General features: G+C 49.5%; 2 protein-coding genes, 2 long non-coding RNA genes and 1 other non-coding gene across 14 annotated transcripts; 2 read left to right on the top strand and 3 right to left on the bottom strand.

Moving 5' to 3' along the window:
- Positions 1–5173: 5173 nt before the first annotated feature.
- On the bottom strand, positions 5174–18743 carry LGALS12 (galectin 12). 10 transcript variants are annotated; one of them, XM_058689372.1, is made up of 10 exons: positions 18219–18340; positions 16849–17133; positions 16207–16252; positions 15910–16123; positions 14879–14998; positions 14312–14350; positions 13485–13511; positions 12780–12868; positions 8023–8108; positions 5174–7156 (listed from the first exon to the last, which is right to left on the bottom strand). In XM_058689372.1, exons 2-10 carry the CDS (start codon positions 16997–16999, stop codon positions 6393–6395), a joined length of 1536 nt encoding a protein of 511 aa, XP_058545355.1. In that variant the 5' UTR covers positions 17000–17133; positions 18219–18340; the 3' UTR covers positions 5174–6392. The 10 variants fall into 10 exon arrangements, with proteins under 10 accessions (XP_058545355.1, XP_058545356.1, XP_058545358.1 ...); XM_058689373.1 differs by having other exon boundaries at positions 16849–17099; positions 18219–18339; XM_058689375.1 differs by having other exon boundaries at positions 16849–17021; positions 18219–18325.
- A 2549-nt stretch (positions 18744–21292) lies between these two features.
- Positions 21293–28617, bottom strand: LOC131488053 (uncharacterized). The gene is made up of 4 exons (XR_009250062.1): positions 28370–28617; positions 23448–23566; positions 21979–22110; positions 21293–21721 (listed from the first exon to the last, which is right to left on the bottom strand). It is a non-coding gene; the product is annotated as an uncharacterized LOC131488053 (long non-coding RNA).
- On the bottom strand, positions 22252–22361 carry LOC131488922 (U6 spliceosomal RNA). Its single transcript, XR_009250309.1, has one exon. It is a non-coding gene; the product is annotated as a U6 spliceosomal RNA (small nuclear RNA).
- Positions 28071–45875, top strand: PLAAT5 (phospholipase A and acyltransferase 5). The gene is made up of 6 exons (XM_058689371.1): positions 28071–28238; positions 28887–28971; positions 30830–30938; positions 41121–41229; positions 43484–43746; positions 45604–45875. Exons 1-6 carry the CDS (start codon positions 28148–28150, stop codon positions 45694–45696), a joined length of 750 nt encoding a protein of 249 aa, XP_058545354.1. The 5' UTR covers positions 28071–28147; the 3' UTR covers positions 45697–45875.
- Positions 45876–49688: 3813 nt separating this feature from the next.
- Positions 49689–60376, top strand: LOC131488050 (uncharacterized). The gene is made up of 2 exons (XR_009250061.1): positions 49689–51180; positions 57711–60376. It is a non-coding gene; the product is annotated as an uncharacterized LOC131488050 (long non-coding RNA).
- The last annotated feature ends 572 nt before the right edge of the window (positions 60377–60948 follow it).

Genomic DNA, 60948 nt, shown 5'->3' with positions numbered 1-60948 from the left:
TGACCTTGGGCTGGGGGGCTGGGTCATGTGGTCTGCTTTGACCAATGGGAGCAAAGGAGCACACGTTTCCCACGTCTGAGCAGTTTTATAGGAACGTACATGGTTAGGCTCAGCTTTTTTAATGTTTTTATTTATTTTTGAGACACAGAGAGAGAGAGAGAGACAGAGCACGAGCAGGGGAGGGGCAGAGAGCTACAAGGAGACACAGAATCCGAAGCAGGCTCCAGGCTCTGAGCTGTCAGCACAGAGCCCGACGCGGGGCTCGAACTCACGAACCGCGAGATCATGACCTGAGCTGAAGTCCGACGCTTTACCGACTGTGCCACCCAGGTGCCCCGGTTAGGCTCAGCTTCTTTAGCTCCTGTGCTCTTTGTCCCAAGGAAGACGCGTCCCGGCTGGAGGCTGCCCCTTCAGCCGGGGTACCAGAATGAACCCCTGGTGGTGGAAGGCCTGAACTCGATGAGCCAAACTCAGCTAAGCCCAGAAGAATCGTCACTGAACCACAGCCCTCAGGTTACATGAAGGAGAAGAGCTAAGCGTTTGCTGATACGGGGGGGTGGGGGTGGGGAGGGGTTTGTTTGTTACCTCAGCAAAGCTGATGAAATATGCAGGTGGGAGTCGGGATGTAGCCCTCCCTCGGGTCAGGGATGCTTCCCAGGGGCAGTATCTCTCTCCTGCTTCCGCGTGTGAGGGGTCCCTGTGTGACTGTGCATCACGGTCACCTCTCAGGCTTCCGAGTTGGGTTCAATGCCCGGTGAGTGAGCGAGGGGCTCTGAGCAGGGCAGAATGAAACCAAGAGTGAGATTCTCGGAGTTCGTATGGAAGGCGGGGCGGGCGATCAGCAGGTGCCAGGCTTACTCAGCCTCCGCTTGGTGATGTCTGCGCCGAGGTCCTCTTGATGTATAAGGGCACCTCTGCTGGGGGTTGGCTCCCTCGGTCTGCTTTGCGGGGCTCCGGAAGAGTGGGCACCAGCTGCTAGTTTGAAAACTTGTGGAAACATGCCGTTATTATATAAAAGCCTATTTTTCCCTGGAGGCGGTGGCGGGGGGACGGACTATGAGGTCTTTTCCGAGTGGATAGCTCCTGTTTGTGTCCCCAGGGCTTGACTGCATGCCTGGCTTGTAGGGAGGGGAAGTCACAGCGAGTGAAACACGAAGGGAGCCGGATTCTTGTTCGAGAAGCTGTGTCTGTCTGGGCCTTAGGGGCCCCGCTTGCCCCCACGCAGCCCACAGAGGAGCCTTGATGCTGTGTCTGTAGGGGGGGACACCTTCGGTCTCTGGGAGGTGAACTGATCCCCATCATGCAGCCTCTGCTCCGGCCAAAGGTTCTTACCACCCCCACCCCCCCCACAGCACCTCTGTCCCTCCCCTTCCTTCTGCAGTCTTTTCCTCTCCGTTCCAGACCCTTCTTGCCTAGGCCGTGAACTATCAGGTTCCAGTAGCCCCGCCTTTCTGTGTCTTTGAAGTTGCAGGCGGGGTGGGTTTTTGGGATCAGTGGCGTGCAGCTGAAAAGGAACAAGCCGGGGGTTCGTGCATTGATTCCCGGGAATGGAACATTCCTGAAAAGCATGTCTTACTTATCAGCTGGAAAAGCGAAGGCTGTCTGGCCTCGCTCTGGAAGGGAGCTGTCCTGTCCCCAGTGTCCCTCTGTTGCCTCATCCAGGGAGGGAACAAGCTCAGATTTTGGATCCTGTTGACAGCGCCCCAGCTGAGGGCTTAGGCATTTAGGGATGAGGTGAGTAGCCCCTTCGTGTTCACCATTCCTGGGCCCCCATGCCAAGCCAGGCCCTTCACTGGATCCTGGAGGTGAAGGGGGGAGGGGCAGCATACGGGATCCCGCCCCGGGGGAGGTGCAGACAGGCACAGGGAATGCCAGTGAGACGTGATCCATGCAGAGGGAGGGGGACGTCCTAGGGGCCTGGGGACCCCAGGGAGTGGCAGCCGAGCCAGTCTGGGGCCCTGGGGGGACAGCTTCTCGGAGAGGGGTGTCTGGTGTGGGGGGCGAAGGGGAAGAGGGGTGGAGGGGAGGTGATGGGAGGCAGAGACAGCCAGATGTGCAGGGGAGCGGAGGCAGGAGGCAGCTCTGTGGTGAGGAGGAGGGCACGCCATTCAGTCATCCCGGGTGGGGCAGAGGGCGAGGAGGGCTGAGGAAGGGCCGCTCAGGAGGGCCTGGGAGCCGCTGCCCAAAGGGCGTGCCCTGTGCCCTGAGGCCACATGTACCCTTTGGGAAGGCCACAGTGGGTCTTGGGGAGACGGGATGTGGGGTAGCAGGGGGCGGTCAGGAGGCTGTGGGGGTCACAGAGGCCGGGCCAGGGCTGCCCCGAGCCAATTCAGGGGGTGGGAGATGGACGAGGAGGTGAATTCAGGAGAAACTTCTAGAGTTAGCATTGACTGGACTTTGGGACTGGACACAGGTGGTGGGGGTGGACGTGGAGGGTGGGTGGGTGGAGGGAAGGGGTGTGTGAGGGGAATGGAAGACTTAGGATGGCCCTCTTTGGGGACTGGAAAGCCTGGAATAAAGGGTTAGAGTGCCGATGTCGTTCCCGGGATCGGGAACATAGAAGGAAGAGGAGGCGGGGACGTGTGGATTCTTGCAGCTGGGGTGTCCTGGGTGGAACACTGACGGCAAGGACTGGGGTGTGGAAGGCAGGGCCACGGGGGGGCAGCCGGTGGGAGACGTGGGCAGAGGAGAGACCCAGCTCAGCCTTTTCACACAAGTGACCTTGAGCCAGTCATCACCGTCCGGGAGCCCCGGTTCCCGCACCTGAACAAGGGGCGATAATGCTTCCTCCTCAGGTTGTGTGGATGGGAGGGCGGGCTGGCAGACGTCCGCCCCACTGCCTCCAGCTGTGTGACCCCCCCCCCCCGAGATCCTGCTCCCTGCCCGAGCTGCCGGTCAGGACACCAGCCAAGAGAGAATGGCATCCCGAGGCCAGGAGGGGAATCCAAGGAGGAGCCTCACCGTGGCCATGGACACCATGAGCGGGATGGGGGGGTGCTGGGCTCGAGGGTCAGCCTCCGAGGAGGGAAGGGACTCCACGGGGACTTCTGGGAGTGGTGCTTGGACACGTCGGAAAGATGCTGGGACATACGGCGTCACGACGACACAGGTGCGGAAACGCAACCACACAAGCACGTGAACACACATCTAATGAACGTGCGCACAGCAGACACACGTGTAGTCCTGGGACCCTCCCTCCTTCTCCACGACTTGGGGGGTGGGAGCGCGGGTCATTTTTCCCAGACTCTAGCATCTGGGCCCCGCGCCAAGGGGACCCCGTGAGAGGCGCAGCAGGGTCGGACATCCCTTACGCGGCCCGCGTTCTCACCTCCCTGGCTTCCCAGGAGGTGCGCCAAGCGCCATGCCTGGAGACCTGGTTGAGAATGTCCTTGAGTGGCCGGGAGCACGGGGCCATCCGCCTGGATGGAGGGGGTTGGGGGGGAGGGGGCGACATTTGATTCCTCACATGTCCGGCAAGAGCCACCGTTTATTGAGTTCCAACTCAGCACGCAGCATTTTAAGCAATTTTGACTCCTCAATTCACAACCATCCCGCTGGGTTGATGTAACTGTTCATACCTTGCCATGCGGATGTGCTGAATTTGCCCAAAGCCATGACATCTAAGCTCGTAGAGACAGCAGGATTTGAACTCGGGCTCTATGCCTTGGGAACCACGTTCAAGAGGATAATCAGTGGACAGCTCCTGACCAGGAGACAGGAGGAGCTGGTTCCTGAATCGAGGACCCCGAGACCCGCTCTGTGACCTTCTGACAAATTACTTGGCCAGTCGGCCCTGCATCATCCTTATCCTGTTACATACATCACAGGGTTTTTATAGGAATGAAATGTGTCGGAAAGTGCTGGAAAGCTGAGAGGGCTGCTCCCACGTGAGCCCCACAGCCCTGTGGGGTGATCAGAGCAATGACTTATCCTCATTCTACAGTGAAGGAACTGAAGACCAGAGAGGTCACGGGGTCTACCTGAGGCTCATCAGCATAGATCTTGTCCCTTGGAGTCTGGCACATTCTCCACTCTCCCTCCCGCTCTTGGTATGCCTGAGGGGCTTGGCTCCCTAATTTGGGGTGTCCCCCTCTTCTCTGGCATTGCTACTTTATCTTACCCTCGATCCCCACCCTGCTGGGGTCCCATCCCTCAAGCCCTGCTCTCAGTGGGCTGGTCACTGGGCCTTTTTCTTTCCTAGAGCAATTTCATATGTAAAAGTACAGAAATGTCCAGAGTCTTCGGGGCCTGAAACAGTCATTCCCGAGCCTAGCTGCATGTCAGAATCTCCTGGGAGCTCCTAAAATATTCTGAGGCACAGGCCCCACACCCAAACATTCTGATTTCGTCCCTCTGGGGTGGGCACCAGGAACTGGCATGTTTTAAGGACTCCCAGGATGTCTGGAATGTGCAGTCAGAGAGCGGCTGTGGGAGGGAGTCGCCGATCTCCCTGGGAAAATATCCGTGCCTTGGTCGGGGAGATGGCTTTGGAATGTAGTTCGGCGTAAACTTCCTTTTTAACAGAGGGTTGTTAATATGTAAGTAATGAAAACAAGGTGCTCTCTCTAATCATTTCATAAAATAATTGAACGAGCCCTGATTGTCATGTTCTTACTTTCCACGAACTGGTCTTTTTTTTTTTTTTTTTAAGTATTTATTTATTTATTTATTTATTTAAGTCATCTCTACACCCAACGTGGGGCTCAAACTCATGACCCCAAGATCAAGAGTCGCATGCTCTTCCAACTGAGCCAGCCGGGCGCCCCTCCAGACTAGTCTTTTTATTTAAGTTGGGTTTATTGAAGTTGCTCAAAAAGAAGACGGCAGGCCCCAAATGGCGTCGCTTAGATTACGTTCCCAAACTGGGGCTCAGTCCCCGATCTGATTGGAGTTTCAGCCTCCCCCAGAAATGTGGCCTCAACCAGTCAGTCAGGAAATTTTTCTTTCCATCAGCATCAGTGAGCACCTGGGTCCTCCACCCCCAAAGAAAGATGAGGTCATCTGCATGATAAGACCCCTTGCCTTTTCCCCTAGAAAGCAGGCCTGCCTGGACCAATCTTTCTTGCTAATAAGAACCTTCCATTTTGTTTAACTCCTTGGAGCGCCTCTCTACTTGCCACATGGGGAGCTCGCCCTACGTGAATGGTTTAACAAAGCCTGTTAGATCTCTGGATTTACTTGGTTCAATTTCATTACTTCACTAAAGTATACAGCTTTCACAGGGAAACAAAGGAGAAATTCTCACTAGGCAAAGAGTCTGTAGCTAGGATACCAAAAGGATAATCCGTGAAAGAAAAAATTGTTGAACTGGACTTCACCAAAACTCAACTGATACTCGGTGGAAGAAACCAAATGAAAAGACAAGCTAAGATGGGGAGAAATTCTTTACAAATAGCATATGTGACAAAGGACTTCTAGCCAGCTTGTATAAAGAACCCTTCAAAGTCAAGGGTAAAAAGGCCAACAACTCAGTTAAAACATGGAGAAAAGAGGGGCGCTTGGCTGGCTCAGTCGGCGGAGCACGTGACTCTTGATCTCGGGGTTGTAGCTTTGAGCCCCACGTCGGGTGTAAAGATTACTTAGAAAAAAATAACAACAACGACAGCAAAGGAGAGAACAGGCACTGAACCAGAGACTACATGGATGGCAAATCAGCATATAAAAAAAGGCTCAGCATCTTCAGCCATTAGCGAAATGCAAATGAAAACCGCCAATGACGTCCCCCTCACACAGATGAGGATAGCTAAAATAAAAAAACTCTAGGGGCGCCTGGGTGGCGCAGTCGGTTGAGCGTCCGACTTCGGCTCAGGTCATGATCTCACGGTTCGCGAGTTCGAGCCCCACGTCGGGCTCTGTGCTGCCACACCTACTCGAACCTACTTTGGATTCTGTGCCTCCCTCCCTCTCTGCCTCTTCCCCGCTCCCGCTCTGTGTGTGTGTCTCTCTCTCTCTCTCAAAAATAAATAAACATTAAAAAAATTAAAAAACAAAAACCAAACCCAAACAAACAAACAAAAAAAACCCCACTGACAATCACAAGTACGAGGATGCAAAACCGCTAGAAGTTTCCCACGTTGCTGGTGGGAATGCAAAATGGCACAGCCGCTCTGAAATAACTCTGGAAAACCGTTGGGCGGTGTCTGATAAAGGTGCCTCTGTCGTATGATCCAGAAATCGCACTACCTGGTTCCTCCCCTAGAGAAATTACAGCTCATGTTCATCAAAGACTTGTACACAACCGTTTTTAGTAGCGCTCTACTCATGACTGCCCAAACCTGGAACCACCCGAGTGTTCTTCGACGGGTCGGTCGGTAAGTGAATTGTGGCACGATGGAATAGTGTTGAGTAACAAAGAGAACTGGTCCCTGATGCAGACAGCTACTTAGATGGAGCTAAAACGATGATGCACAACGAAAGGAACCGGATTCAACAGGTCGGATACTGTAGGATTCCATCGATAACGGCATTTCCAAAACAGGCCACACGTAGGAGTGGAAAACAGATCCTCGGGTGGCTGGCGTTAGGGGAGGGATGACGGGAGGTAGGATGCCAAAGCAGTGACACAAGAGAGGGTTTTGGAGAAAAAAGGTAGGCAGGGTGATAAAGGTTTCATCAACCCGACAGCAAGCAGGCAAGCTGAAAATACAAGGAAAAATAGCACCGGAAGTGGAGGCCACCACAGAATCAGACGGTATAAACAGACATACCAGGAACGCCCCACATATATCAGGAATCAGAGCAGTAGTACCGTGGCCGGGCACACGGCCATCCCGCTGGAGAGTCATTTTCAGCCTTCCTTGCACACAGCGTGGCCCCGGGACCGAGTGCTTGTGGATGAGATGTGAGTACACGCAGGGGCTGCCAATCCCAGGCTGGGGCCTCCGAAAGCGAGGGGGGGGGGGGGGGGACAGGCGCACAGTGTATGGAAGGGAGGAGAGCGGAGCCGCATCGAGGGGTGCCGGGCGTGGGCTGGTCCTTCTCCTCCCTGGCGGGGCCCCTGGCTCACTCCTCAGCAGTGGACACAGTAGAGCTGGACGCTGCCACTGATCCGGAGCTCCCGCAGCTGCTCCAGGACCTGCTGGCGCACGCTGGTGGCCCCCAGGCCCTGCCCGTTGAGCGCCAGCTTCAGCCCTCCCTCCTGGCACAGGAGCAGCACCTGGAAAAGGACAGGAGGGCCCTGCAGGCTCCCAGACGGACAGACAGACAGGCGGCGCACTGCCTGCCCGATGCCCCGCCCAGCAAGCCCTCCGCTCAGAGGTCACAAAGACGGGAACCGTAGGGCGCCTGGTGGTGGGAAAGGGCAGGACTGGGTGCCCCGCTTGTCACCAGATCACTGTGACCTTTCCACAAGGATCGTCTCAGCCCTGGGCCTCAGTTTCACCCTCTGTGCCGGCTGCGTGCCCTCGAGCAGTGGGCTCAACCCTGGCTGCACTTTGGAGTCATTAGGGGGGCTTTTTCTTTTTTTAAATAACACCAATGAGGGGCGCCTGGGTGGCTTGGTCGGTTAAGCGTCCGACTTCGGCTCAGGTCATGATCTCACGGTCCGTGAGTTCGAGCCCCGCGTCGGGCTCTGTGCTGACCGCTCAGAGCCTGGAGCCTGTTTCGGATTCTGTGTCTCCCTCTCTCTCTGCCCCTCCCCTGTTCCTTCTCTGTCTCTCTCTGTCCCAAAAATAAATAAACGTTAAAAAAAATTACAAAAAAAAAACAAAACACCAATGAGGGTGATGGGCATGGAGGAGGGTGCCTGTCGCGATGAGCACTGGGGGTCGTATGGAAACCAGTTTGACAATAAATTTCATCTAAAAAAAAAAAAATACCACTAATGCCAGGGGCAGCCCCGATTAATTAAATCCGCGTCTGGGGAGTAGGGGGTTGAGAGCCGTGGCACAGATGTTTTCTCTGGCAGGCTCTGGCCCCAGCCCCGCATCCTCCACCCCTCCCCAGGACGCACCCCTGGCTCCCCACGGGAATGCAGCTTTTGGCTCCCACCAGACGGGATGAGGCCGCTCGGCTCCGACTGACCTCGAAAAATCGCCGGGGGTAGAACAGGAAGGGGGCCGAGATCAGCTTCTTGCACCCCCAGGGCGCGATCCAGGCCAGAGTTCTGTCTGCGAAGGAAGCCCTGAGCGTCACAGGAACGTGAGCCGCCTCGTCCCGCAGGCTCAGCGTGACGCTGCAAGAGGGGGGTCGGAGAAGGGGCCGCCCCTGAGCTGTGGCTGCCGGATCCTGAGGGGAGGCGCGGATGTGGGAGAGCAGCTGGAAGGTTCGGCAGCTCGGAGGGGTGGGGACACCTGAGCACACCTGCAGCCACGGGGCCGGAGACCACGGGGGAGCACGTGACCTTGTCGGAGCCTCATTTCCCCTTCGGCAAGATGGGGATCGTCGTATCAGTAGTCGCCAGTATTTACCAGTATTTACCAAAAGGCAGGTGTTGCCTTAAGTGTTTTTGAAAATAGCTATAGGGGTTAGAGCCAGGCTACCCGGCTTCAGCTCTGCTCTGGTACTTTCTAGTCCTGCGAGCTTGGGCAAGGCACTGTCTCTGTGCCTCAGTCTCCTCATCTGTAAAGTGGGGAGAAGAGTACCGTACCTGCCTCACGAGTTGTGAGAACTGAGTTAACACAGGTAAAGTGTGAGAACGGGACCTGGCATGTAATAAGCACGCGAATCCCATCTATTGTTTAGAAAATACTACTATGGGGGCGCCTGGGGGGGGCTCAGTCGGTTGAGTGTCTGACTTCAACTCAGGTCATGACCTCACAGTCCGTGGGTTCGAGCCCCGCGTCGGGCACCGTGCTGACAGAGCCTGGAGCCTGCTTTGGATTCTGGGTCTCCCTCTCTCTCTCTGCCCCTTCCCTGCTCCCGTTCTGTCTCTCTCTCTCTCTCTCAAAAATAAATAAGCATTAAAAAAATAATAATAAAAATAAAATTAAAAATACCGCTATGTAATACAATACCTATCTCATAGGGCCACCGATAGGAACAAAGGAGATAAGGGATGGGAGATCTAGAAGTTCGCGGCACACAGGAGGTGTCTTACCGCCTACTGTTAGCTTCTCCGGAGTCCTCTCAGAAATCCTGTGCCTGGAGGCTCATCGGCGCATATAACCGACGGGGACAAGAAGTTCCGAGACTGACTCTGGTACTAGTAAGAGCTGTGGGGCTTTGCGCTGCGATGCGAACAATGTAGGACGCCAGATCTGGGGGGGCTTCCTGCTGCCTGGCGTCTGCCCCTCACAGGGGAGCCAGATTCTGTCTCATGTCTTGGGAGCTTCCAAAGTCACCTTTGAAACAAAACCCCCGAAGCTGCTGGTGACTGACCCCTTAGCAGGAGGCGGTTGACAGTTGGGAGGCCAGGATGCCCGTGGGAGGGCAACATGTGGAAAAGGGATCCTGCTGGACCTGGGCCAGGAGGACGCCCCGTACATTTCCAGCCTTGGGTGGGGGCCGGCAAGGGCTCACCACTGGGAAGAAGCTTGGAAGGCAGGGACCCTGCCTCCAGCCCCAAACCCTTGCCCCTGTGCTTCCCCAGAAAAGTCTTTGTCTTCCCATTGGCCTAAGAATTCAGCGTTCCCACCCCAGCTTGGCCCTGTCCAGCACAGCCCCAGGCCGGGTAACAGGCTCCCCCCCACAGACACCTAGAGAAGTTCTGTGGAACCTCTTAGCAGCTGTAGCCACACCCCCACAGCCTCAGTGATTGGGGGGAGGGCTGGAGAGGAAAGGACAGATGTTTAACGCAGGCGAGTTCCATGCCCTCTAACTCCTCCTCTCTCTGTCCAATTCAAGCCACGGTCGCTTCCAGAAAACAACAGTAACAGCCAACATTTGTTGCAGGCTTGCTAAATGCCAGGCACCGTGTTATGTCTTGATGTGGGCGGCCCATGGCTGAAGTGGCCTGGAGAAATGTCCAGGCTGTTGAAAGAAATTGAAGATGATACAAAGAAATGGAAAAACATTCCATGCTTATGGATTGAAAGAACGAATATTGTTAACATACCGATACTACCCAAAGCAATCTACATATTCAGTGCAATTCCTACCAAAATAGCACGAGCATTCATCACAGAGCTAGAACAAACAATCCTAAAATTTGGATGGAACCAGAAAAACCCCGAATAGCCAAAGCAATCCTGAAAAAGAAAACCAAAGCTGGAGACATCACAATCCCGGACTTCAAGCTGTATTACAAAGCTGTAATCGTCAAGACAGTATGGTACTGGCACAAAAACACTCAGATCCATGGAACAGAATAGAGAACCCAGAAATGGACCCACAAAAGTATGGCCAACTAATCTTTGACAAAGCAGGAAAGAATATCCAATGGAAAAAAGACAGTCTCTTCAGCAAATGGTGTTGGGAGAGCTGGACAGTGACAAGCAGAGAAATGAACCTGGACCCCTTTCTTACACCAGACACAAAAATAAACTCAAAATGGATGAAAGACCTAAACATAAGACAGGAAGCCATCAAAATCCTAGACAAGAAAACAGGCAACAACTTCTTTGACCTCGGCTGCAGAAACTTCTTGACATGTCTCCAGAGGCAGGGGAAACAAAAGCAAAAATGAACTATTGGGACCACATCAAGATAAAAAGCTTCTGCACAGCAAAGGAAATAGTCAACAAAACTAAAAGGCGACCAACAGCATGGGAGAAGACATTTGCAAATGACATGCAGATAAGGGGTTAGTATCCAAAATCTATAGAGAACTTCTCAAACTCAACACCCCAAAACCAAATAATCTAGTGAAGAAAGGGGCCAAAGACATGAATAGACACTTCTCCAAAGAAGACATCCAGATGGCCAACCGACATGAAAAAATGCTCCACATCACGCATCATCAGGGAAACACAAATCAAAACCACAATGAGATACCACCTCACACCTGTCAGAGTGGCTAACGTTAACAACTCAGGCAATGACAGATGTTGGCGAGGAGGCGGAGAGAGAGGATGTCTTTTGCACTGCTGGTGGGAATGCAAACTGGTGCAGCCACTCTGGAAAACAAAATGGAGGTTCCTCAAAAAGTTAAAAATAGAACTACTCTACGATCCACGAATTGCATTGCTAGGTATTTATCCAAAGGATACAGGTGTGCTGTTTCGACAGGGAACATGCACCCCAATGTTTATAGCAGCACTAGCGACAATAGCCGAAGCATGGGACGTGCCCAAGTGTCCATCAACTGATGAATGGATAAAGAAGATGTGGTATATATATTCAATGGAATATTACTCGACAATGAAAAAGAATGAAATCGTGCCATTCGCAACGACGTGGATGGAACTAAAGTGCATTATGCGAAGTGAAATAAGTCAGAGAAAGGCAAATATCATATGATTTCATTCATATGTGGAATCTAAGAAACACAACAGATGAACATAAGGGAAGCGAAGCAAAAATAATATAAAACCAGAGAGGGAGACAAACCACAAGAGACTCCTAAATACAGAACAAACTGAGGGTTGCTGGTGGGGCGTTGGGTGGGGGGATGGGCTAAGGGGGTGAGGGGGTGAGGGGCATTAGGGAGGGCCCTGGTTGGGATGATCACTGGGTGTCATATGTAAGGGAGATGTAAGTGATGAATCACTAAATTCTACTCCTGAAAAAAATATATATTTGGATTCAAAAAAGATAAAAAATTAACATAGATCATTAAATCTCAAAAAAAAAAAATATACAAATGACCATTAGACTTTGAGCTAGGATGTAAAGCTGGTGTCGTGTCTCCAAGTTTTGTTGGGGAGGGTGTTCCTCCTATCGCTGGGAACTTTTTCATTTTCCCTTTACGACGGAGACGATCTTTCTCTTTTACTTCTGATGGGGAAACTCGGGACTCCAGCCTCAGAGAGGTGTAGTGACTTCCCCAAGAACACATAGTTTATAGGAGGCAAAACCAGGATTCCAACCCAGTTGTGCCAGGCTGTGGAGGTCGGTGCCCTCCAGGGCTGTGTTGCCAGCCTGTCCCAGAGCTCGCAGGCCTGATCAAGAGCGTGCAGGGCAACAGTCTAGTGAGGTCAGTGCTTTAAAAACCAAAACCAAAACCAAAACATAAAGGGAGAATACGGGGCACGCTCCTTCCTCTCCTGCCCCTCCGCGGAGATAATTGTGCCACTACCACATTTGTGGAGCCCTTACTATGTGCTTGGCACAATTCTAAGCCTGTACCCACCCCTGAAGCTGGCAGTATTATGACCACTTTTTACAGACAAGGAAATTGAAGCCCAGAAGGGAAAAGAAACTGCCTTGAGGGGGCACAGGGAGGAAGCGTCCTCCGCAGAAGTCAAACCCGGGGGATCTGGCCCGGAAAAGTCAGGAAATCCAGCGTGATTCCAGCAAGAAGGAGGAAAGGAGGGGAGAAAGGAAGAAAAGACTAGTCTGGCTCGGAGCCCTGGGGTTTAGGGAATGGAGCAGGAGCGCCCCCTGTGGGAGAGGTCAGGCAGCGTCCGTGTGGTCCGTGTGTCGCTCCAAGCTCCCAATGCCTCCTCTCAGGGGCGCCCTGGGAGGTGGAGTTTGCCCTCTGGGTCTCAGCCTGAGCCTTTAAAGGACCTTTCCCGAAGTCCCAGCTGGGACCTGCGACGAGAGGCTGGTTGGCCCGCCCAGATGTACCGGCGGGGAAGATACTCCCAGCACTGGGGCTGTCGGGGCCATGGAGGCAGCCTGAGCACCTGTCCCAACCACAGACTCGGCGATTGAGCGGTGGTGTTGGAGACGAAAGAGGAAATCCTTGCAAAGTGTGTGGCTCAGAGCTGCTTCTCTCTCCCTCCCATCTGCATACTTACTCCTTTGGCTCTGGCAAGACCAGCCCCCGCAGTACGATCACCTGTCCCGGCCAGAGACCCTTGGGAAGGGCCCGAGAGCAGGGCACCTCCTGTAGGGGGACGGAGATAAGTGAGAAGGGACACATAGAGGGGCTTGGGGAGGGCTGGCGCCCCCCAGGGGCCGTGGAGCCCTGGAGCGGGGGAAGTCTGACGTCAGGCCTGCAGCCAGGAGAAGACTCAGCTTTGCTCATTTATGAAACACCTATTGCATGCGTGGTCTCCTGCGCTCGACTCTCCCTGGCCCTTCAGGGTAGAGCTCTGGGGCCACCCCCCTCTCCCGGGGCCCGAGCACCAGGTATGTCCCCCAGCGCTGCACCCTGAATTGTGATGGCCTGTTCACTGCTCTGTCTCCCCCACCAGCCTGCGATCCATTGGAGGGCTGAGACTGGCTAGTCCCTCTATCCTAGAGCCTGGCACCGGGCCTGGCACAGAAGAGTATCAAATAATTGTGTGCAGAATCAATGGAGAAAAGACAAGAAGCGGGAGCTTCAGCAGGAAGCAGCCTGGCCCACCCGCAGCCCACAGGTTTCTTCTATAAAGGAAGGGGAGACTTTGGTGCTGAGGCCATTTCCCACGGGGGTGGGGGTGGGGGTGGGGGTGGGGGGGGGAGGTGGGGTGCCCTCCCAGGACGACACCTCCACCAGACCCAGGCGGGAGGTCACTCACCAGGCTGGGGCTCTTCAGCAGGAAGGGCTGTCAAGGGAAGAGAGGGGGGCATGGAGATCATGTGGTGTTTGCTCAGTGGGAGAGAGCCTCCTAATATTGTTATTAAGAATTGAGGGGGGCGCCTGGGTGGCGCAGTCGGTTAAGTGTCCGACTTCAGCCAGGTCACGATCTCGCAGTCTGTGAGTTTGAGCCCCGCGTCAGGCTCTGGGCTGATGGCTCGGAGCCTGGAGCCTGTTTCCGATTCTGTGTCTCCCTCTCTCTCTGACCCTCCCCCGTTCATGCTCTGTCTCTCTCTGTCCCAAAAATAAATTAAAAAAAAAAAAAAAAGAATTGAGGGCATTTGGGGTTTATCTCTCTAAAGACAATGCAGGTGAATGATCGGAGCCCCAGGGGGGCCCTCTTGGATTCACACATCAGCTCTGGGAAAATGGGGAGGAACTGGAGAGAGGGTCTGTCATTCACTTATTATGTGGCCTTGGGCCTCATCTCCCCTTCTGTCCTGCAGGCCAACCCCAGCTTCCTCCCCAGGTTGGGAACAGAAAGCAACCCCCCCACCGCCCCCCAGAGAGATCTTCTGATGGCCATACTGGACAGCCAGCCTACCCCACCCATCTTCCCAAGCCACCCCAGTTTGGTCTGGGAGAGGAAAGGCCAGGCTGGCTTGGGATTGGAGTGGGGCCAGCGGTATCCATGGCAACTGTGCAGGGACGGAAGGGGCAGCTGGCTCTTATCAACCAGGTCAGGCCAGGGGGGAGGAGGGAGCTCAGTGGCTCAGCAGCGAGTGTGGCTGGAACCGCAAGGGCCGACCTTGCTCCCCAGAGACTCACATATCCGACCGGATACTCAATGCTGCCCTCTGCAAATGGCTGTCAGGAAAGAGAAAAAGCAACACACGGGATTTTAATTTATTTTTTTAATGTTTACTTATGTTTTTAGAGAGAAGGACAGAGCGCGGGCAGGGGAGGGGCAGCGAGAGAGGGAGACACACAAGGTGAAGCAGGCTCCGGGCTCCGAGCTGTGAGCACAGAGCCCGACCCGGGGCTCGAACTCATAAACTGCGAGATCGTGACCTGAGCCGGCATCGGACGTTTAACCGACTGAACCGCCCAGGTGCCCCTCGGAATCTGCATTTTTAACAAGCTCCTCGGGTGCTAATGGCATAGCTAGCTGCTGTTTGGGCCCCATGGTGCCAAGTGTCCGAGTGATTCATTTCCTGGCCATTGCTCTTGGGTCCCCTTCTGTGGTCCCCTTCTCATCCCGCTCGCATCCCACACCTTGATGGCCCCCTTCCACCTTGGTTGTAACTGGTGTGACAGGGCCTGTCTGGGGCGGCAGGGGGACCTGGGCCTGTCTAGGCATCCACTTGGATGTACGTTGGCCCCAAGGGAACTCACGTTGATGTTCAGGAACCCAACGGCCTCCACCAAGATGTCACCAAATATGCCCAGGGTGTCCACACGGGACAGCGGGAGCCGGTAGCGGTATTGAAGAAAGTGCTGTCCGTTCACGCTCACCTGGAGGGACAGACAGACAGCACAGCAGCCCCGGATGCACACTGAATTGATACGTGCCAGGCCACGGTGGGCACCCTCACCTGGAATGTCCCTCATTTAACTTGACACCAGCTCTAAGAGACAGGCACGATTTACAGACGAGGTGCCCAAGGGTTTGGGGAGCTTATGCGACCTTCCCGAGGTTGCACAGCTGGCGGGCGGCAGACCTGGCCTTGGAAACAATGCACCTCTCACTGTCCCTCTGTGCCCCTCTGCCTGGGACACAGCACTTTCCCCAAGCTGTTCCTCATTTGCCCTAGTGGCCCCAGCAGCCCCATCCACAGGTGAGGAAGTAGAGGTCCAGGAGGCCGCGTGACCCCTACACCCCAGGGCCCTCTGTCCACTGCTGGCTCCCTCCAGCTCCCCTTCCCCCCCCCCCCCCCCCCCCCCCCCGGGGAGGTCAAGGTCCTGGCATTTTTCTGGCAGGAGTTCACATCAGCGGTGAAAGCCTCGAGGTGGAGCTCTCTCTCCCTGCCCCCTGCCCGCTCTGCCCCTGCTCCGCTCCCCTCCCTGGTGGGGACCCACCTCATCAGAGACGCGGTGAGGATTCAGTGAGCTGATATTGAAGGGCTGGAGCAGAGTCCTGCACAGCGCAGGCTCTCTCCAGGTACTTGCTATGACCGTGGCGGTAGCGCCCCCTGAGGGCCAGGCACGACAGGGCCTTCTTGCTGCCCCGTGTACCGGGCCGTGTGGGCCCAGGGGCAGCTTGGAACTGGGCTTGGCGGCTGCTTGGGCCTCTTGGTTCTCAAGCCCTCCCGGCAATGCCCCTCAACGCAGTGACCCGGGGCATCCAGCTGAAGGAAGGAGGAGCGGAAGGGCATCGCCGTGTCTAGCAGGTTCTAGGCCCCGAGGCCCACCCCCTCCCCCCTCACCTTCATTTCCTCATTTCCGAAGAGAAAGAGGATGAGGAAGCTCGCTCCTCTCTGCAGGCCCAGGCGGGGCCACCGGGCCTCGGCCTGCCAGCGCTCGAGGTACAGGGTGTTGCAGATGACGTGGGGCTTGGTGGTGTGGAAGCGAGGATTGAAGTGGATGGCGATGTCCGGCCGGGGATGCACGCTGCAGCCGCACTGGAAGTCCACCTGGAACCTGGTGGGCACCCCTGGTCAGAGACCCCCAGGGACCCCGAAGGCAGAGAGGGGCCGCCAGCTCCCCACGGAGCACGCCCTCACCTGCGTGCGTCGAGAGGGACCACTCCCTGGAGCGTGACCATCTTGCCTGCGCGCAGGCCGCCGAAAATTGTCGTCACGTAAGGAACCACCTGAACAAGGGGGAGAGACCTATCCGTACAGGGTTGGAGAGAGGGCTTTACTAGGACCAGGCGGGTGGGGGGGAGAAGAGGAACGAGACGACTCGACTCTCCAGCCCCAAACAGAAACCGCCCTCATGGGGAAAAATCAGTTTTCTCTGAAAGGTCTGTTCTCTTCCACCTTCTCCCCTTTCCTGGACCTTCACATGTCAAAGCCACGTTGCCCTGGGGAGGCCGAGTTCAGTTCCATCGCCCCCTTGGAGCACCAGCCCTGCCCCTCTCCCCGGCTCCTTGGGCACAAGCCCAAGCGAGGCTTGCTGTCCATTGGGTGCCATCTTGGCCTCTAGAAGCCTGGTATTGAGGTTTCTCGAGGACCGTTTACTGGCCAGAGCCCAGAAAATGGGGGCGGTTGGGCGGGCAGAGGGAGGGACAAGTTGGGACCTTGATATAGACGCCTGGAGAGATACCCAGTGGTGGCCCAGCCTTCCTTCCCAGGCTCACCTTTCCCCACACAGAAGCTGTGCGGAATTCCTAAAACATACCACACACGTTTACCGGTCCCTACCTTTTCGGGCCTGCTTCCTGTGCTCTCCCTCCACGCTGTGAAATCCAACTTGACTTTCCAGGTTCTCCGACACCTTCTCCCAGCATTGTCCACTATGGCGCCCGAGTTTTCCCTTCCCTTCCCCGCTGTTCCCAGCGCACTTCACTCGCATGGCTGGCTTGGTGGTTGGCTGGCTTAAAGGGAGACCAGGGGCCTGGGAGGCCCAGGCCGCTCAAAACTGAAGCCCTGTCTTTCCCTTCTGTGCTCAGCGCCTGGCGGGGCACAGCATGGGCTCTGAATAGGTGTCTGCAGAACGAACGTGAACATGTAGCAGCTACGCGTGGGCATACGTGTGTTCTCCAGCTCGCAGGAGCCTTTAGAAGCCCGAACCATCTAGAAGGAGCTGAGCCCCAACAGTGCTGCCTTCCAGGCAGGAGCTGGCAGCGTGCAAAGAGAGGAGTGGTCGTGACCTGGGCAGCGGCTGCACCCCGCTACTCAGGCAAATGGGGAGATGCTGGAGCCCCACAGGCTCCAGAGGGCCCACAGCTGACCCGGCTCAGCACCTCAGTCCCTCCCACTTCCCAGGCTCTGGGCCTGGCCTATAACTAGGGACCTGATGCAGCTCTCCTGGGGGGAGAGGGCCAAGTAAAGAGAAAGTGGTAATTAGTGCTCAGTGAGGGGAGGGCGGAGTGGTGCTGGGCGGTCAGCCTTCCGTAAAGCAGGGCCAGACTTCAGAAAATCTGCATGGGGGCGCCTGGGTGGCTCAGCTGGTTAAGCGCCCCACTCTTGGTTTCCACCTGCGTCACGATCTCACGGTTCGTGAGATCGAGCCCTGTGTTGGGTTCCATGCTAACAGCATGGAGCCTGCTTGGGATTCTCTCTCTCCCTCGGTCTCTGCCCCTCCCCACCTCAAAAATAAGCAAACATTTAAAAGGAAAACAAAAAATAGAAAATCTGTGAGGGCACTGAGCAAGAGGAGGAAGTGAGGGGACCCCCACGGCCATCCCTGAGTTGGATAACCTGACTCTCTTCCAGGCTGGAGAGGAGAGTACCCTAGGTACTCAGTGGCTCCCCCCAGGGGTACGAGCCCGGAGCCCAGAGCCTCCCAGCCCCCTGTCTTGCAGCAGGAGCACAGCACTGACTCCCGGCAGGCTCTACTGCTTTTAAAATGTGAGGACCCTGTGAGCTCAACGATCGTTCCCACCCAAATGGGAATTAGCTGGTCAGCTACTTTGCTAAGCTCAGGAGGGCCTTCCAGAGTCCGTGGGCAGGTGCAGGGGGAGAAGGGCCCAAGATTAAAGGCCTCTCCACCCACCGCCGGGGAGTCTGGGCCCCGCTGGGGTGGGGGGAGCCCCGAAACCTGGAGATTCCAGACCACAGTGGCTGCTCACCGGGTGGAAAACTGGTGGCTGCAGGATGAAGGTGTCAGGAAGTGGGTCCGGTTTTTCTCCGGGTGACATGGGGGTGGAGGGCCTCCAGCTCGACCTGCTGATCCGGATTCCAGGAGCCCTGCCCCCACTGACTCGCCTTCCCCCCGGCAGGATCCTTGGTGCCAGGACAGCTCTCCCAGCTGTTAGCCTCACCTGGCCCAGCCGGGCCCCAGTGCCTCCTGGAGCCGGCCTGGGAGGGCAGGTCCGGGCAGCGGTCTACCCCTGGTCCACACCCCAGCTCCAGTCCCACCGGCTGGCTTGGGGCTGGCAGCAGAAATCCGAGTCCAGGAGCAGGAAGCTTGAACTAACTCAGCAGCTGGCCAACCAGCTCCCCGCCCCCACCGTGTACACCCGGGTCTGGAGCACAGAGCTGTCGCCGAGGGAGCGCAGAGGCAGGCTCTTCTAAGGCCTCGGAGGGTTTGTGGTTTCTGGGGCTCCCATGGGAGCTCTCCCCAGTCAAAGGCAGGGGTGATGGTGCACGTGGGCAGGTCCCCGGAGAAGCCCCGCCCCCGCTTCTTGGCCACCGTTCCGAGGCTTCCCATTCCCTACTCCCTTCCTGCCATGAGGTTTTCATCTCTTCCCCTCGTTTCCCTGCCCCTTCCTCCACTTTTCTCCCTTTTGCAAGATTACAGTCCCTTGAGGCTCCATTTCGGCTTCGGCTAAAAATGCCAGGGCCCAGCTGCGGTCAGCAGAAAGGAGGCAGGGGATGGGAGAAAGGGGCAGAAAGAGAGGGGCACCCCTTGAAGCTCAGAAAAAGCAGCGAGGTGCAGAGGGCGGGACCCACCGGTGCTGAAGGGAGCCTGGGTTCTCACCCAGCCGCTGCTGTAATGTGCTGTGTGCCCTAGGACAAGTCACTTGCCCTCTCTGTGACTCCCTTTGCTCATCTGTAAATTGAGCGACTCCAGAAGACTGTTTCCACGGGAGGTCTGTGTCTGGGGGGCGCGTGGGGGGGGGGGGCGGGGGTCGGATCTTTATCAAGATCCCCCAGGATTCTTTGGACTAGAGTCGCTCCAGTTCTGGTTCAAATTCCAATAAAGCCTTCCCTCTACAAGGCAGCACAATCTCTCAACTTCATCTTGGGTTGCGAGGTCCCAGGATCCGACCACGCCGGCAGCAGGGAATTCTCTGCAGGACCAGGCTGGGCCGAGGCTCCGGGGCGCCTTAGCGGAGGGAGGAGTCAGCCGCTGCTCTAATCGAGGGGCAAGTGCAGGGGCGCCTCTGGGGAAAAGCATCTCGGTCAGAGCCTCTCAAGGGCGGCAGCAGTGTGGCTAGTTAGCAGGCTTGGTAGAAATGCAAACTTTCAGGCCCCACCCCAGACCTACTGGAGAAGACTCTGGGGGGCAGGGCTAGGGCGCAGGAATCTGCATTTGCACATACTCTCCAGGTGACGTTGATGCGTGAGAGGCACTCACTGTCTTAGGGCTTCACTGGCGGGGCTTGGGGTGCAGAGCCAGGAGCCTTGCTGGGTAGGAGGTAGGAGGCGCTGGGCTGCTAAAGGCGCTTTGCCTTGGGAAATTCGATCAGAGGGTCACCCTCCCCTCTCCCCCCTGTGGAGGAGAAGCCGAGGTGGAGAATCCTGTGGGGCAGGGGCAGGGGGCCCATCCCAGCCTCCCAGCCTGCACAGATCTTTGGGCCAGGGGCAAATGTGTCCTCCCCCACTCCCCAACCCAGCCTCAGTCCCCCGTCCTCGTCTGAATGCAGAAGGAGGGTGTCTTAGTCTGTCTGTTGTGCCTGCTTGCACAACAGATGTTTATTTTCTCACAGTTCTGGAGGCTAGAGGCCCAAGATCAAGGTGTCGGAAAGGATTTTTTTTTTTTCCTGAGACCCCTCTCCTTGGCTTGCAGAGGGGTCGCTCCTTGATCTGTGTGTATGTGACCTAATCTCTTCTTGTAAAGTGGTCCAGTCATCTTGGATCCTACTCACAGGAACTCATTTTACCCTAATGACCCTTTTAAAGGCCTTTTGTCCGAATATAGTCTCATTCTACAGTTACCGGCGTTAGGACTTCAACATAATGATTTTTGGGAGCGGAGCACAATTCAGCCTGAAATTCCTATAACCGGTGTCACCCTGGACCCCCAAGACCGAATATGAGACCCCGTTGGTCTGTCCAGGGGTGGGAGAGGGAAAATCCCTCTTCCTGAGCCAGAGTGAGGGGAACTTGTGGGGGAGGGGAAAGGGCTGCTGCTGACCCTGACATTGAACCCAGAGGGGCTTCCCCTGCCCCAGGCTGGTGGCCCCCCACCCCCACCCCAGTTCCCTACCCCTGGACTTTTCCCTCAGAGCACTTACCATACTCATCATTCTGTATTGAAGAATCGTTTAATGTTTGTCTCTCCCTCCCCCTCCTTCCTGACTATACGATCCATGAGGGCAAATTTATTCTTACACCCTCAGTACCAAGCAACGCCCGACACCGAGCAAGTGCTCAAAATGTATTTAAAGAATGAATGACTATAACAAGCTGTGGTTTATGGCTCCTGTCCAGCTGCCACCTCCTTCTCTGTCGCTTCCCCAGCAGTCCTGGCCCAAGCAGACACTAGGCACATTTTCTTCTAACTGGCTGCGGATTGTAACCGAGGCAATTTTACCTGATTATCTATGAATAACCAATTCGTAGCCTGGGAAACTTAATCCACGGTCAGGGACCTCAGGGTTCCTCACTCTCCCCTGTTCTCTGATCCAGCAGCTTCTTTCCCAATCCCTGCCGCTGAATGGGTGTAACTCTGGGCCTAGGGAGGGACCAATGCCCAGATGAACCTATTTTGCTCTGCATCTTAGCCCTTTCTTCTATCTGATTCCCTTTCTAGGTCACTGGAAACTCTCATGGATCCTGTTTCCCTCGGGACCAGTGTGGACCCATCCTGGAACGGAATGGGGGGATAACGAGCAGAAATCTGGGAGGAAGAATCCACAGAATGAGACAGGTGGCTGCATAAGGAAGATGAGGAAAAGGAGCTGGAAAACAAACGCACAAACAGACAGAAGACTCCAGCCTCCTGAACCAATGGATTGCGAAGAGTCTGGTGCATTCATGGAAAAACAGGGAAGCTGTGGGTAATCTGGGGTGGGGGTGTGTGTGAGCTGGCTGGTTCCAGTGGAGACCAGTTTGGAGGACGTGGGGGTGCAAGAATCGGCCTGGATAGAGCCTGGGCAGGGCCTCGATCAATGTTCGATCAGCATTTATTGAAGGAATAAAGATGCTGTTGTCTGGAAGCATGTTAATACACTCTGGAGAAAACAGTTGCCATTTATTCCGATTCTCTTTTGCCCCGTGCGTTTTCACGGTCGCGGCCATTTTGCGTGACCAGGTGCGGTGGCTGTTAAAGGGAGCAGCAGTCACTCTGGCTCTCAGGGAGCTTCCAGTCTAATTGGAGAGACAACACACCCTTGGAGGGGAGAGCCAATAGGACAGAGCTGACTTCTTTTTCTCCCAAAGAGATCAAACCATCTGGACAGAAATACTGTAAAACGGAGGGAAAGAGCAAGCATCACCAGTAACCTCCGTAGGCTAACACGACACTTCTCATTACTTTGATGTATAGCCTACGACCCTTCTTCCCTCCCCCATGGAACATAAGTTTATTGCAGAATCTCAACCTAAAAACTTGATGTAGCTTGATTTTTATTCCCAACCATGGCTCTTGACCATGTATGTTGACTCCCTCTTTCCCGTGGGGTTGCAGACCTCATCATATCCCAGACAGTTCCGGTCACTCACCAGTCACTTTTGGCTACTGGAACTCAAAATAGTTTAGCGCTGGTCGTCAACGGTTGGTGACATCAGAGAAAGATACAGAAGCAGACATATTCACTTCCTGATGGAAGAACACATGGACGCTAAAGGAATCCTCTGGAAGAAAAAGTCGCCGAAGCTGAATTTGATGGAGTCTCTATACTTAGTTACCAGTGTCTAGGAATACAGGGCATGAATGATTGTATTGTACAAGACAAATAACTCTGGTTCTCTGGGGCTTGTTTGTTTTTTTTCCCTCTAAATATGGAACGCTTCACAAATGTGTGTGTCATCCTGGCACAGAGGCCATGGTAATCATCTCAGTATTGTTCCAATTTTAGCACGTAGGGTGCCCATGCCAGCATCCCCGTTACTTCAATGAAAAAGTTTCAGGGAAGAAAAGAGGTGGAGGAGAAGCCGGTAAGATTGGAGGTTGGCAAACGTTTTCTGTAAAGGGCCAGCGAGTAAATATTTACACTTTGAAGGCCATAAAGTCTCAGATGCCACAGCAACTACACATCCCTGCCCTTGTCGTGCGAAAGTTGCCAAACACAGTCTGAAAATAAAGGGCTTTTAAAGGTGAAATAAAGGGGATTTAAAGGTGATGTTTAAATCAAACATGGATGCTGAAAGTTGGATTTCATATAATTCTCGCATGACACAAATACTCTTGCGTTCTAAGTGGTTTAACAATAAGGGCGCCTGGGTGGCTCAGTCGGTTAAGTATCTGACTCTTGATTTCAGCTCAGATCACGATCTCTTGGTTCATGGGATCGAGCCCACGTCAGGCTCTGTGCTGACAGTGCAGAGCCTGCTTGGGATTCTCTCTCCCTGTCTCTCTCTCTCAAAATAAATAAATAAACTTTACAAAAATCTATAAATGATATTTTTGTGTTAAAAAAATTTTTTTTAATGTTTACTTATTTTTGAGAGACAGAGAGAGACAGAGCACAAGTGGGGCAGGGACAGAGAGAGACACACACAGAATCCAAAGCAGGCTCCAGACTCTGAGCTGTCAGCACAGAGCCCCATGTGGGGCTCGAACCCATGATCCATGAGATCATGACCTGAGCCAAAGTCGGACGGAAATCGACTGAGCCAACCAGACATCCCTATAAACGATTCAACAGTATATAAAGCCAGTGTTAGCTCTCAGGCCATACAAAAACAGGCAATGGCTGGATGGCAGTTAGAGGGTAGTTGCTGACTCCTACTTTCACAAAAGGAAATTAAGAGGCACATCCCCTGGTTGTAATTTATGGATCCACGTGGCTTTGGGCTCAAACAAAAACCACGTAAAAAAACATATAAGCAAAATCAGGGAGAGGTAGACTTTGGCTATTTGATGACATTACGGAACTGCTAACATGTCTTTAAATGCACTAACGGTGCTGTGGTCATCTTCATTTTTAAAAGATTCCTTATCTTTTAGACAGATGTACTGAAATACTTACAGATGAAATGATACGGCATCTGGCATGTGCTCCAAAAAAATCTGGTTGTTGAGAGGAAGTTGGCGGGGCGGGGGGGTATAGATGAAGCAAGACTGGCCATGCACTGTAAGCTGGAGAGGCTGGGTGAAAGGTTAGTGGAGATCCATTATTCGGTTTCCTCTGACTTTTATTTTTATGTGCACGTTTCCATAATAAAAAGTAACGAAAGCAAACAAAACCCTAAAATAAGTAAAGAAAACACCCGACCAAGAAAATCAACCAAACCAAAACCACATCTCAGTGTACAGATTTGATCGCGTGTCCTAATTCACCTGGGGTGAGGTGCATGGCCTGAGGGCCTGGGAGCAGAGGAGAGTGTAGACTTCACCGCATGTGGGGGCAAGGAGGAAGGTCAGAGTTGACAGGCCCCGGGAAGCCGGGGGTGGTCCGTGGACTGTCCCCAGCTCTGTGCCATTTCAGTCCTAGTGCTGAGGCCTCTGCTTATGTGGTCTCGGTAGACAGAGTGCAGGCAAAGTTCCTTTACTCCAATACTCTGTCATCTCTGAGGACCTCTTCAGAGAGGCACTCGGGTCTCCCTTGGGACCCTTCTAAATTTTTTTTTTTTAATGTTTTTATTTTATTTTTGAGAGAGAGACAGAGTGCAAGCAGGGGAGGGGCAGAGAGAGAGGGAGACGGACTCTGAAGCAGGCTCCAGGGTCCGAGCCATCAGCACAGAGCCCGATGCAGGGTTTGAACTCATGGACTGCAAGATCATGACCTGAGCCAAAGTCAGACGCCCAACCGACTGAGCCACCTAGGCGCACCTGGACCCTTCTAGAAGTAGGAGTCCTTCCTCTCCCAGCCGTCCAGTCCAGTTCTTGCCCCTCCACCCTTGCATTGTTTCAGAGGGGTGCTTAAGATATTACTTTTAGACTTTGAGCACGCATGTTAAAATTTCAAGGGCAATAAATAAAAGAGTAGAGTGTAAACTTCCAAATGAGTAGAGGGAAACATGTAATATACCTAAGATCAAATCTTTACGAAGAGTAATATAAAGTTTGTTTCTTTATTTTGAGAGAGAGAGAGAGAGAGATGGAGACTCCCAAGTAGGTGCCATGCCGACAGTGCAAATGAAACTCATGAACCATGAGATCATGACCTGAGCAGAAATCAAGAGTCGAATGCTTTCCCGACGGAGCCACTCAGGCACCCCCTACAAAGAACAATATGAAACTTCATCGAAAGAGGTTAAAGGAGACCTAACAGATAGAGATCATATGTAATCGTCTGGAAAACTCAATTTTGTAAAGATGTCAAAATCGCCAAGCTGATTTATTGACTCAATGTGATTTCTTCCTTTTTTTTTTTTTTTTTAATGTTTATTTTTGAGAGAGACAGAGTGTGAGGAGGGGCGGGCAGAGAGAAAGGGAGACAGAATCCGGAACAGGCTCTAGGTTCTGAGATGTCAGCACAGAGCCTGACACGGGGCTCGAACTCACAAACTGTGAGATCATGACCTGAGCCGAACTCGGACGCCTAACTGACTGAGCCACCCAGTCAATGTAATTTCAGTCAAGATGTCGACAGAGTATTTTGAGCAATTTAACAAGCTAATATTTATGGAAGAGCGAAAGCCCAAGAAGAGTCAAGAAGCTTCTATGGAAGGATAAGGGGGAGAGGGAAGGATCTCAAGATAACCACATATCTAGATTTATCATAGGGGCGCCTGGGTGGCTCAGTCGGTTGAGCGTCCGACTTCAGCTCAGGTCACGATCTCATGGCTTGTGGGCTCGAGCCCCGCGTCGGGCTCTGTGCTCATGGCTCGGACCCTGGAGCCTGCTTCAGATTCTGTCTCCCTCTCTCTCTGCCCCTCTCCCATGCACGCTGTCTCTCAAAAAATAGACATTAAATAAAATTCTTTTTTAATTTAAGATTTATCATAAAGATATAATGGTTAAAATCCCTTGATAGTAGCACAAAGAGAGACACATTGACCAGGGGAATAGAATACAGTCAACAATATTCTTGCTCATTCACCAAAGCCTGAGGTGTGACAGAGGGGGTCTTGCTCATTACTGGGGGAAGAAGAAATTATCAAGAAGTCAGGCTGGGGTAAATCATATGGGGATTATTCACATGGGGAAAATCAGTTCCAGACAGATTAAGTGAAAAGGACAAAATTTTGCAACTTTCACAAGAAAATATAGAATGTTTTTCAGACCTCAGGGCGAGGAAGGACTTCCTGGAAAGACACAGAGTGCTAACCACAAAAGAAAGGACTGATACAGTCTACTTCATTAAAGTTAATAATATCTCCTTATCAGGAGACTTCAGAAAGAAAGTGGAAAGCTAAGCCATTAACTGGAAGAAAATATGAAAAAAAAAACAAACACAACTGACAAAGATGAGCATCAAAGACACATAAACGGCTTCTCCATATTAATAAGAAGACAACTCCAAAGAAAACTGGGCAAAAGACACAAACAGGCACTTTTTAAGAGCAGAAATCTAAATGGCTATACCTATATATAAAGGTTTCAATCTTAATGATCAGTGAAATGTAAATTAAAACTTCTAGTTTTAAAAAAAAGGTATTTTTATAGGAATAGAATCAAGCCTCTCTTTTTTTTATTTCAAAAAAATTTTTTTTATCATTTATTTATTTTTGAGAGACAGAGAGAGACAGAGCATGAGCGGGGAAGGGGCAGAGAGGGAGAGGGAGACACAGAATCCGAAGCAGGCTCCAGGCTCTGAGCTGTCAGCACAGAGCACGACAAGGGGCTCGAACTCATGGACCATGAGATCATGACCTGAGCCGAAGCTGGATGCTTAACCGACTAAACCACCCAGGTGCCCCAAACCTCTCTTTTTTTAAAATTAATTTTTAAATATTTACTTTCTTTTTTTTTTGAGAGAGAGCGTGCGAGCAGGGGAGGGGCACAGAGAGGGAGACAGAGGATCTGAAGCAGGCTCTGTGCTGACAGCGGAGAGCCTGATGCGGGGCTCGAACTCACGAGCCATGAGATCATGACCTGAGCCGAAGTCAGATACGTAACTGTCTGAGCCACTCAGGCACCCCCACCCCCCCCAAAACACAACTTCTAGTAAAACTCCTTCGTAAAATACTATTTTACATCCACTCACCGGGAAAAAGTAAGATGACAGCACCAACTCTTGGTGAAGATGTAAACCCATAAGAATTCTTACACACACTGGTAGAAGTGACATTGGTACACTCAGTGGGGAACACGTTTTACTATTCTGTTGTGTAGAATCTCTTGCGCGTGCACACCCGGGCATAGTTTGGGCTCTTTTCCATAGTTTCGAATTCCAAATGAGAAAAAAGGACCAAGTGGCGTTATCACTGGGTCAGTAAATTGTGGTGTATTCACAGAATGGAATGTTTTTCCGCAGGGAAAATGAATTACCGATCTGCACGGTAATAGGTATGTATTGTAGAAACAGCTTTGAAAGAAGCAAGTTGCAGAAGAAAAAGCTTGTTAACACAGCTTACCATTTTTCTAAGGCTTCAAGTACGCCAAACCAAACAATGTATTAGGGATGCAAAGAAAGGATTTTAAAAAAGCTGTTTTTTTAGAGGCTTATTTTACTTATTTATTTTTAAAAGTTTATTAAGAGGGGGGAGGGAGAGGGCCAGAGAGAGAGAGAGGGAGAGAGAGAATCCCAAACAGGTTAGGCAGAGTCAGCCCCCAAGCAGGGCTCAATCTCACCAACCGGGAGATCATGACCTGAGCCAAAGTCAAGAGTCCAAGGCTTAACCGACTGACTCAGCCACCCAGGTGCCCCTAAAAAGCCATTTTAAAAAGCAAGGGTATAGGGGCACCCGGGTGGCTCAGTCGGTGAAGTGTGCGACTTCCGCTCAGGTCATGATCTCACGGCTTGTGGGTTCAAGCCCGGAGTCGGGCTCTGTGCTGACAGTTCAGAGCCTGGAGCCTGCTTCCGATTCTGTGTTTCCCTCTCTCTCTCTGCCCCTCCCTCGCTCGCGCTCTCTCTCTCGGAAATAAATAAACATTAAAAGATTCAAAAAAAAAAAAGAAAAGAAAAGAAAAGAAAAAAAGCAAGGGCATGATAGACACAAGAGTAGGCAGAGGATACCTCTGGCGGAGGGCGGCAGGGAGATGGGATAAGGGAGGAACACACAGGACCTAGCCTCTGGGTGCTAGGCGTGTTCCCCTTCTTAAGTAGGCAGGTGTATTCACGGGGAGTAATTTTATTATCACGTTTTCACAATTACGTGCATTCCATACGTTTTGTGTACATTACATATTATATGTAATTAATTACAAAATATATAATTTAAGTCATGCACATAATTTAAAAACCTTGGATCCCTCAAGATCTTAACTCCTGAGCGTGCCTCCCCCAGGCCCTCCTAATCTGGCCTCAGTGCATTTGTCGCTCCTTGACGTCTGGCTTCTGCAGCGAGGTCGGATGGCACACCCCCGCCTCCGTGCCTACTGGCCCGCGTGGCCTTCCGCCCCACGGATGACCTCCGCCGCCGCCCTCCCCCGCCTTTCCCGGGCCTCCAAGCGCCCCCGTTTGCGCCCTCTCTGTTCCCTCGGCGGTACGCGCGGCGCCCCGCGCGCCCCCGCCGTTGGCCGCGCGCCCCGCGTTCCGGGATTCGCGCCCCTGCGTCCGCGGCCCCGCCGACCTGGGGCAGAGCCGCCTGGGCCGCGCCGGCGCCGAGCCGCAGCTGCGGGATGGGCCTGAGCCCGGCCGCCCCCGGGAAGAGCAGGCTCCGCCTCTCCCGCTCCCCCGGGCCCCGCCCCAAACCCGCGTCCGGAGCCGCAAGTACGGGGCCCAGCCGTGACCCCGTCGGCCCGGGCGCCGCCGCTGCAACCGGGCCCCTCCCCACCGAGCCGCCGCGCCCCGGCCTGGAGGCCCTACTGGGAGGTTCTCGGACCCCCGCCCCGAGAAGTCACCAGAGTTGTCTTCCAGGCCCCTTCTCGTAGCTACGTGTTGATGGCGCGAAATGCCGGTTAACCGGAACGAGTGCACGCTCGGGAGGGAGCGTTTGATGTTCATTGCATCAGCGCGAGCCCTGCGACTCTGCTTGGGGGCGGTAGGGCTAGCGGGGTGGCAGTCCCGGGCAGGCGGAGTTGAGAACGGCTCTAGGGTTCTAGCTCCTCAGAAGCTTCTGCTGCCGGGTTTAGTCCCGGGATTTCTGGGCTCTCCCTCCACCTTCTTCCCCATTCTATCCCGGAGAGTTCCTAAGTCTTTCCTAACCGGAGGAGCCGAGACCTCTCCAGCACCTAGTCCCACAGCCCCCTTCGTTTACCCCCCCAAATGGACTGAGGGCTGACCAGGCCAGGCTGGAGCTCGGAGCCACCTTCACAGAGATGTCCGAGGCGCTCCCTCCAACTCTCCCTTCACAGATTTCCCGGTCTGTAGGAGGCAGTTGTGGTTTAAATAGCATCTTCCCTCCCCTCTCCCCCTTAGAAATATCCTCTCAAGCGTTGGTCCAGCTCTCCCCCAAGCACCTGCAGCAGGGAACCTCAGAACTGGACAGAAGCGTCCAGGAGGGGTAAGAGTCACCCTATGGAGGGACTGGCTTTTAGGGTGGGGGGAGCCTTTTGAAGAACCGACTTTGACGGCAGCTCTTACAATTACGGAGGTGGTTTTCAGAGGAACCAGCCTACCATTAACCAGTAATCGGAAGGCTCGTGTGCTCCTGATAATAACCAGATTGTGACCAGGGCTTGGGGCCACTGACAGGACCTGCCTTGCGGCAGTTCTAGTCACAATGTCTTGCCCAGAGCCCTGAGGACAGAATCGCTTTAGAAGAACGCTTACAATGTGGCCAGTTGGTCTCACTAATGAATGATGAGATCTTCTTGCAAATTTCCTTAATTCACTTTAATTGAAAACACAGTTTGCTTCTTTTGAAGATTTTAAGGGTCTGAAAGTTCCCCAAAGAGCTATGTTGAAAAGGAGGGGTTCTGTCCACTCCCATACACTATACTTTGGAGAAGAGGTGAAGCATAGGGAAAGGTCAAGAAAATGCCATTTTTTTGGTTGGTAATGTACCGGACGTGTACATATGGTCTCTCATTTAACTCTCTTGGGAATTCTGAGAAAAATACTTTCTGTTTTATAGATAATCAAACTGATGTTCAGACAGATTTATTTACTAGCTCAAGGTTGGACAGCAAATATCAGAGCCAGGATTCAAACCCACGTCTTTTTTTTTTAATTTTTTTTAAGATTTTTTTTTTGGGGGGGGGGGCACCTGGGTGGTTCAGTTGGTTGAGTGTCCCAACTTTGGCTCAGGTCATGATCTCACTGTTCGTGAGTTCGAGCTCCCTATCAGGCTTTGTGCTGACAGCTCAGAGCCTGCTTCAGATTCTGTCTCCTTCTCTCTCTGCCCCTCCCCCACTCACACTCTGTCTCCAAAATAAACACTAAAAATTTTTTGTAAAGATTTTATTTTATTTTTATTTAAAAAAATTTTAAAGTTTATTATTTATTTTTTTGACAGAGACAGAGACAGCGTGATTGGGGGAGGAGCAGAGAGGGGGGGGAAAGAGAGAATCCTAAACAGGCTCCATACTGTCAGCACATAGCCGGATGCGGGGCTCGAACTCACGAGATCGTGAGATCATGACCTGAGCTGAAACCGAGAGTTGGATGCTCAACTGACTGAGCCATCCAGGCTCCTCAAAGATTTTTTTTTTTTTTTTTTTTTTGAAGTGATCTCCAAACCCAATGTAGGGATTGAACTCACAACCCTGAGATTAGGAGTCCCGTGCTCCTAAGGCTCTACCGACTGAGCCAGCCATGTGTCTTTTTGACCCCAATATATTTCACCACACTATCCCAAAGCATATTCCTGCCTTTGGTTTCAGCCCTCTCCTGCAACATTTTGTTTAAGGGACAAAATCTACTGATTTCTTTCATGACACTTGCAGTTACACTGTTGTGGCCTAATGAGATTTCTCAGAAATATGGAGCAAGTTGTTGGAAGAAACAGCTCAAGAGTTCAAGGGGCTTGCCTCTCACAGCTGGACCAGAAGAGAGAAGGGAGGGAGCAGAGTTCTACTGCATTTCATTGGAAGCCATTATGTACTATTACTAGTTTTTTAAAGCTATGTGCAAGTGTCCCTTTGATAAGTAAGAAAGATTATCAGCAATTAAAAAAAAAATCCTGAGAGCTGCTCATTGCTATCATTAGCATTTTAAACAATCGTCTGAAAAGCAGTAAACGGCGGTGATTTTGTACGACAGCTAAATGCGTGATTGCAGAAACAAGCCTTGGGGAAAATGTTTCCTAGAATCTGAAAATTGAAAGGTATCTTAAAATCCCACATCTGAAGTGATGCAGAATTTCCAGTGTTTGTGAAATAGTGTGATTTGTTAACTACGTGATCCCAACATTCATTTAGGGAGGAGCCCGGAGTTAACTTGGAGACCACACCCGACCAGAAAAGAGCAGAGTCACATTCAACCCCGAAGCCTGAGAGTGCAAGCAAGTTAGCAAAGCAAGCCGCCAAGGTGGGCATCCCAAGAATTCTTAGCGCGTATCTTTAATGTGCCTGTGGCTTCTCTGCAGACTGTGTTTTACTTTATTTAGACTGTGTGGCAGGTTGAACTGCCTAGCGACTTGGGATGTTGGATATGCCTTCAAAAATTCTTTAAACACAGCTTTGTTGAACTCTTCATTGAACTTTATTGAGGTATAAATGACATGCAATAAATTGCACATATTTAGAATATATAGAGTTGGATGTGTTGTGACATGTGGGTGCACCCACGAGACCATCACCGTAATCAAGATAATGAACATCTCCATAACTTACGAAATTTTGTTTCCCTTTGTAAGTCCCCCCCCCTCACCTGCATCCCCAGGAATCACCTGCTTTATGTCACTGTATATTAATTTGCATTTTCTAGACATTTATGTAAAGGAAATCATATCATACATGCCCTTTTTGTCCATCTCCTTTCACATGATTTCATGTAATTATTTAAAGTTGTATCCAGGGGCGGCTGGGTGGCTCAGTCAGTTAAGTGTCTGACTTTGGCTCACATCATGATCTCGTGGCTCGTGAGTTTGAGCCCCGCGTCGGGCTTTGAAGCCCGACAACTCTTCAGATTCTGTCTCCGTCTCTCTCTGCCCCTTCCCCCGCTCACTCACTCTCTCTCTCTCTCAAATATAGACATTAAAAACAATTAAGTTGTATCCATATTGTTGGGTGTTATTAATAGTTGATTCCTTTTTACTACTGAGTAGTATTCCATTTTTTTTTCATTCACCTCTTGATGGGCATTTGAGCTGTTCCCAGTCTCTGGCTCTTACAAATACAGCTTCTGTGGACATTTGTGCACAAGCCATTGTACAGACATATGCTGTCTTTTTCTCTTGGGTGAATATGTAGGAATGAAATGGCTAGATCATACGGTAGATGTATGTTTAACTCACTGTTTTCCAAATTGATTGTGCCATTTTACACTCCCACCAGACGATCGAGTTCCTCCGTGACCTCATCAGTGTTTGGTATAGTTAGTGTCTAATGTTAGCGATCCTAATAAGTATGTAGGGATCTCATTGTGGTTTTAATTTGTATTTCCCTAATGACTAATGATATTGCACATCTTTTCATGTGTTTATTTGCCATTCACATATATCCTATTTGGTGAAGTGTCCAAATCTTTTGCCCATTGTTTGCCTTGGGTTTGTGTGTTTGGGAGTTCTTCAGAAATTCTGTGTGCAAGCCCTTCATCAGATACGTGCTTTGCAGTATGCTCTCTCGAGCAGGGGAGTAGGGCAGAGGGAGAAAGAGAGAATATCAGGGTCTGATCCCACCACTCCAGGATCACAACCTGAGCTGAAATCAAGAGTTGGACACTTAGCCGACTGAGCTACTCAGCTACCCCTAGATATTTTAAAGTTTTAGTTTTTTTTTTTTTTTTTAATTTTTTTTTTTATTTATTTTTGGGACAGAGAGAGGCAGAGCATGAACGGGGGAGGGGCAGAGAGAGAGGGAGACACAGAATCAGAAACAGGCTCCAGGCTCCGAGCCATCAGCCCAGAGCCCGACGCGGGGCTCGAACTCACGGACCGCGAGATCGTGACCTGGCTGAAGTCGGACGCTTAACCGACTGCGCCACCCAGGCGCCCCTAGTTTTTTTTTTTTTTTTACATTTACATTTACATCTTTGATACGTATTGAGCTAAGTATATGGTGTGAGGTACAGATTGAAGTTTTGTTTTGTTTTGTTTTCCTTATGAATATCCCGTTGTCCTGGCACCATTTGTTGAAAAGACCATTCTTTCTCCATTGAGTTGTCTTTGTACCTGCGTAAAACCCAGTTATCTATGTACTGTAAGTCTCTTCCAGAGCTCTCTGTTTTGTTCTGTTGATCCTACGTGTCTTTTGTGGGGCTAGTACCGTACTATCTTGATTACTATAGCTTTATAATAACTCCTGAAATCAAGTAATGTTAGTCCTCCAACCTTTTTGGCTCTACAAAAAGCCTTCCGGGATTTTGATGGGAATCGCATCAAATCTTTAAGAGAATTGATGTCTTAACAATATTGAGTCTCCTGTCCCATGAGCAAGATGCGCTATTTATTTCTGTCATTTCCCTCAGCAATGGTTTATAAATTTCAGCATACAGATCTAGCACCTCTTTTGAAAGATTTTCAGATCTTTGGTCAGTATTTAATATTTTTTGATACCCCTGAAATACCTTAAAATTTTTTTTCAGATTTCAATTTTGAAAATTTAAACTGAAAAAAATGTTAATTTCTGACCGTTGGTTGCTAGTAGTCGGAAATACTTTTTAAGTTTATTTATTCATTTTGAGACTGCACGCGTGTGAGAGAGAACGTGAGCAGGGGTGGGGCAGAGAGAGAGAGGGAGAGAGAGAATCCCCAGCAGGCTCCATGCTGTCAGCATGGAGCCCAGGATGGGGCTCGATCCTATGAACCATGAGATCATGACCTGAGAGGTAATCAAGAGTCAGACGCTTACTCAACCGAGCCCCCCACAATTGACTTTTGTAGATTTACCTTCAACCTTACTTACTTGCTTTAGTATCCTTTGGGGGGTAGATTCCAATAGACCTTTTACATAGGTGATCACATCATCTGCAAATAAGGACGGTTTGGCATTTTCTTTTCTAATCTGGATGCCTTTATTTATTTTTTGTCTTCAGTTGCACTAGCTGGGAATTTCAGTACAATGCTTACTAGCAGGGTGGCAGCAGATGTCTGTCTCATTCTTCAACTTAAAGGGAAAACATCCAGTCTTTACCATTCAACATGATGTAAGCTGTAGGTTTTTCATAGAGCCATTTTATCAGATCTTTTTAATCCCTTTTTAAATTTGTTGAGAGCTTTTTTTTTTTTTTTTTAAATCAGGAATAGACATTGAACTTTAACAAGTGCTTTTTCTGGGCCTATTGAGATCACAGTTTTCCTTTTTTAGTTTGAATTGCACTGAGTGGTGCTCAAATGTTCTAACAACCCTGAAATACTGGGTTGGGGGGGGGAACCCACACGTGGCCATGATGTATCCTTTTTATACATTGTTTGATTCGATTTATAGAATTTGGCTTAGAATTTTTGTATTTATATTCATAAAGGATATTGATCTGTAATTTTATTTTCTTGTAATTGTCTGGTTCTGTATTAGGGTAATGCTCGCCTTATGGATTGAGTTTGGAAGTATTCTCACTTCACAATATTCTGTGTAGAATTCATATCATTTCTCCCTTTCATGGTTGGTAGAATTTACCAGTGAAGTCATTTGGGCTTAGAGTTTTCTTTGTGGGAAGAATTTTAATTACAAGCCTACAAGAATTTTAACTACAAACCCTTGGTAGATATGGGGTGGTCACATGATCTGTTTCTTCATGAGTGAGCCTTAATGGCTTGTGTCTTCAAAGAATCTCTGCTGTTCTTATAATTTGTCAAATTTATGGGCATAAAGTTGTTTGTAATATTCCCTCACTGCCCATTTACTATCTGCAGAATGTGTAATAATGTCATCTCTCTCATCCCTGATATTGGTAACTTTTGTCTTCTCTTTATTTTTCTAATCAGTTTGGTTAGAGTTTTATCAATTTTATTGGTTTTCTCGAAGACCTCGCTTATGATTTCATTGATTTTCTTTTATTGTTTTCTGTTTTCTGTATCTCTGCTGCTGCCCCATTTGTTATCATTTCCTTTCTTCTCCTTACTTTGGTGTTATTTCACAATTCTTATTTATTTATTCGTTTATTTTTTTGAGAGAGAGAGAGAGAGAGAGAGAGAGAGTGTGTGTGTGTGTGTGTGTGTGTGTGAGAGAGAGAGAGAGAGTAGGGGAGCGGTAGAGGGAGAGAGAGAGAATCTTAAGCAGGTTCCGTGCCCAGTGCAGAGCCTGACATGGGGTTCAAACTCTCGACCATGAGGTCATGACCTGGGTTGAAATCAGGAGTCAGTGGCTTAGCTAACTGAGTCACCCAGGCACCCCTCACATTTCTTTGTTAATGTCTTAAGGTGGAAGTGGAGGTCATTGATTTCAGACCTTTCTTCCTTTCTATTATAGGCATTTATGACTATAAACTTCCCCGTTTAACACACTTCATATGGTTTGAATCCATTTGAAATTTATTGAGACTTGCTTTATGGCCCGAAATGTGGTCCATCTTGGTAAATGTTCTGTTAGCTCTTGAGAAGACTGTGTATTTTGCTATTATTGGATGGGGTATGCTATAAATATCAGTTAGGTCAAGTTGGTCCATAGTGTTATTCAGGTCTTATGTTGATATTTTTCTATTAATTACATAGAGGAGTATGAAATTTCTGAATATGATTATGGATCTGTTTCTTTCTCCTTACAGTTTTATCAGTTCATTCTTGATGAATCATGGGGCCCGTTATTAGACATGTAGACAGTTAGGGTTATTATTTATTCTTGATAAACGGATTCCCTTATTATGAAATTACTTTCTTTATCACTAGTAATATTCTTTGCTTTGAAATCTACTTTCAAAGTATAGCCACTCTAGCTTCCCTTCTTTTTTTTATTTATGTTTATTTTTTATTTTTTATTTATTTTTTATGTTTTTATTTATTTCTGAGAGAGAGAGAGAGAGAGACTGAGCATGAGTGGGGGAGGAGCAGAGAGAGAGGGAGACACAGAATTCGAAGCAGGCTCCAGGCTCTGAGCTGACAGCAGAGAGCCCGATGTGGGGCTCGAACCCACGAACCATGAGATCATGACCTGAGCCAAAGTCGGACTCTCAACCAACTGAGTCACCCAGGCACCCCAGTATAACTTCCTTTCAATTAGTGCTAGCATGGCATAAAATTTTCTTGCTTTTGCTTGTAACCTATTTATGCATTTGTATTTCAAATATGTTTCTTGTACGCAGCATGGAGTTGGGTTTTGCTTTTTAATCCAATCTAACAGCCTCTACCTTTTTTTTTTTTTTTTTTTTGATGTTTATTTATTTTTGAGAGAGAGAACACCAGCAGGGGAGGGGCAGAGAGAGAGGGGGACAGAGGATCTGAAGCAGGCTCTGCACTGACAGCAAAGAGCCCGATGTGGGGCTAGAACTCACAAACCCTGAGATTATGACCTGAGCCAAAGTCAGACACTTAACTGACCGAGCCACCCAGGTGCCCCAAACTTTACCCCTTTAAAGTGTATAATTATAATGCACGGGTTTTTAGTACATTCAGAGTTGTGCAGCCATTGTCACTAAAAAATCTTAGAACTTTCTCAATATTCTCAAAAACCTCTCTACCCGTTATCAGTCACTTCCCGGTTTCCCTCTGTCCTAGTACCTGGGAACCCTACTTTTTGTCTCTATGGATTGACCTATTCTGGACATTTCATGTTAATGAAATTCAGTATGTGTTTTTTTGTGTCTGGCTTCTTTGACTTAACATAATGTTTATGAGGTTTGTCCATGCTGTAACATGCAGCGGCCCTTCATTCATGTTTATTGGTGAATAATATTCCATTGTTTGTATAGACCACGTTTTGTTTAGCTATCCATCAGTTGATGGACATTTAGGTTGTTTCCATCTTTTGGCCATTGTGAATATTGCTGCTACGAACATTCATGTACAAGTGTGGACATAGGTTTTCAATTCTCTTGGATGTAAGTTACCTTTTATTTTAAATTACAGTTTTTTTTTTTTAACATTTATTTATTTTCGAAGGAGAGAGAGAGAGACAGAGTGCAAGGGGGGCTGCATAGAGAGAGGGTGACACAGACTCAGAAACAGGCTCCAGGCTCTGAGCTGTCAGCACAGAGTCCGATGGGGGGCTCGAACCCACAAACTGCGAGATCATGACCTGAGTCAAAGTCGGATGCTCAACCGACTGAGCCACCCGGGCGCCCCCAGTCAGTTGCCTTTGAAAAGAATTGAAGTTATGAGAAAAAAATGAAGAGATTGGACCCAGTGTTTTTGAAGGTATCTTCTAGAGGTGGTTTTAGTGTGATATGATTCTAGGTGCTGAGAGTTGGCTACAGAAGTTGACTGTCCCAGTTACTGTGGGTTCATTAAGACCCTCTGCATTGCACTCGCTTAAAGGAGGTGAGGCTTTTGACCTCTTTAGTAAAATAATGATCCTAACAGTCAAAGGTTTTTATTTCTCATTATGTGATAGAAGAGGATAGGGCCAATTGATTCTATGAGAGAAGAGGAAAGTGCCAATCGAGTTGGTCTTAGTTATGTTGTTCAGGAATGTAGCATTGTCGATGATTAGAACATTATTAGCAGGCCAATGAATGATCAAGTCCGGCCACCAATAAGAATTTCTGTTTCTCCTTGAAGGGTATTTTCACAGGACACTATGCCAACTTCCAGAATGTTTCAAGACCATTTTGTTCAAATGGTACTCTAAGGACTGACTGACTTAGCTTAGCAGAGAGCAGAGCGAGTGGGTAGCAGTCATAAATGTTCACGAAGCCCCCATATTGCACAATATATAACAAGGTTGATATTTTTGTAAGTGTTTTCAGTTTAGTACTTTACCAAGTCAGACTCTTTAGCAAGCTTTATGATGTGGGAAGTTGCTGTTGCCCTTCTAGCTGCGGGGAGGACATCATCTTCGACATTTTAGAAGATTGTTTTTATTTTTATTATTTATTTATGTATTTATTTAATTTATTATTTTTTTTTTAAATGTTTTATTTATTTTTGAGACAGAGAGAGACAGAGCATGAGCAGGGGAGGGGCAGAGAGAGAGAGAGGGAGACACAGAGTCGGAAGCAGGCTCCAGGCTCTGAGCTGTCAGCACGGAGACCGACACGGGGCTTGAACTCATGAACTGTGAGATCATGACCTGAGCTGAAGCCAGACGCCCAACAGACTGAGCCACCCAGGCGCCCCTAGAAGATTGCTTTTAAACAACCTTGCATTTTTAAGGGTAGGCTTTGGAATCCCATTTGATAACACTATAAGCAAAAAGCAGGTCTGTAGGACTCAATGTTACTGGCAAAAATGTAGTAAGAGATGAATAGGATTTTACTTAATAGCAGTGAAATAAGGACTATCGAAGTTTCCTTGGCTACATTTAAAAAAAAATTTTTTTTAACATTTATTTATTTTTGAGACAGAGAGACAGAGCATGAACGGGGGAGGGGCAGAGAGAGAGGGAGACACAGAATCGGAAACAGGCTCCAGGCTCCGAGCTGTCAGCACAGAGCCCGACGCGGGGCTCCAACTCACGGACCGTGAGATCATGACCTGAGCCGAAGTCGGCGGCTTAACCGACTGAGCCACCCAGGCCCCCCCTCCTTTTTTTTTTTATTTAGCAGAGATCTGGAAGGATCCTTGCCCTCAAGGCCCTCACAGACTGTGTGGGGAAACGGAAGTAGATAAGACTTACATTACAATGTGATAAGCAACATTATCATGGGTCCTTGTAGGAGACTTTGTATATCATTGATACATGGTTTCATTCACTTCCCGGTTTTAGAGAGTCAGGCTCTGGGTTTTATTTCTGAGATGTTGTCGGGGTCAGGGTCAGAGCCTAAAGTGGAATTCCTAATATTTGTGTCTTGAGGATTTTCTTACACCGCTGGCTTTCCACATCCGCTCTAATACCTGGTCAGGGGTTGATCCGAGAGTCCATGCGTTCTAGAAGAGGTCCCAGGGCTTCACCTTTTTACTCCTAGGAGTTCAAATTATTGCTCTTACCTTGTGATTTTTGCTCTTGCCAACCTGCCACAGGCTGTAGGCAGGAACAAACCCGAGACCCACTTCCCTGCCACGTCTGTCAGATTGATAAAACTTTCAGAAACATTATCCCGGGGCCTTACAAAATACCGGTTTTTCTCAGCAGGTGACTAATTCTGGGAGGAGGGTCAGAGCCGGGTTGCCGGTCTCTGCAAAGGGAATAAAAGGCAGGTGGATGGAACGTTTTGAAGTAACATCTGACTCCAAAGAGAGAAAGAGGGCACAGAGACCCTAATCTGGAATTGGAGATTGGAACATCACTTGGGACTGGAGGTTTGTCCTGGAGGCTATAGACGGTTCTGTGAGGTCCATGAAATGCTGGGGAGGATAAAGTACAGGGAAAAGGAAGGACAAGACTTTGGAAAAGCCTCCAATGTAGCTATAACACTGGTTGCGAGTAGAGTCACCTGGGGAGCGCTTAAAACTCTAGTCCCCAGGCCATACTCCAGATCAGTCTTCCTTTTTATTTTTTTAATGTTTATTTATTTTTGAGAGAGAGAGAGAGAGTGTGTGTGCGTGGGGAAGGAGCAGACAGAGAGGGAGACACAGAATCCGAAGCAGGCTCCAGGCTCTGAGCTGTCAGCAGAGAGCCCGATGCGGGGCTTGAACCCACGGACCGTGAGATCATGACCTGAGCCGAAGCCAGACGCTTAACCGACTGAGCCACCCAGGCGCCCCTAAGGGAGTGGTAATTCTTGTTGACTATTGAGTCTGTTGTGAATCACATTCAAGTTTTTACCTTACTACCCCTATCCAGTGGTAATACTCCAGGTGAAGAGTGTTAAGGAACAAAAGAAAACTCCTGAAAATTCTAAAATTCCCTCCTCTTCCCCAAAGAAAAGAACCACTGACTAGTATCTCTTGTGAATATAGATGTCAAAATCCTCAACAGAATACCAGCAGACTGAATTCGGCAACACAGAAAGAGGATATACACCGTAACTGAGATTTATCCCAGGTGTGCAAGTTGGGTATAACACCCTCAAATAAATTAATGTCCTACACCATATTAATGAAGGACAGAAATAATGTGATCTTATCCTTGTACCCAGAAAAGGCAGTTAGCAAAATCAAGGTGAATGATGGGCTGATGGACCCAGGGTTGCCTGGGGCTGGGGTTAGGAGATGGGAAGGTCTACACAGGCACGAGAAATCTCTTCGGATGTTTAGGACAATCCACGTTCTCACTTGGATGGTGGTGATGGTTAAGCAAACTTTGTGAATTTGTAACTTGGAAAAGAAACAGGTGAACCCCCTCCCACCCCCCTTTTACTTCCAGGAGGTTTGGCCCAGGCGAATGGCTGTCCTTCACCAGGGAAATAGAGGGGGGAACGGGGAGGTGAGCTATAGCCTTGAGGAAGTTAGGCTATGTGGGCAAATTGTTGCAAAGTTGGCGTAAGTGGCAAAGCCACTGTAGTTGATGGCTCGGTGGGGTGGTTTGATTGTCTAAACTGGCTCTGACCTTCCTTTCTCAGGGAGGAATCAGGGAACAGACCTTCTTCCCAGGACAAACAGGGATAGTTTGGGAGGGACGCACATTACAGAAGGAGGGATATGGGATAGGAAGGATATGAGAGTTTTTTTCTTTTTCTTCCTTCCTTCCTTCCTTCCTTCCTTCCTTCCTTCCTTCCTTCCTTCCTTCCTTCCTTCCTTCCTTCCTTCCTTTCTGTCTTTCTGTCTTTCTTTCTCTCTCAAAAATAAATAGACATTAAAAAAAAAAAAGATATGAAGAAACTCAGTATGGTCTCCCAGGGCTGAGGGAGAAAACTCAAGGAAGGACAGACTTGGAAGGGATTGAGACTCAGTTAGAGAGGTGAGCAGAGAAGTTTGGTTTGGCCAGGCTGGGACGGCACCGTGACTGCTGGGCAAATGCAACCCTTTGGAGTGTGTGTGGGGAGCTGGCATGCGGAGGAGGGGAGGACCCTTTGGACCACAGGTGGTCCACGTGGTGACCTGTAGAGGAAATCGGGACATCAGCAGGTGCAGGAAGTGTCTGGGCACTGATGTCTCCATCAAAAGGGCCCCAGAAGGGTTATTGCCAGGCCAAGGCTGCAAGGTGATGGGGTCGGAGGGATCCGGCTCAGGCAGAGCTCCACTAGAAGTCCTCACACCCACACTACTGACCATCACCCTCCTCACCACCCCCCCACCCCCGCCCCTGCAGGAGAACCCCTTCCACAGTGCTCATTTTCAGGGAGAAAAGCTGAAAAGAGTTCCAGCACATATCGCAGAACTCATCTGGAGGGTGTATTTGGAACCAAAGGGCAATACATTGATAGCTGGCACAGTTAGCCTCTGTGGCTTTCATAACGAGGGTGACAGCAGGAGGGGGGGTGGGTCCTTTGGTGCCGTGTGTGGAAAGAGCTTCTTGCCGCCGGGATTTCTGTAAAGCGATGGAATCCGGTGTCTTCAGGCTGAGCGGTAGCTGCTCCCCAAACCGGGTCCTTGGGCACGTGCAGTTTCTTTCTTCGATCTTATTTCTTCCGTCACAGAGCAAACCAAGACCCAGACCTGGAGACCTGATTGAGATTTTTCGCATCGGCTATGAGCACTGGGCCATCTACGTGGAAGACGACTATGTGGTCCATCTGGCTCCCCCGAGTAAGAGTGGATACTCTATTGAAATGTTGATATTGATATTGAAGTTAGCGGAGTGAAAAGAAATACAGTTAGTTATCATGTTCCTCAGCTGCTGCCTTTCATTAGCCGTAGAATTCTCGAAGCATTACCGGGCCTTAATTGAACTGGGTGATGGAGCCTGATCTCTTGTCTACCAAAAACCACTGAGTGTCCAGCCCTAAGGGAGATGGAAAGTCAGAAAGTGTCCCCCTGTTCCCTGAACCTCAGTCCCCCTTCCTCATACTTTTGAGGGTTCCCCGGGAGGAGTGCAGATGCTTACAGGTTCCGATCGTCCCCAAATGCTGCTTCCGGCTCCCTGATCGCTTGGGCCCCTCCGCCCGCCCTTGTCTCCCTGCGCTTTCCACCTGTCCGGGGCTGCTGGGCCTCATTGTGGACCCAGCTGTTCTTTCATTTGTCAACATTGCCTCCCACGGGGCGCCTGGGTGGCGCAGTCGGTTAAGCGTCCGACTTCAGCCAGGTCACGATCTCGCGGTCTGTGAGTTCGAGCCCCGCGTCAGGCTCTGGGCTGATGGCTCGGAGCCTGGAGCCTGTTTCCGATTCTGTGTCTCCCTCTCTCTCTGCCCCTCCCCCGTTCATGCTCTGTCTCTCTCTGTCCCAAAAGTAAATTAAAAAAAAAAAAGTTGAAAAAAACATTGCCTCCCACAAAGGCTGAGACGAAACTGGCAGCTGATTAAAACTTGAGTGGAGATGTGATGGGAGGAAGCGGGGAAACTGACAGAACAGAACAGGAAACTGACTCAGTTAACTGGTCGCCTGGGGCGAAGGGCCCTGGAGGAGCTGGAGAATATGCATATTCTTTGATGCCTTTGGAATTTTGCGTCCTGTGCAAGGACTGCCCGTTCAGGATGGAATTACAGAAGGGCACTGGGACTGCTCACGGCTCTCACTGCCTGGGGCTCCGTCCTCCTCCTTGGGCCCAGCCTCTCAACCTGCTGGGACCTTCCAGCAGGGCAGAGCCCCTCCCTCTCCCATGCCCCGCCTACACCCGGACAAGGTAAAAAATGCTCCCCGTTACAGTTTCCTCCACCTCTCCTTCCCAGACTGAGTCCGGGAGCCTCCGTCTTGTATAACCAGAGAGGTCGCTAACAGTCACGTCCCCACCCTCCCCGTCAGATCTTCCTCTGAAAATGAATTCTGCTCCTCGGAGCTGAATTCCCTGCTGTCAGCTCTTGTAAAATCAACAGAGAGTCTTCTAATACGGAAGGACAGAACAAGGGACACTTCTTGTTCTCAGACAGCTTTCAGAGGAGGAGGGTACCCACCTTGGCCTATCCATATGGTCTCGGCAGAAACACAGTCTTGGTTTTAGATTGCGACCGTCCTGGTTCTGGGCAGGTGCTTGACCCTCTCTGAGCATCTGTGTCCTCTGAGGACTGAATATGATAACATAACCCCTTTCAAATGTTTCTCTTTTCGAATCCGTGGAATGCTGTTTCCAAATCCCAGTGTTTGAGTGGAGAGAAAGGCATCGTGGTTCTGGCTGGAAGCTGAGTGGGGTAGCAGCGAGAGGCCTGTCTGCTTGTGCCCAGCGGTGGCTGCAGAGGGAGGCATGTCACAGAGCCCCACACCCGGGAGCTGACACTTACCTGTAAGGGTGCTTAGCGCACGTTTGCAAAGATGCTGAAGTCTAGTTAGGAAGGCCAGACTCAAAACTCTTAGGACTCTGTCAGGTCAGTGCAACCCAGGATGGAGTCCGGGGCTGTGACCTAAGGTTCTTCTAGAGTTTTATAAGAGAGAGATTGCTGCGGGGGTTGACCGTGGGGAGTGCGGTGCAGGGTAAAAGTCTTCACGGGCAAGTTGGTCCCGGGCAACTCCTTTCATCTGACTCCCATCCTCTTCCGTGCCTTTTGATTTTTGTTTAAGCGTATTTCTTTATTTTGAGAGACAGAACATGAGCGAGGGAGGGGCAGAAAGAGAGAGAGAGAGAGAGAGAGAGAGAGAGAGAATCCCAAGCAGGCTCTGCACTGATCTGTACAGAGCCCCAGGCGGGGCTCGAACTCACGAACTGTAAGATCCAAGAGTCGGATGCTTAACCGACTGAGCCACCCAGGCGCCCCCTGCCATGCTTTTTATAGATGGGGAAGCCGAGGCCTCGGAGGGAAGCAGCTTGACCAACATCTTGGCCGGAGCCAGTGCTCTGCACCCCCCCCCCCCCCCCCCCCCCCGCCAAGCTGTCCCTTGCAGGTTTCCAGCTTGTGTTCATCTGGGTCTCTAGGTGAGGAATTTGAGGCCGGCAGTATCAGTTCCATCTTCAGCAACCGGGCCGTGGTGAAATACAGTCGCCTGGAGGACGTGCTGCACGGCTGCTCTTGGAAGATCAACAACAAGCTGGATGGCACGTACCTGCCCCTGCCCGTGGACAAGATCATCCGGCGCACGAAGAAGATGATCAACAAGATGGTGCAGTACAGCCTGATTGACAGGAACTGTGAGCACTTCGTCAACGACCTCAGATACGGTGTGTCCAGGAGCCAGCAGGTAGGGTGCCTTTGGCTCCGCCGGTGGCTCCTTGCCCGGCTCTCCTGGGGCCTTGTCATCCCAGTCACTGGTCGGAACGGTGCGCGGTGGTTTCCTATTCTTGGTTGCACTACTGGGCTTCTGCTTCTATGGGGCTTTACGGTTCAGGAGGTATTTTCACCGCTAGGAACCCGCGGAGGACTGTAGAGCAAGGACCCTGGGCCGAGTCCCAGCTTGGCCGTGTGTCTCCTCGGTCAAACCATTTTTATTTCTGAGACTGTTCTTTGACAGGATGGGGATGAACCGAGGTCCATACTTTATTGTTAAAGCTGCAAACTAGCAGCGACATGAGACCCACAGACGTGTTTTGCCTGGATGACTAGTAGTTTCTTTTTTTTAATTTGAATGACTTGCCAGCATTTTTTTTTAATGTTTATTTATTTTTGAGAGAGAGAGAGAGAGAGAGTGTGTGTGTGTGTGTGTGTGTGTGTGTGTGTGTGTGAGCAGGGGAGGGGCAGAGAGAGAGAAGCAGGCTCCAGGCTCTGTGCTGTCAGCACAGAACCTGACACGGGACTCGAACTCACAAAACTGTGAGATCATGACCTGAGTTGAAGTCGGACGCTTAACTGACTGAGCCCCTCAGGTGCCCCAAACAGCATTTAACCACGTAGAGGTTTTATATAAAAAGATCTGGATTCACAGCCTCCCTAAAACAACTAATTGATCAGGCCGTCAGGCGCGTACCCCTGCTTGCCGACACGCTGTGGGGCCAAGCGTGTCTGCCTCTTTCGACGGGGTGTGTGTGGCGGGGGTTAGGTAAGCCACCTTCCGGTTTCACCCGCTTAACCTGCCTGGCCAGCCGGTGCTGTGTCTGGGTTTATGACTTCCCACCACACAGAGCGGAAGTAAATCCAACCAGGCACAGCCCATGTGTTCAAGAGCTTTGAAAACCTAAATATCTGTGACAACTTGGGCGGCCCTTGTTTATATTCGGTCCTTACTAAAACCCCCTGAGATGAGTGGAGGACGTAGTTGTCATCCCCTTTTTCATAGATTAAGAAGTCAGGAATTAAAAACTAAATAAGTAAAAATAAAGATTAATTGTGAGAAGAAAAAAAAAATACCAAGAATGAAAGGTAGGACGTAATGTTTCTGCTTTTTTTCCTATGTCTTTTTATGCTCTCTCTGGCTGCGGGGCTCAAATCCCAGTCTGTCTACAGTTGCTGAGTGTGAGCGGGTCACCCAGCCCCCGCCCCTGTCCCCTCTACTTTGTGCACCTTCCCCCTTTGTACTCTGTCCACTCGTGGCCCGTACACCGTTCTTGGGAGGCCTCACTCCAGGGCCGAGGGCTTGGGGGTTCCGGTGTGAAGGATCGCCTGTCCCCTGAGCGTTTGTACATGAAAAGAAGACCCCCAAGGATCAGATGGATTATAGGGGGCCTTCTCTGGAGTGTGGGCCAAGCTTAGACACTAATTCACTTCGTGACTTTGTCCCAGTGAGTTGTGTCCAAGTGAGTCCCCCCTCCGTGGCTCTCAGATTCCCTGTATATGGAATGAGGGCCCCTGTGGCTGTGCCGCTCGGAGATCCTTTGCCTCTGAGCCCTACACTAGAGGCAGACCCTGAGCTGAATGGACTCCGAGGGAAGAAGGGGGCCAGGAGCCGTGGATGCCCGTGGGGGAAAGGGAGAGCATCTGCCTCGGCTGTCCATCCCGAGCCATCCTGACTTCTCTCGAATCTTTGGAAATATAGGCCAGCCAGGTCGCTTCCTCCTCTAGAAAAAGACTCCAGGCAGGCCGGTTCCTGAAGGGGAGGGGTGAGGTGTAGGGGTAGGGCAGGGCACCAGCCTCTGAGTGTCCTGTGAACCCCTCTGCTCTGCAGGTGGAACACGCCCTGATGGAAGGAGCGAAAGCTGCCGGTGTGGTTCTTTCAGCTGTGGTGGACAGCATACGGCTCAAGCCTGGCCCTGCCTGAAGGTGCTGGAAATTCCAGGCAGAGGAAGAACGGCTGCCACCAGCAAGGACAATCACAGCCCCTTTCCTCCCCTTGCCTTCTCTCGCCATAGCTCCTCCCGAGAAAATCGGGAGCTTCTGGAGGAATCCAGAGTGTATCCAATTACCCCTCCAGAAATATATCCAATATATGTGATCATAGATCCAAGGACTCTCGGGGTGAGAAGAACCGAATATTTATTATGCCTCCCCTAGGCGCCAGGCACCTTGCGAGGCATCATTTCATATACTCGTTTCATTTTGTTCTCTGTGGGACGGGTCTTGCTTGTTTCTGAGGCCGACTCTGGTCTGTGATGCCGGAATACCATCTGACACATCCCGGAAACCTCGGCTCGAACATTCCCAGAGACGAAGAGCTCTTCCGAAGTTCTTTTTCTTGAGCTAAACGACTCCGGATTTTGCATTCATGCGAATCCTGCTCTTTCTGACCCACAGAGCTGTGCAGGGGGAGGAGGATTTTAAGGGAGCTCGTGACTTGCGATTCAGGGTCCTCGGTGCCTTAATCCGAGAAAATCTTTCTTGGATTTCAAAAAAATCATACATCAGCCTTGTTCTTCACTGTTTAACCAACCCCTCCCCCACTTAATTTTCTTCTTTTTAAAGTTTTTATTTCTATTTTTGAGAGAGATTGCGTGTGAAAGCAGGGTAGGAGCAGAGAGAGGTGGGGAGAGACAGAGAACCTGATGCGGGGCTTGAACTTAGAAACCGTGGGATCATGACCTGGGCTGAAGGCAGACGCTTAACCGACAGAAACACCCAGGCACCCCCCACCCCCCCACACTTTCAAGTATAATCAACATGACCATTTACCTTGCTTTTTTTTCTACCTTACAATTACCAGGAAATATGAAATTGTTATTTTCACTGATTTCAGATGAATATTTCAAATGATTTACACAGGGGACTTCTGTGTGAACGAGGGAGGGGAAGGAGTGATTTTTGTGTGTTGACTGTTGTTGGTGTGATAGAGCTAAAATTATGACCAGGGGGACGCCTGGGTGGCTCAGTCGGTTGGGCGTCTGACTTCGGCTCGGGTCATGATCTCGCGGTTTGTGAGTTCGAGCCCCACGTCGGGCCCTGTGCTGACAGCTCAGAGCCTGGAGGCTGCTTCAAGTTCTGTGTCTTCCTCTCTCTCTCTCTCTCTCTGCCCCTCAACCACTTGTGCTCTGTCTCTGTCTCAAAAATAAATAAATGTAAAAAATAAATAAGTAAGTAAGTAAATAAATAAATAAATAAATAAATAAATAAAATAAAATAAAATTATGGCCAGGGATGGTTGGTGCCCTCTGAGAGCTGAAGCCATCCAGGAGAGCTAGAAAAGGGCTCCTGGAAAGGCTAGGAGAGCAGGACGGAACCCCCAAAGCATTTCACATAAGATCTGTCAGGATCTCCCGTGAGCCTTTCTCCTATTTGGAGAAAGCAGACCCTCAGTGAAACTCTTCCATTTTTCCCCCCTTCCATTCTTTTCTTGGCGATCCAGACTTGACCGTATCCTCCTGTTTCTTAGATGCTGGAGTCTGGGTGTGCATCTCTGTCTTCCACCCGCCCTGCCCGATGGCCTCCCTCTTTGCTTTGCGTGGCATTTCCAGGTGTCGGTAGAGAGAGCCTGTGCCCTCATTTCTGTGAATCGGGATGAGCATAAAGCCATTACCTCTTATCGCTCCCATCATCTCCCCCATACCCCCCCTCCAAAATCCGCTGAGCCCCCCGTACCTCTCCCTTCAGTCTCCTTACTCATTATGGTCTGGGTTGACACTTGGAAGCAGAACGCAGCCGCCAGGAATTTATATTTTCTGGAGTATATTCCTTTTAGTCTTAAATGAATTCAGTCATGTATTAGTGACCCTTTTGATTCTGACGATGAGACTTTGAACTCCCCGCCCCTTTTAATCCTTACTCGAATAAACGGGATGTTGTTTGATCATCAAACAAACAACTCCCCCACACCAGGGAGTGTTTTGGTGACTCCTAAACTAAGGGCTTATCCATCGCTCACGCTGGGGACAGAAAGACGCTTCCCTGGTTTCTTTTCGGGTTTGCACCCGGTGGGGCAGAGGGCCTCTGCCTGAACCCGTGAGCAGCGGTGGGGGGAACGGCAGGGAGAAGTTGAGTCGGTTGGAAGAGACTGCCTGCCGGCTGGCCAGCCTCTGCTTCCCAGCTGCCTGTAAAGCCGTGGGGTCTGGAATGCCCACCCCACACCTTGCAGATGTGGGGGCAGAGTTTCTTGAAGCGCCGTTTAAAACCCCGGGGCAGTGTCTGCGGTTCTCGGGTAAAAACTGAAATCTCTGCTTTGAACCCCAGGTGAGGGTTTTTACTCTGGCGGGTATAAGGCCCATCCCTCCCTGTTCTGGGAAATCCGAAGGGAAAGCAATGGAAATGGAAGTGTTTCTGAGATGTTAGATCCGGATCTCTCGTTTGGGTGCTTATTTTTTAGTGTGTATTCCTTTTCACTTTTGGGGGCTGGGCCGGGGGAGGGGGCGGTCAGTGGTGATCTTGGTTCACTGGGCGTGTCACAGGGAAAGTCGGAGAACTTGAACGCGCTGCGTTCCCTCATGGCGGGGAGGGGGGCCCAGTGGCAGTGACACATGAGCCGACAGGTGCTTCACGCGGTCCAGGTGCGTGGCTTACTGCTTGAGAGGCTGAATTCAGGAAAAAAAATATTCAGAAATAAGTTCTGCCGAGGTTAGGTGGAGAGGGATTGGTAAAGGGATCTGGTTTCGCTGCCTGGGAGCGGGACGTAGGGAGTAGAAAACAACGTCAGTCTCAGTCGGGGATGCCAGCTGCATGAAAGAGAAGGCAGCCCTCCACTGGGGCAGCAGGCCGGAGGCTAAGGGGGGAAATGCACAGAGGGGAGTCCTGGGACGCCAGGAGTAGCGATAAGCTGCTCCCCAGGTCCTGGTTTGAAGTTTTTTTGTCTACTGTGTATAATCACCTTTTGTTATTCTCAAGCCTTGTCTTGGGAAGGGGAGTGGAGAGCCAGTGCACAAGCCGCGGTCCCCAGGAGAGCTGCGAGGGAAGAGGCTCGGGGAGCACTGGAAGGAGTCCGTCAGAAGCGAGCAGCCCAGGGAGTCTCCCTGTCCATGTCCTCTGGAAAACCCTGGGAGAGAACTGGATGTTCTGTAGTCATGCAGGAGCGGGGCTTGGTCAAAAAAGTGGCATTTTGGGGGTGCCTGGGTGGCTCAGTCCATTGAGCATCTGACTCTTGATTTTAGCTCAGGTCACGATCCTAGGATCGTGAGATCGAGCCCCGCATTGGGCTCCGTGCCGGGTATAGAGTCTGCTTGATTCTTTCTCTCTCTCTCTCTGTCAAAAAAAGTAGCGTATTTTTTTAAAATTTATTTATTTTTTTAATTTTTAATGTTTCTTTATTTTTGAGACAGAGACAGAGAGACAGAGTGCAAACAGGGAGGGGCAGAGGGAGAGAGGGAGACACAGAATCCGAAGCAGGCTCCAGGCTCCGAGCTGTCAGCCCAGAGTCTGGCGCGGGGCTTGAACCCACCAACCGTGAGATCGTGACCTGAGCCGAAGTCGGATGCTCAACTGACTGAGCCACCCAGGCGCCCCTAAAAAAAAGTAAGATTTTAAAGGGAAGGATGGCGTCTGAATCTGTAGGACTTGGATGCTTATAATCACACAGGGTCCAGCGCAACATAAGGGCAGTGGGAATTGAACACTGCATTCTGATGATGGTAAAGCATTTTGACCCCCACACTGTTCCTACCGAAACTTCTTTTGTCACGTTAGCAGACCAATACATGGTTATACAAACTCTGAGAAGGCTATTTGGGCCGCCTAAGGCTCTGTTCTCTCAAAGTTTCTGTTCCCAGGGCTATTGAAGCCAATTGTTGGCCAAGCAGACTCTTTGAAGAGAAGGCAACCATTTATGAACCCTGTGCTGCTTCCTGGCACAGAAGGAGTGGTTTGGGCTTTTTTTTTTTTTTTTTGGCTTGATTAGTGTTTTTGTTTTTTTTAAGAAATATTTTGGTAACCCAAATTGTTCAGTTTGCCAGGTTAAAACTAAAAGATCAGTTTGGATACTTGTTTTCAGACAGACTGCTTAAAGTTCAGCTCCAGAGGTAAAGCATAGTGGAGTTTATAGCAGTGTGGGTGATGCTTTGTCAAGGAATCATTTGGGGTACTTCTGCCCCAGAAGAAGGGCTTTTGAAAAACTCAGCTGAGCCCACAGCTCCCGCCGTGTCTTTTCCTCTTGACGAAAGGTGGCTTCCTTCACCTTTGCCTGAACCCACGAGCAGTGACCAGGGTGGCAGCGAGAAGTTCTGAGTCAGAAAGACGAGGCCACTGTGGCCTCAGCTGATTTTCCAGAACAGTGGCTTTCACGTGACGTTAGCAGCAGAGCCCTCTCCTCAAGCGTGATGTCATCGAGCTGCCTGATGGCGTAAAAGGGATAAAAATGGGGCAGTTCTGGGGCTCCTGGGTGGCCCAGTCGGTTAAATGTCTGACTTTGGCTCAGGTCGTGAACTCACGGTACATGAGTTCAAGTCCCGCGTCGGGCTCTGTGCTGACAGCTCAGAGCCTGGAGCCTGCTTCGGATTCTGTGTCTCCCTCTCTCTCTGCCCCTCCCCTGCTCCTGTGCTCTCACTCTCTCTCTAAAATAAACGTTAAAAAAAAAAAAAGACATTTCTGGGGGAGATTGAAACTGCAATTAAGTCTCATTTAAAAAAAAAAAAAGTCTGACATCATCTACAGCTGGACTCATCTACTCCAGGATGTGACAGTCACTTAAACAAGTAAATTCCTCACTCTGCTTATTGTTGAGTTTTCCAGCCCTTGCAACTGAGAGAGTCCTAAGACAGGTCTATTTGCGGCTCTGGAAATATCTAGAGAAAGAGACTTCGAGAAGCTTCTAAAGGGTTATTTCCCCATCTTTGGAGGATGACAGATCAGTCACGATATACATGCATCTTTCCACACTTCTCTTTATATATCTGCCAGGGTCCTCGGGCTTGGAGTGTCATGGGTGTATGTTCTTGATGGACACGGCTGGTGAGTCTCCCCCACCCCCCCTTCCGGAGCCCAGCCTTGCAGAGCAGTAGTCCTGAGTGTGAGCCCCCTTGCATCAACGCCCTATAAGCAGTTTTCCTATTGCCCGGTGAAGTCCCACGGCTCCGGGGGAGGTGCCTCGGGGCTGCCCTGGGAGACGTGGAAGACCTCCGCTTCCGCAGGAGGGCTCGACATCCTGACACTTCTCTGTCCGCCTTGAGCCGAGAGGGTGGCAAAAGCGCCCCCGGCTGGGCTCCCGCAGCTGCCCTCTCCTCCCGGGCGTCAGTGTCTGGGCCAGCTCGGGGGCACCCACGACTTGCTGGTCTCTGCCACGTCGATCCCGCGAGGCTGATTCGTGCCAAAGAAATTCTGATGCTCTGTGGCTCCCCGGACTGCGTTTTCCCCCACCTCCTGGGAAGAGAACGCAACTTGTTGCTTCCGCTCTGTGAGTAGATACCGCGTGCGGGCGAATACACCTCTCAGCATCTGGAGGCTGCAGAGCACCTTGCGTCCCAAACGTGGCACAGATCGGCTGCAAAAGCTTATCCTACCCACTAGCATCTACTGCTACTCACCTCCTACATGCCCCCCCCCCCCCCCCCCCCCCCGCGCCTTAGGGTCACATGCAGACTCTGCCTCTGCCTGTGAGCCCCGTGGCTGACGCCGTCTTTGGTCCCTGCCCACATTGTCATGGTTTGGCCCTGAAGTACTCTCTTCCCCTAGTTACCTCTGGGTTCATCATAAAGCAGCTCTTGGTCTCAATTTCCTTATTTAGCCAAGTGGGGACATTGCTGCTATAAACATTTACCCACGTAAGGCACTGGGTAAAGCAGGTTGAGTGGGGCAGCTGCCTAAGGGGCCACAGAGCCTGCAACGAAGGTGATATGGAACATGGTGGGGGGGGGGAGGATGAAGGTCCTAACCCATTTAAAACAGTGCCTAGAACAGCGTGAGCACTCCGTGAATGTCACTATTATTTTTCATTTTTTATAATGTGTATTTATTTTTGAGAGAGAGAGAGACAGCGGGGGAGGGGCAGAGAGAGAGAGGGAGACGCAGAATCCGAAGCGGGCTCCAGGCTCTGAGCTGTCAGCACAGAGCCCGATGTGGGGTTTGAACTCATGGACTGTGAGATCATGACCTGAGCCAAAGTCAGGCGCTTAACTGTTGAGCCACCCAGGTGCCCCCAAATCTAAATACATTTAAATTATTTTAAATGTTTATTTATTTTTGAGAGAGAGAGACAGCGTGAGCTGTGGAGGGGCAGAGAGAGAGAGGGAGATGCAGAATCCGAAGCGGGCTCCAGGCTCTGAGCTGTCAGCACAGAGCCTGACCTGGGGCTCGAACTCATGAACGCGAGATCAGGACCTCAGCCGAAGTCAGACCCCTAACCGACTGAGCCACCCAGGCGCCCCGACGACGGCTTTAAGATAACACGACAGGTCGGTTCTCCAGAACCGTATGATTATTGTGGATCAGGAGGTGAAGGAGTCGGGCAGACAAAACAGCACATGACTTCAGGACACCTCACCATCTTGGATCCTTGCTCGTTTTCCAGTAGGTCCCAGAACATGCCCTACTGTTGCAGATCAGCCTCCCTGGGATGCAGACTCTGAGACGGAGGTTTTCGGGCAGGAAGTTCCCTGGGGGAGGGTGAGGAAGCAGAACTTGGCGGAGAGAATTGAGCCGCGATGCTGTCACGGCAAAGGCCTGAGCCAGCCTCCGGGGAGCTGGGGAGCTGCAATAGCCCTTACGGGGTTGTCCTGCAGTGAGGACGGAAGGCCAGTCCTTTACTAGAGGGCCTCTGTGTTTATTGGCTGGTGGCTGCAGGCTGCCAAGGACAAGGGGTGACCCTCCCAGAGAGGGTCTCAGTTGGGAGCTGTCAGCCGTCAACACTCCTAGCAGGTGGAAAATGCATCCTTCAGTCCTGAAGACAGTGGGGAGGGGGCAGCACATCACGCGTGTAGGCAATCCACAGCAGTGCACACGGTGATCACGTTTCCAGGCGCCACGATAGTTTCTGGAGAGTCAACAATAGAAAGAGTCCTTGAGAAGTTCAGCCTCTGGAGGGGATGCCCACAGCACAGAAAACCAAAGCGTCATCTGCCCTCCACAGACGCTGTCCATGCGATTCTGTTGGCAGATAGCAAAATGATTCCTGTTTTGGGGTGCGGGTGGGGTAGGGATGGTGTTTGGATTTTTTTTTTTTTTGATTTTTTTTTTTTTAACGTTTATTCATCTTTGAGAGACAGAGACAGAGCATGAGCAGGGGAGGGGCAGAGAGAGAGCGAGACACAGAATCGGAAGCAACCGACTGAGCCACCCAGGCACCCCTGGATTTTACGCAACACCAATGCAAGAGTTGCAGACGAGATTTCCCTCAAAGCCAAGTAACTAGGCTCTGCGAAAATACAACCTCGAAAAAATACAACTTTCCGTCTGTTTAGAGTCCCAGGTCGGCCTGACAGCATCGGTACTCAGTTATTTCAGGTTTAAGGCGAGTCATTTCCGAGTATTTTCTTCTGTTTCTTTTGCTCCTGGACGATAGATACCTTGAATGACACGGACGAGGGTGGAGTCGTACCTATTTCCTCTCCTCTGTTGCTTCCATCTGCCTCAGGTGAAGTCCCTGTCCCTTGCACCTTGTGGAGGAAAAAGGTGCAGTTCACACCACTGTCCACCGGGGGGCACCCTCCTCAAGACTCTGACACTCCTTCCAGCCATCCGTTTCTTAGCTCTAGCTGTTCTCTTGGCCTATTCGCCGCCTGGGGAGGGGAGGCTTGGGTCTGCATTCACACCCTTCCCGTCGTTTAGCCATCCGTACTTTGCTGCTTCCCTACCTTTGTGGCAGGGGAACATCGAGAGTGTTGTCCAGTGACAAAAGTTCCTGTTGGGAGTCTTGCACAAATTCGTTCCATCCTCAGTTCCCCAATTTTGGGGGGGGGGGGGGGCAGAACCTAGCATATATGTTGTCACCCAGAATAGGACATATTTTAAGCTCTTCATCATTTATATGGCAAAATTATTGTCAGTAATAATCATGAAATAAGCAAATAATAATCATAGCTAGCATTCATAGGGACAAAATATTTTTAATTGAATTTTGAATACATAAAACAACTAATACATGGGGTGTGGGCGCCTGGATGTCTCAGTCGGTTAAATGTCCCACTCTTGATTTCAGCTCAGGTCATGATCTCACAGTCGTGGGATCGAGCCCCATGTGCAGCTCTGTGCAAAGTGTGGAGTCTGCTTGGAATTCTCTCTCTCCCTCTCTCTGTCCCTCTCCGATTTGTGCCCTCTCTTTCTCTCAAAAATAAACTTAAAAAAAATTTTAAAACAGAAAAAACAACTAATACAAAGTGCCACTATGTGCTCAATAGATTTTATCCTGCCTTGCCGTTTGAACTTTGATCCTTTGCTTACAGCCTGAAATGGTATTTTATGTAAATAATTGTCCAGTGAGTAAAAAAAAAAAAAAAAAAAAAAAGCAAAAACAAAAAACCAAAAAACCCCGGACACAACAAAATGGAAACATCAGCAAAAGGTTCAGCAGAAGCAACCCCTCTTCTACCGCTGACATAACATTTTGTGTTTCTTAATTTATTCATTGGTTTTAAAACAGGTAAGGGCTTAAAAATGTAAGTTCCATTTGGAAAATATTATTCAAGTTCAGTAAAATATTTCATTACACAAAATTAAATGTTCACTTGCCAGACAAAGGTGTTACATCTCACAGTTGGCGTCGTTTTATTGTTTTAAATTTTAAACACAGATAAGACGCCAGGTGGCCACATAAAATGACATAGTTTAAGTAATTCAAGTTCAAGTTCTTTATCTTACCAATCACTATGCTTTCATCATTTGTTTGAACCCTCTATGGAAAGGCAGGAATATGTCGTGCCACAGGGATGGAAGGCACGATAGTGCCCAAGGGGAGCTGGTAGGATTCTAAATCTTCATGAACTTCTTCTTGGAAGGAATGAATGTAGCTGGGTCCACGGATCCCTGGGACCACTGATATGGCAGGCAGTCCTCCAAATCAATGTCCATGTAGATACAATATTTATTTAAAAGTTTTTTTTAATGTTTTATTTTATTTTTGAGAGAGACAGAGTGTGAGTGGGGGGGAGGGGCATAGAGAGAGGGAGATACAGAATCCAAAGCAGGCTCCAGGCTCTGAGCTGCCGGCACAGAGCCCGATGTGGGGCTCGAACTCACGGACCGTGAGATCATGACCTGAGCCGAAGTCAGACCTTAACCGACTGAGCCACCCAGGCGCCCCTGGATACAGTATCTATTAAGTGACAAGTAACAAAACTGTGCTAACTTAAGGCCTACAGATACATTATCAAAACTTAACAATAATCACATCTATTGTCTAGAACTCCGACCGACAAAGTTTTTTTTTTTTTTTCGTTGGGTAGGAAGAGTTTATCACTTACATTATTTTAAATTGCTGATGCCTGGTGATAAGAAAACAGAGGCTGACTTAGTAAGTTGTATTATTGTTTTCAGATTCTCTACCTGAATGTACCTCCTTAAGCCTTTGACTTCCTGCTAAGTGGGAGACTTTATTCTCTCCATTTTGGATGGTGCATCATGGACCTGCTGGCCAGTTCTTGATGAGCTCCTAGTCTCTTGTTGCTTCCTCTCAGACGCTCCTTCCCCAGCTCAGAAGATCTTTAGCTGGTCTTTGGGTTGAGGGAATGGCATGAGGACAGGACTGCTAAATAAGCTGTCTTCCTAATTCTTCCTGATACTGGATTTGTGAACCCACGCTAAAAATTGTGCTGGTTTATCTTACGGGTTTCCTCCCATGTCGTGATAACTCATGCCTAGTTCATTGACTCACTTCCAGCTGCTTGACCTGAAAAGAAAGGCCTTAGGCAGGATGATCATAAAAGCAAAACTGAGGCACTTTTGGTAGTAAGGGGGGACTGAATAACTGTGCCAGGATAACAGGGGGCACCTGGGTGGCTCAGTTGGTTGAGTGTCCAACTCTTGATTTTGGCTCAGGTCATGATCCCAGGGTCGTGGGATTGAGCCCCATGTTGGGTTCTGTGATGAGCATGGAACCTGCTTGGGATTCTCTCTCTCTCTCTCTCTCTCTCCCACACACACACACTCCCCAGCTCACACTCTGTCCCTCTCTTTCTCAAAAATAAATAAACATTAAAACAGTTTTTTAAATAAAAAATGTTTTTAAACATGTTTATATGCCTCAGGCACTGTGCCTGCCATGCTTAATGATTAAGTTGGCTTTGCCACAGATACTAAAGGGCTATCAAAAGGTTTTAAAAAGAGGAGTGCCATAGTTTCCTGTGTTTTATAAAAAAAAAATTACCGACAGGTGAGTGGAAAAGGAAAGAAGAAGTCAAGGAGAGTCAAGGACAAGGAGACCTAGTTGGAAAGATACTGCAACAGTCTGTGTGAAATGCAAAGAAGGTCTTAAAGTTGTGTCATTGTGGGTGGATGTAAAGAAATGATTTTGAGAGATATCTTATGGCAGTGTTATATGGTGATATATTTTTATCGCCAGATTTTTGTGTATCATTGAATATTGAATTTAGGAATAGGAAATCAGATTGAGTCCTAATTGTCTTTCTTGTGCATCTGAGTGGACATTCTCTAAAATCAGAATATAAGAGGAGCAAATTTATGCTTTCTTTCCATTATTTGCTGGGGATATCTAAGGAGGGTTTTCCAGTTGGCATTTGAAATATATGTCTACATTAAATAGAGGGTCTGGGCTGGCGACATTGCAGGTGTAGGTGCACATTAAGTCCCTATTAATGTCAAGAACATCAAGGATGGTTATGTCAAAGGAGAAGAGAAGAGGGCTAAGGGTGAACTCTTTTGACTCTGATTTTATTATATATTTTTTAAAGCTTATTTATTTATTTTGAAAGAGAGAGAGAATGAATACAGAAGTTGGAGAGAGGCAGACAGAGAGGGAGGGAGAGAGAGAATCCCAAGCAGGCTCTGTGCTGTTAGCCTGGAGCCTGACATGGGGCTTGATCTCATGAACCATTTGACTCTGATTTTAAAGAGGGCTTTGAGAAGTTGTATCCAGCAAAGCAGACATTAGGAATGGCTAGCAAAACCACAAGAGAAGAGAAATGAATCACTGCTGCTATCTCCTTCAAACACTGGTCCTCTTACTGTCACTTCCTCCTCTTGTCTGTCTCTGTAAATGATACTCTCACCCACCCAGTTACCCAAGTGAAAGCCTTTACAATACCCATTCACTCTCCCTTTACCCTCACTCAAAGCTCAGTCAGTTCCAAATCCAGTCATTTCTACCTACTAAATCTCTTTCCATCATCATGATGAGTCCAGAGAGAAAACTGTAGCTTTCTCTGACTTATTATGGTTCCAGCCAAAACCAAAGAAACAAAACTCATGCTAACCTTGCACTGCTTTCCTGCAGACCCATGAACACTTTAGTATCTGTCTTGTGTTGGTGTCCTGGGAAAGAAGATTTTATTTCTTTATTTTGCAGAGTCTCATCACAGCTTCCCCTTGGGACTTTATTTATTTTTTAAGATTATTCTGAGACAGAGCGAGAGCACACACAAGCTGGGGAAGGGCAGAGAGAGAGAGAGAGAGAGAGAGAATCCCAAGCACAGAGCCTGACATGGGGCTTGAACCCATGAACTGTGAGACCATGACCTGAGCTGAAGTCAAGAGTCAGACACTTAACCAACAGAGTTACCCAGGCGTTCCTTCCTTTTGGGACTTGAGATGGTCTGTTGTATTTCTTCACCTGTAATTTCTGCCTTCTGTACATCTATAGTCCCTCCAGCTTTTATAGCCATTGTCCACCATTTTCAGTCTCTTTACTCAGCCCGAGATGAATTATGCTCCTTTTCCTGCCTTGAGCTCCTGGTTAGTTGAAACAGAGACCGCTACTCCAGGCAGCCTCCAGACAGGTGAGAACATTCCAAATGAGGTTTTCTCTTCTCCTTCCAGTTCTACAGAAGGCTTTGAAAGCTGGGCTTTCCTCCAGGCCATTACTGTGCAGATTCTGGAAAGGGTGGGGGTAAGGTAAGTAAAAATTTCCTACCTTTTTGAATGTGCTGTTATCCTCGATTGGTTTTCATTTGGTCGCTGTGGTCCTTTGACTGTTTTCCAGAGCTCCTATGAAGTTATTTTCTTAAGTCTGTAGTGTTTAAAAATTTATTAATGTTGCCATGGGGGGAATGAGTGCCTTATATTTCCTAGCTTGCAGTCTTTCTTACTTCATACATTTGGAGGGTCTGTCTTTAGGTGTGTAAATGTTTATGATTGTTAGATATCTTTGTTGTATTGAAACTTTTATTAATATATAATGTTCTCTTTAGCCTCTTGTAAACGTTTGGATTTCAAGTCTTTTGTCTGATACTCATGTAGCCAACCCAGATTCCTTTTGATTACTATTTACATGGAATATCTTTTTCCATCTTTTCACTTTTAACTATTGTGAGTACACAGCATATAGTTGGAACTTTGAATTACTGTCTAGCGTACTTTTATTTCAACCTGAAAACTACCTTTAGTATTTTTTTGCAGGGCAGATCTAGTGATAATGAACTCCCTAAGCTTTAAGTTTATGTAGGCATATTTTAATTTAACCTTCATTTTTGAAGGACAGTTTTGTTGGCTATAAAATTCTCAGTTGATAATTTTTTCTTTTTTCTTTTTATTTCTTTTTTAAATTATTTTAGAGAGAGAGAAAGACAGAGCATGAGTGGGGGAGAGAGGCAGAGAGAGAGATAGAGAGAGAGAGAGAGAGAGAGAGAGAGAGAGAGTCTTAAGCAGGCTCCAGGTTCAGCATGGAGCCTGACCTAGGGCTCGATCCCATGACCCTGGGATCATGACCTGAGTCGAAATCAAGAGTCCGATGATGCTCACCTGACTGTCTGAAGGACAAAGTCCCTTTTTGCCCACGCTGGCCCCCATAGCTTGTTCCAAGGAATGTGGACATAGCTACGTACCCCAAGGATGGATGTTTATGGATAGTAGCCAATACTGTGCTAGTGCCTGAAACTGACTAAAATGAAAAACACTTTATAAGCCAAGACTTCATCTGGAAGCTCCAAGCTTTGAATAGGCTCTATATTTTTTAAATCGTTAACCAGATAGCTTCTACCAGTGCTTTTGTCATCCAGATGAAAAGATGGATTCCTGGTGCCCATCTTCCATGATGTCACTCCCTACCTAACTCTTTTTAAATCTTTGCACCACCGATCATCTCGTGAAGTCCAACTGCTGGTTTGCAACATAAAATGCCCATGAAGAACCGTGGGGCATTTTCTTCAGAAACCTCAGAACCTGGAGTGGCCACAATTCTTCAAAGAGAACAATAGGTTCTCCGTATTTCTTCTCATGATAGGGCCTCAAACATTTCATTAGGAAGAGGGATATGGCTGGCCAATACTATTATGGATGATTTCTTTGAAATTTCCCTTGTGTCTTTCCCACATCCCTAAGGTTTATCATATCTGTAGGGGTGTTTTGTTTTGTGTTGTTTGTCTCTTCAAAGGCATTTTGCTGATGAAAAACAGAAGGAGCTTGTAATACTGCTTGACTTTTCAAAACCTAAGATCCATAGGGAACATGAGAAGTTCTCTGGAAGAGATGAGAGAAGAGGAAAGAAGTTGTGTGTGGGAGGGGTAAAAAATGGGGGAGGGTCTGTGCATTGCAGGCCACAAGGATTCCAGTCCTGACATCTGGTAGAACCCCAGGGAACAGCAGGCCCATAGCAGAGTGGCTGCTTAGGGAGCTAATCAGCGAGACTGGAAGCCCCCAATGCCAATGCCTCATGTAGTGGTAAATGGCAAGGTAGCAGCCAAGGGCACAGGGTCAGTATTCATTCGGTAGTCTTTTGAACATAGAACTGATAATCTGTAGGTTTTTGTCACCCCATCACTGTAGTATTGCACATGTCTGTGAGATATAGGTAGTTCTGGTAGGGAAGGATTATAAAAATAATCCACAAAACTAACCAGTTTGTGATTTACTGCCCACTTGGAGGAAATTGGGACTTAATTTTTTTTTTAAATATTTATTTAGTTTTGAGAGAGAGAGAGAGAAAGAGAGCATGAGCAGGGGAGGGGCAGAGAGAGAGAGAGAGAGAGAGAGAATCTGAAGCAGGCTCCAGGCTCTAAGCTGCCAGCACAGAGCCTGACGTGGGCTTGAACCCACAAACTGAGATATCATGACCTGAGCTGAAGTCGGACACTTAACCAACTGAGCTACCCAGGCGCCCCAGAAATTGGGGCTTAAATTAAAATTATGTTGACTTATAGAAAATAAAAATATGAGCCTATACCTGCACTGTGCACTAAGATATATACCATTACCTCTGTTCATGCCTATGTTTTCATTTCATCTCTGCATGTGGAGTGCTTTGTGTATGCATGGTAGTTACTACATGCCCAACACTACATGCTCAATAAATGGCATCTGAATTAGTGAAGACTCATTTCAAATCTCTTGATAATGATGCCAAATTGTGTTTTTAGCAGCCTTCTAGCATGAACTATTTTATAATTCTGCTCTTGAATAATGAATTTCTATTTAACTACACTCTCACCGACTTTGACGATGAGCACACTTTAATTTTTGATCTTTTGAAAATAAAAGTTGACATTCCATTTTAGTTTGTATGTCTTTAATTTCTAGTGGGTTTTATATGGTTGTCCATAAATTTGTTAGCCATGTGGCTTTTTTCTTTTGAAAACTTAATGTTCTGCCTTTTACCCATTTTCTATTGAATTATTTGTTATCTTTTCTAGTAGATATTAAAAGTGTATTTTTTTGAAAATTGTTCATTTTGTCATTTACTCTTTTTTAATTAAAATTTTAAAATATTTATTTATTTATTTTTGAGAGAGAGAGAGAGAGAGAGAGCAGGGGAGGGCAGAGAGAGAGGGAGACAGAACCCCAAACAGGCTCCAGGCCATCAGCACAGAGCCTGATGCAGGGCTCAAACTCACCAACTGTGAGATCATGACCTGAGCCAAAACCAAGAAACAGACACTTAACTGACTGAGCCACCCAGGTGCCCCTGCTCTTTTATTTTTGACACGATATTTTGAAATTTTATGTACTTTTTGTTGAAACTTTGAATACTTTGAAAATCACACACTGGAAAGTCCACCAATAAAAGTTAATCGTTTTTATCATTTTGCTGAATATTTTTCTGTTGTTTTTTTTTTTTCTGATA

The sequence above is a fragment of the Neofelis nebulosa genome, chromosome 10, assembly GCF_028018385.1.
Source record: "Neofelis nebulosa isolate mNeoNeb1 chromosome 10, mNeoNeb1.pri, whole genome shotgun sequence".
In the NCBI taxonomy this organism is placed as follows: domain Eukaryota; kingdom Metazoa; phylum Chordata; class Mammalia; order Carnivora; family Felidae; genus Neofelis; species Neofelis nebulosa.
The sequence above is the reverse complement of the archived record's forward strand: the minus strand, read 5'-3'. Positions and strand labels throughout refer to the sequence as shown.

What these genes read in the sequence shown, in the direction of transcription:
- LGALS12 (XM_058689372.1), bottom strand. Translation starts at nt 16,999, where the DNA reads ATGCGAGTGAAGTGCGCTGGGAACAGCGGGGAAGGGAAGGGAAAACTC. An exon ending in GTCTTGCCAGAGCCAAAGGA is followed by an intron (nt 8,109 to 12,779) that starts GTAAGTATGCAG and finishes CTTCCTTCGCAG; the next exon opens with ACAGAACTCTGGCCTGGATC. An exon ending in ACCCCCGGCGATTTTTCGAG is followed by an intron (nt 7,157 to 8,022) that starts GTCAGTCGGAGC and finishes GTCCTTTTCCAG; the next exon opens with GTGCTGCTCCTGTGCCAGGA.
- PLAAT5 (XM_058689371.1), top strand. Translation starts at nt 28,148, where the DNA reads ATGGGCCTGAGCCCGGCCGCCCCCGGGAAGAGCAGGCTCCGCCTCTCC. An exon ending in GGTCCATCTGGCTCCCCCGA is followed by an intron (nt 41,230 to 43,483) that starts GTAAGAGTGGAT and finishes CTGGGTCTCTAG; the next exon opens with GTGAGGAATTTGAGGCCGGC. An exon ending in GTGTGTCCAGGAGCCAGCAG is followed by an intron (nt 43,747 to 45,603) that starts GTAGGGTGCCTT and finishes TCTGCTCTGCAG; the next exon opens with GTGGAACACGCCCTGATGGA.